Below are 72,089 nucleotides of genomic sequence, written 5' to 3' on the forward strand. Positions count from 1 at the left end.
AAAGATTCCCCATTACCGAATAAAGTGCCTCTTATGCTACCGAAAATCACTTACATTTTGTCATTTAAAAACTCGTCCAACCTGAAGAATCACATCAAGGTACGTTAAAATAATAGTTATTAAGTAAAGCCACAATGTCAATGTGATTCAACATTAATTATCATAAGCCGTATTAGATAATTATCTGTCTAATGTGATGGCCAGGCGCACATGTTTAATAAACGTCTGAAATGTCCTGGAAAAAACAGATTTTTATTTGATGATTGAGATTAAGGCTATGTTTACATTAATGCGTTTATGCTTTAAAACGCGTTACTTTTGCTACGTTTACGCCTTTCATCTACACTACATCACCGTTTTCGACCCTCATAAACGGATTCGTTCGCAAACGCTGAAGACCCTGTTTTAGTTTGAGAACTCAGACGTTGCTCTGAGTGTAAATGAACATAGACGGAGTCTTATGTAAACGAACAGCTGATATTAACGTGACAGCGCATCATTTTCAAAGTAAAAATTATTTTATTGATGTAAATGTTGGTTTGCAATGGAGGTTTTGCCAAAAATAGTAAACATCTACCAACCAGCTATTATAAACGCTATATCGGATTGTTTTAACATGTATCCTTATAGATAATGTCTGTTTTATATTAATGTTTGAGTATTGTTGGGTTTAATGTGTTTATGTTTTGTTTAAATTTAGTTAGCTTACGAAAGATAGACTGTAATTTTATACGCCATATAGGCGTTGCAAAGGCCAATATGAAGGGAGAATTGTAATGGGTCAGACATTATTTTCCAGTTTAATGTAAGTTTTGTTTGCTACTTTAAAATGAATTTCGTTTCAGATAATTTGTCTCTTAATTTTAATCGATGTTTTGTTGATAAGTTTGTTGAATATAAATTAATAAAAACAATAAACTCAACGTCATTAATATAATGCTCGTTTAGGCGCTTGGCTTTTAGCTATTTGTGTGTTGCTAGCGGAGGACGTGCACGGACATCGCACACTTTTAAAAATTAATGCATTAAGCATTTCTGGTAGGCTAAAGCAATACTTCACTTCTTACTATATTTTGATTGAAGTTTGCATTTGCTGACATTTATTTTTGCTTCAAGTTCGCTACTGTTTAGTACTGTTCACTTGAATGCTTTCTTTTTAAATCATAAAGACCTTTCTGTTTAGTTATAAAATAAAAATTAACCTATTAATCATATTAATGTGTTGTAGGGGGAGCTAGAACAGTATAAGTGTTTATGTTTTGTTTAAATTTAGTTAGCTTACGAAAGCTAGACTGTAATTTTAAACGCAATATAGGCGTTGTAAAGGCCAATATGAAGGGAGAATTGTAATGGGTCAGACATTATTTTCCAGTTTAATGTAAGTTTTGTTAGCTACTTTAAAATGAATTTCGTTTCAGATCATTTGTCTTTTAATTTTAATCGATGTTTTGTTGATAAGTTTTGTGAATATAAATTAATAAAAACAATAAACTCAACGTCATTAATATAATGCTCGTTTAGGCGCTTGCGCTTTTAACTATTTGTGTGTTGCTAGCGGAGGACGTGCACGGACCTCGCACACTTTTAAAAATTAATGCAATAAGCATTTCTGGTAGGCTAAAGCAATACTTCACCTCTTACTATGTTTGATTAAAGTTTGCATTTGCTGACATTTATTTTTGCTTCAAGTTCGCTACTGTTTAGTACTGTTCACTTAAATGCTTTCTTTTTAAATCATAAAGACCTTTCTGTTTAGTTATAAAATAAAAATTAACCTATTAATCATATTAATATGTTGTAGGGGGGAAATAGAACAGTATAAGACTTTCCCAAACACATTTTTATAGGTTCAAAAATAGTGTCTGTTATAGTTGCCAGCAAAGGACCCATGTATGACTTTTTGTCAATATCGCACACCCCTAGGCTGCGTAAACGTGCAAAGGTAAGCTATTATTAGAGTAATAAGTTATTTTACACTTATATGCGCATGCCCAGTTACGTGATTGGTCATGTTTCATGCGTTTATGGTGGTGTATAGTGTGGATGAAGATTCTTTTAAAAATGCCAGTATAAACGAGGATCGTTTTCATTTTAAAATGCCGTTTTAAAACGCAAATGCTCTAATGTAAACATGGCCTAAGAAGATAATGGGAACCCTGAATATGCTTTACTATAAGAAAGCTACAATAAAGTTCACAATCAAAGTTCTAACCGCTTGCTTAAAAAAAAACTTTTTACTTTTACTTCAAATACTTAAGTACATTAAATATCAGAAAATTAGTTTTGATACTTAAGTACAGTATATATCAGATACTTTAAGACTTTTACTTTAGTAATATTTGAAAAGACAACTTTCACTTCTACCAAAGTCTTTTTATCGTACAATACTTTTACTTTTACTCAAGTATTGCTTTCTAGTACTTTATACAACACTGGTTAAAAAGAAATGTCTTTAGACTTAAATTGATTGACTGTGTCTGATTCCAAAACGTTTTTTGGCAAATCATTCCAGAGCTTAGGGGTTAAGTAGGAAAAGGATCGACCATCTTTAGATACTTTTGATACTCTAGGGATAATGAAGTATCACCATTTCAACCACCCAAAGTTTCGAGAAGACACTGATGCGGTCAAATTGAAAAACCTGAGGGTTTCCAGTCTCCATTTCAAGCATGAAGACATCAAACCCAATGTACTCGTAATGAAGCGAAACACGCTAAAGGACACTGCAATTTCGTCCATATTTACCTTCCCAGACGACAACAGCCGGGGCCATCTGGTATCAAACACATTCGTCTACGTTAGAGGTAAAACTTTTGCTAATTGCCTTTACATAGTGATACAGTTGTTAGCAGTAAAGTTAGCAAAATAACATTAGATAGACAATGACATATAAGTTGGCTATTCGTTACTTGTTACTATAAAATCAGAAGAAATGTGTGCGACCTCAATAAGGGAGGTTTTGGCGAATCAGTGCTTCTAGATTGATTTACGCACGCTCTGCACACTCTATTTCATGCACACTCTATTTTAGCATAGTGTTGCCAAAGGATGAGGAAGCACAACTGTAACTGCAATGAAAGCACCTACTGGAGGACCTCCCGTTATCTTAATCGACCACCCCGACGATGAACAGGGTGAGAAAGCTAACGTTATACACCCGTTGCCGTATTTGTAATAAATGTTTTTGTACATTTGAATTAAAGATTCCCCATTACCGAATAAAGTGCCTCTTATGCTACCGAAAATCACTTACATTTTGTCATTTAAAAACTCCCCGTACAACCTGAAGAATCACATCAAGGTACGTTAAAATAATAGTTATTAAGTAAAGCCACAATGTCAATGTGATTCAACATTAGTTATCATAAGCCGTATTAGATAATTATCTGTCTAATGTGATGGCCAGGCGCACATGTTTAATAAACGTCAACGTTACACCGCTGATTTTCCCATGGATTTATTTAATTCACAGAGACCTCTCAACTGAAACACGCTTAACTGTTTATGGTAACATTATAGCATAACTGCCGCCGAATATTCCCTCTGGTAGGCTAATGTCAGATTGAGAAATATGTTTTGAAAACTGCTATGTTAATCAGTGGCAGGTTATAAAGAAAGTGTTAAGGACTGTATTCACGTCTTCAAAAGCATCATACGTTTTGTCAAACTTGAGATTTCCTTTTATGTTAATTAAAGAGCCACACAGATCCAAAATCGAAACTAACCTTTATTGCAGTGTGTCGTGTAGCTGTCCATCAATGTAAACAACGTGTAAAGTAGTTGAACCAAAAAGTGCATGATTAATAAAGTTATTGGCTTCTAAAGCAGGGAGTCGACTCTGAATCGCTGAAACGAGTCGTTATAGGGAGTGAGTCTTCTTCCTGATATTATCCACGTCACACGAACTTATCCACGTCACATGAGATACTAATCTCCGCCTACAGCCTAGCCTGCGGGAGAAACGAAAACTATGACCCGCCCACAGCTAGCTAGTGTGTGAGTGAAAACATCAGCTCACGCTGTTTTCAGCTTTTGTTATTTTCACTACCAAAGGAGACTTTTTCAAGGAGGGATATTCTAAACGTGTCTAGCTGTGAAGAATCAGTGGTTAAAATTAATTTTTAACGGAGGGATTTAGACGTTTGGCAATGAAAGATGGTTCAGTACCCACTTTATTTGGAACAACATGCGTCTCCTAACCACAACCTGTAAGTATGATTATAGCTACATACTTGCTTAAATGAGTGTAAAATGTCTATAGGCGTTTTTATTGCTTGGATTAATGATGAATGATATCGTTGTTTAAACTCTAACTTATATACTGTCAGAGCCACGATAGCAAGCAGTTTTGCTATGACCCGGTTAGTTTAGATAAATGCTTAAATGAGTGTAAAATTGTTAGTTTCAATCGTCGTTTGTATTGTTTGGATTAATAATGAATGATGTTGTGTGTTTAAACTGTTAATTTACTGTCAGAGAGTCACGTTAGCAAACGGCTAATGCATGCTTATTTACGGTTTTGCTATGACCCGGTTAGTTTAGATAAATGCTTAAATGAGTGTAAAATGTTAGTTTCAATCGTCGTTTTTATTGCTTGGATTAATGATAAATGATGTGTATTGATGTTGACAATGTCTTCTCAGTAAATCATGTTAGCACGAGGTCAATACATGTTGCACTGTTGTTGGTCTGTGCCACCGATCTGTGGTCTGTGAGACTGATCTGTGATCTGTGCATTGTGTGCAAAGACACTCTGTCAGTTGACCAATCAGAGCAGAGTAGGCTACTGAAAGGTGGGGTTTAGGCAGGCTGAGTCGTTGAATGGCTTCACACGAATCGTTTGGGGATCTCTGAGAAATGGGGTAATTTTAAATTTATATTTTGAGAAAATGACAGTGTTTTTTGACCTTGCATGCATTTAAACCTGTTGTCCGGGACTTATAAATAGTGATAGGATGCTTAAAATTGTCATCTTACTAGCTCTTTAACTCAAAGCTCAGTGGTTATAGGATAATGTTGTGCTAATGTTATACATTGTGAATGTACGCTTGCATTGTTGATCAAAGTCACAGTGCTTTCATTGCTACACAACGAGTTGGCGTTTTTTCTTAGTAGAGCAGCTAACTTAAAGGGATAAATATGCTCATGTTTTGAAAGAAATAAGTTATTATTTATTTTTCATTTTTACCTGAAGTTCATACAAAAGTGAAATTTCTGCTTTTTTATTTGATGTCAGCTCTAAACATATGCTGTTTGCTCTTTGAACTTAAAAGAATTGTGCCTAAAAATGTCCTGGAAAAAACAGATTTTTATTTGATAATTGAGATTAAGAAGATAATGGGAACCCTGAATATGCTTTACTATAAGAAAGCTACAATAACCTTCACAATCAAAGTTCTAACCGCTTGCTTAAAAAAACTTTTTACTTTTACTTCAAATACTTAAGTACATTAAATATCAGAAAATTAGTTTTGATACTTAAGTACAGTATATATCAGATACTTTAAGACTTTTACTTGAGTAATATTTTAAAAGAAAACTTTCACTTCTACCAAAGTCTTTTTATAGTACAATACTTGTACTTTTACTCAAGTATTGCTTTCTACACTCTAAAAAATCCTGGGTTATTTTTTCTACCCAAATGTGGGGTTAAGCCATTTGGGTAATTTTTTTGGGTTATTTTCGCAGTCTTGGGTAGTTTTTTGGGTAGTTTTATGTAATTTATGTTATTTTCTGGGTAATTTTCACTGAGAGTGGAATCAATACACCCCCTCCCCCTCCCGGACTCAACAACCCAGCTCATGGTCAAATCAACTCGGCGCAGATTCAGGTGCAGCACCGGCTGACTGAATTTGAGGTGGATGCAGCACACTAATATTTGGAGAAATAAGGTTCGTATCAACATATTTAATTATATAACATATATTTTTAAACCTATTTATACAGGTATCATAATATCGAGGGCTATATAAAGACGTAAGTGCCATTACATTCAGTTTTACATGGCATTAAATACGCCGCCAGCTTCGTTCGTTTAGGTTGGCTTGTTTGATATGCCCGTTGGATAGTAAATACATTTTCTACTGATTTTGTTTAATGTTTTAAACGTCCCCTTTGGACAAAGCCTTAAGTTTCTTCTTAACGTCTCGGTTACGTATGTAACCCTCGTTCCCTGAAGGAGGGAACGGAGACGTCACGTCGTGACCGACGAATTGGGAACTCGCTTAGAGAGACCAATCTGCTTCGAATACTACTAAAACGCCAATGAACTTGGCATTGAGATATTTGCATAATGCTGGCGCCGCCCCGCCAGGTATAAGCCACAGGTGCAAATGTAGAAATCAGCTTCTTTTTCGCTGAGAAAGCCGGAAAGTGTGACCGGCCGATAAACAGCAGGGAGCAGCCCTGTGGCGACGGGACGTGACGTCTCCGTTCCCTCCTTCAGGACCGACGAATTGGGAATCCCTACCAAAACGCCACTGAGGGCTGACCTCTTCCAGTGTCTGCGTAAAGCCCTCCGGTTCCACTTAAGGATAAGGAGAATTAGGTTTTAAGGCAGAAGGCCGGGCACTAGATGTTCCTTTAACCCACAGTAGTGCCAGCGACTGGGAAGCGCCCTATCTGAGCGGTATAGGGACGCTGCGGAAGCCACCGCCCCGTTAAGGGCTATTGGTGGGCGAAAGTCAACCGTAGTTGAGGTATAAATGACAGCCGTGGCTGTGTAAGCAAAGCAGTGCTCTGCTGAGGGAAACGTGGGCTAGTAGGATTAACCCCACGGAAAAATACTCACAAAGGAACCCGGTGGGATGCAATGTGGATGCCCGAGCCAAACACAGGTTCGCGAGGATGCAGCTAGTGAAAGGCTGGCAGCGGATGCTCCGCAACATCAGGCTGCCAAGGCAGCGGAGGAAGGCAAAACAAATTATTACGCATTTTTGCCTCGATGGCCTTCCATACTGAGCTCAGTTTGGAGCAGCAGTCGGAGGCTGCAAGCCGACCTGCGAGCCTGTTCCCTGTGCTTCCCCTAACGAGGAAAGGACACGAGAGGAGACAGGCTCGACACGAACACTGTAAAATCTAATGAACATATTAGGTGTCGCCCAACCAGCAGCTCTGCAGATGTCTGTAAGCGAGGAACCACAAGCGAGTGCCCAAGATGAGGCAACACTCCGTGTGGAGTGCGCTCTCAAATTAAATGGACAAGGAATGCCCTGCAGATTATAAGCAAGGGCGATAGTATCAACTATCCCATGAGACATCCTCAGCTTAGTGACAGCTTTCCCTCTCTGCTGACCACCGTAACAAACAAAGAGCTGATCTGAGGTCCTAAGGCTTTGTGTGCGATCCACGTAGATGCGTAACGCTCGTACGGGGCATAATAAAGCCATGGTTGGGTCTGCCGCCTCCGCGGGCAAAGCTTGCAAGCTCACCACCTTATCTCTGAAGGGAGTGGTGGGAACTTTGGGCACGTAGCCTGGTCTGGGTCTCAGTGAGACAGCAGGACCAAACTGAAGGCACGAATCGTCAACAGAGAATGCATATAAATCCCCTACTCTCTTCACGGAGGCCAATGCTAAGCAGGGTCAGAGTTTTCATTGACAAAAACTTCAGACTCGCAGACTGCAAAGGCTCGAACGCGGAACCTGTAGTAGGGCTTCAGCACCATGGACAGGTCTCGGAGGAATAGAGGGAGGGCGCGAGGGGTTTAGCCTGCGAGCGCCTCTTAAAATCTAATAACCAAGATAGATAGATAGATAGATAGTTTATTGTCCTGTGAACAGGAGATTTGTTTTCACAAACTGTCATACAGTACACGCAGCTAGTACAAACATATATACACAAAAACAACAACAACAAAACACAAGATGGTGAAAGTTCAGCTTTGTAACTTATTGAGGATTGAGATTGCTGATGGTACAAAGCTCTTTTTGAAACGAGCCCTTCTCCATGTCAGGGTCCTATACCTGCGGCCTGAGGGCAAGAGAGTGAAGTTGAAGTTGAGGGGGTGCTCTGGGTCTGTTGTTATGGAGTGGGCAAGGCGGGCTATTGCTCTGTCATTAAGTTCTGAAATGTTAGGTGTAGAGGAATGTATTATTTTTGAAGCTATGTGTGTGATTTTACTGAGTTTGTTTTTGTTAGTTACTGACAGCATAGTGTAAAAACTAGTGGAGCAGTATAACAAAATGGGCTGGATGATGCTCATATACAGAAGTAACAGAAGACGAGGGGCAATGCAAAGGGAGCTGAGTTTTCGTAAAACATGCAGACGTTGTTGTGAGCGTTTTTGGATGTCTGTTATGTGATGGTCAAAGGTGAGCTTATTGTCCAGGGTGAGTCCAAGGTATTTGAATTTCTCCACCCGTTCTATGATGTTGCCATGAATGGAGATCTGACTGAGACTGGGTGCGTTGAAGACCAGTTCTTTTGTTTTCTCAACATTGAGATGGAGAAAGTTGTCTGTGCACCAGTGTGTGAAGTGTGATATTGTATCGTGGTAAGCAGCAATGGTGGTATGATCATTGAGAAGAGCCAGAATTGCAGTATCGTCTGAGTATTTGTAGTATGTTGTGATGGGTGAAGGACTAATACAGTCATTGGTGTAGAGCGTGTAGAGGAAGGGAGAGAAGACACAGCCTTGAGGAGCTCCAGTGTTACTTATGATGTTGTCCGATATAACAGACCCTATCCTCACAGCCTGTGGCCTGTTGCTCAAGAAACTGTGAATCAGATGGATGTAATTAGGTGCAACATTGAGTTGGTGTAGTTTTCTAATCATCTGATGACGTTGGATTGTGTTGAAGGCTGAGCTTAGGTCCACAAAGAAAACTGCAGCAGAGTTACCAGATGTTTCCAGATGTTGAAGAAGGGTGTGAAGGAGACATACAACAGCATCCTCCGTCCCTCGCCTGGCTTTGTATGCAAACTGATATTTGTCCAGCTGTGGATTGACAGTTGACAAGATGTTGCGGAGAATCAGTTTTTCATAGCATTTGCTTACTATGGGTGTGAGAGCAACAGGCCTGTAATGGTTGAACTCTGACGGGCGGGGTTTCTTTGGTAGAGGAATGATGGTAGAGATTTTCCATAGGGTTGGCCACCATGCTGTACTGTATGACTCATGCATTATTGAATAGAAAATCGGGGAGAGTTCCACTGCACAAAGCTTGAGCACCCTGGCAGGGATGCCATCCGGCCCCATGGCCTTGCCAACTTTGCACCTACTCAGCTCCTGTCGAACATCTACCTCTGTAAAGGGAGGAGATGTTGGTGGATCAAGAGGGAGAGCATTAAGTAGCTCACTACAGACAGCTGAGTAGTCAGTGATGTCAAATCTGGAATAAAAAGTATTTAGGCTGTTTGCAAAGGTCATGGGGTCAGTGATTGTGCTATAATCCTGTTTCACATCCTGTCCTGTCAATATTTTTATTTTCTTGAATGCTTGTTTTGTGTTCATTGTAGAAAACTCATGTTCTATTTTCTCTTTGTATTTAAGTTTTTCTTTAATAATGTCATTTTTTATCTGTCTGTCTATTATTTTAAGTGAAATCCAATCCTTACTTTGAAATATTTTGTGTTTTTCAACAAGTTTTCGTTTAATTTGTGGGGTAATCCAAGGCCTGGAGTTGGGGAAAGTCTGATAGGTTTTTGTTGGTATGCAGGTATCCATACAAAACTTTATATAGTCCGTTGTAACTGACAGTCTCTCATCCAAAGTGCCGTTAAAAACGGTCCAGTCAGTGCATGCCAGAGATCCTTGCAGACATGCAATTGCATCCGCCGACCACTGTGGGGCGCTGTGGACTTGTGGCTTGATGCGCTTCAGTTCCTGTCTGTAACCCGGAAGAAAGACCAAAACATTATGGTCCGAAGAACCCAGAGGAGGATGAGCCCGGACAGTAAATGCATCCAAAACATTCCCGTAACACAGATCCAAGATATTTCCCTTCCTTGTGGGGCAATGCACATACTGATGGAAGGAAGGCAGTACGCTGTCAAGACTGCAGTTGTTGTAATCGTATGTAGAACACCGGGGCTTGGGGGTATTTACTTAGCATTGCGTTAGCATTCTCCGCTATTAGCTCTGCTGCTGTTTTTATGTTACCATCTGGTGGACAGTAAACACACCCAAAAACCACAGTGGGGAATTCTCTTGGAAGATAAAAGGGGCGTAATGATAATGTTAAGATCTCTACGTCCGGTGTGCATATGATGCTGTGTATTTTTACGTTAGTACACCAGCGCTTGTTTATAAAGACACATAGTCCTCCACCCCTCTCCTTCCCCGACTGACGGGTCCTATCAGCCCGGACCGTCAAGAAGTTGTCCAGGCTGATCTCGGATTCAGATATGGATTCATCGAGCCAGGATTCAGTTAATGCGATGATACACGCGTCCCTGAAGAGTCTTTCCCCCTGACACTTGGCATGAAGTTGATTCATCTTATTCCGAAGGGAACATACATTGGTCAATATGACAGAGGGTAACGGAGGTTGGAAAGGACGCCTTCGTAACCGGGCACCGATACCACCATGGCTACCCCTTTTCCTCGGTCTGATCTCTGGAGGGATGTCAGCCGGTTTTTGGTTACAGAGAACAGATGACGGGAGTCGCAGAAGCTCATCTCGGCTGTATGTAAGTAGTGCAGTAACATCTGACTTTAATGGCGTGAGCGTTGTACCATTCTCGATCATCCATAAAATCACAAGGGTAATCCAAATTCACAGCAGTTTCAGCATTTTGTCGTTGCTTAACTTCACCAGACACACTTAACAAAAACTAAATAACAAATAACTCGCACAGATGACGAGAAACTAGACAAAGCCAAGACAGTACAGTAACAGTAACAGTAAGGACAGTAGCGTTAGCTGCCATGACAGACGTGACGTCGCAGCAGAGCATGCGCCGTAGAAATGGATGATAGGATATCATGCTGGCCAACTGATCTGCCGTTAATAAGTGAGTGATGAGCAGAAATAGCGGCGATATCAACTTTAATGGTGGAGGGTGACAGCCTGTCATGGCTCACAGAACGAGGACTCAATTGCAGGTGCAGAAAATGATATTTATTTAAGGCAAAAGAGAGTCACACAGTATATCCAAAAGAGGACAGTCAGCAGCCAGGTAATAATTCCAGAGGTCAAAGGAAGCCGAGTTCTAGTTGGCAGCAAATGTCATGAAAATCGCGCACCAAGGGGTGCGATGCTGCAGCTGTCCGAATCGGGCAGAAATAATCCAACTGGAGAGATTCAAGCGGCTGGCGATGATAGCGGACTGAGAAGTGAAGTGCACAAATAGTGAGAGAACTCCTGGAGCCTGGACGAGACAAAACACGGTGAGTAATCAAAGTGCAATAACAGTCTTTAACATGGAAACTTAGTCGTGAACTTGGTCATTCAATATTAAGCTATGGAGATCAGCGAATTGAGCGTTAAGCTACAACAACGGACTGACAACAAGGAGTGAGAGTGAGAGACTTAAATAGAGAGAAAGATTAGAGTAAGGGCTGACAGGTGTGGAGCTAACAAGATAATGAATGAGAGAGGAGGCGGGCGCGCACTGACAGCTGCGCGCGTGGAGAGCTGTCAAAACAAAACCCACGTGCAGACAACAAGTAAACACACAGAATTGAAACGTCAGACAGAGGACATGACAGGACCCCCCCCCACGGACGCCACCGGGCGTCCTCGGGGAGGGCTCACCTCGTCGCCGGTGGAAGTCCACGATCAGAGCCCAATCCAGAATATCACGAGACGGCACCCAACACCATTCCTCTGCGCCATAGCCCTGCCAGTCCACAAGATATTGAAAACCCCTGCCAGGACGGCGGACGTCTAATAATCTCCTGACAGTGTAAGCAGGAGAACCATCCACAAGACGAGGGGGAGGTGGGGCGGGGAGATTCGTGGCAGGATTAAGCTGGGAAGAAAACACAGGTTTAACCTTGGACACATGGAAAACAGGATGAACTCGAGCAAGAGTAGGGGGGAGCTTAAGCCGCACAGCCACCGGATTGACTATCTTGGTGATACGGTATGGACCAATGAATCTGGGAGCCAGCTTACGAGAAGGAACCCGGAGAGGCAGATCCTTGGTGGAAAGCCATACCCCTTGTCCACACACATAGATAGGCGGAGCGGTCCGGCGGCGATCGGCTGCTTTTTTGGTCTTCGCAGAGGAGCGGACCATGATGTCCCTAGCTATCTTCCAGGTGCGGCGGCAGCGCTGGATAAAAGCGAGAGCTGAGGGAACAGTGGCATCGAGTTCCTGTGAGGGAAACAAGGGAGGTGAATAACCAAGAGAGCATTGGAAAGGAGATAAACCTGACGCTGACGCAGGATGGGAATTATGCGCGTATTCAATTTACGGGAGCTGGTGGCTCCAGGAGCTCGGGTTTTTAGATGTCAGACAGCAGAGCATTCTTTCGAGATCCTGATTAGCCCGCTCGCATTGCCCGTTGGTCTGAGGGTGAAAACCAGAAGACAAACTCGCGGTGGCGCCGAGTTGTCTACAAAATTCTTTCCAAAACCGAGAGGAAAACTGGGGACCCCTATCAGAAACTACGTCAGTCGGCAACCCATGGAGCTGAAAAACGTGGTAAACCAGTAATTGAGCTGTCTCTCGGGCAGAGGGAAGTTTGGGGAGGGGAATAAAATGAACCGTCTTAGAAAATCGGTCCACCACCGTTAAGATTACGATGTAGCCGTCAGAGGGGGGAAGCCCAGTGACAAAATCAAGGGCGATGTGTGACCAAGGTCGTGACGGAATGGGCAGAGGGCGAAGCAGACCAGCCGGTGGACGGTGGGCGGGCTTACACTGAGCACAAGTGGTGCAGGCTAAAATAAATTGTCTGACATCGGTGGCGAGAGAGGGCCACCAAAAGCGCTGACGGATGGCAGCCAGCGTTCCCCGAACTCCAGGATGGGCGATAAACTTGGACGAATGACCCCACTGAAGGACATCAGAGCGCAGCCGGTACGAACAGCCGATTCTCTGGACACTCAACTGGCACTTGCACCTCTCGTCCGGCCTCTGCTACCCGCTGCTCGATACCCCAGGTAAGAGCCCCGACCACCACTCCCTTAGATAGGATGGTATCGGCCGTAAGCTCCCCCTGCAAGGGCTCGAACTGGCGGGACAGCGCATCGGGTTTTACATTCTTGGAGCCAGGCCGGTACGAGAGGGTGAAGTTAAATCGGTCGAAGAAGCGTGCCCAGCGAGCCTGACGTGCACTCAACCTCTTGGCTGAACGGACATATTCTAAGTTCTTATGATCCGTCCAGACCAAGAAGGGCTGCGCTGACCCCTCCAACCAATGACGCCACTCCCCCAAAGCCAATCGAACCGCCAAGAGCTCCAGGTTACCGACGTCATAGTTACGTTCTGCAGGGCTGAGACGATGAGAATAGAAAGCGCAAGGATGCACTTTGCCGTCATGAGGAGAACGCTGAGATAAGACCGCGCCTACCCCGACATCCGATGTATCAACCTCGACAATAAATTGACACTCCGGATCTGGAAAACAAAGCACAGGAGCGGAGACAAAACGGGACTTGAGTTTCTCAAAGGATTCCTGTGCTAAAGGATTCCATTTAAAAGGTACCTTAGTGGAGGTTAACGCCGTGAGCGGTGCAGCAATCTGACCAAACCCTCTGATGAAACGCCGGTAAAAGTTGGCGAATCCCAGAAGGCGCTGCAGGGCTTTGCGAGAGTCGGGAATGGGCCACTGGGTCACGGCCTTAATCTTAGCCGGATCAGGAGAAATGCCTGATGGAGAGATAACAAAACCAAGGAACGTAACAGACTCGGAATGGAATTCGCACTTCTCCGCTTTAACAAAAAGTTTATTCTCCAATAAGCGCTGGAGAACTTGTCTGACGTGTCGGGTGTGTTCCTGGAGAGAGGGGGAAAAAATTAGAATGTCATCCAGATACACAAAGACAAAGCGATTTAGCATGTCTCCCAACACAGCATTGACAAGCCCTTGAAAGACGGAGGGGGCGTTGGCGATCCCGAACGGCAGAACGGAATATTCATAGTGGCCGGTGGGAGTATTGAAAGCCGTCTTCCACTCATCGCCCTCCCGGATGCGAACCAGATGGTACGCGTTGCGGAAGTCTAGTTTGGTAAAGACCTTGGCACCCTGTAATAATTCAAAGGCAGACGACATTAAAGGTAAGGGGTACCTATTTTTAACAGTAATGTCATTCAAACCTCTATAATCAATGCAGGGGCGCAGAGAGCCGTCTTTCTTCTGAACAAAGAAAAACCCCGCGCCGGCTGGGGAGGAGGAGTGGCGAATGAGCCCAGCTTGTAAAGCCTCTTGGATATATTTGTCCATAGCCTCTCGTTCAGGAGCGGAAAGGGAATATAAACGACCCTTGGGCGGAGAAGTGCCTGGCAGGAGATCTATGGCGCAGTCGTAGGGGCGATGCGGGGGTAGAGAGGTGGCTCGTGACTTGCTGAATACAATGCGCAGATCATGATATTCCTCCGGGACTCCGGTTAAGTTGATGGCCTCATCCTGCAACACAGAAAACACAGAGACAGGAGAGGGGGCGGGCCCCAGACAAGAAACATGACAAGACGAGCTCCAGGATAACACAATGTGATTAACCCAATCCACGTGAGGATTGTGCTGTGACAACCAAGGATGCCCTAATATTATGGGGGTATTGGGGGACTCGAGGATGTACAGCTCAATACTCTCACAGTGGTTACCAGAAAGATAAAGACTTACTCGAGGTGTGACGTGTGAGACAGAAGAAAGTTGCCGGCCAGCTATAGTCCAGACAGAGAGTGGCTTAAGAAGGGGAAGAAACGGGATATTCCAACGTTTGGCGGTGGCAGAGTCAATAAAGTTGCCCTCCGCTCCTGAGTCTAGGACAGCTTTCGAGGAATGGGAGGAGCCTTCATACGACAACTGACAGGGCAAGAGAGTGCGGGATGACGGAGAGGTTGTCAGGGAAACGCCCACCAGGACTCCCTGTTCTACCGGTGGGCGGGGCCTTTTACTGGGCATGAGGAGACAAGGTGGCCAGACTTCCCACAGTAAAAACAAAGGTTCTCTTTAAGTCGATGCTGTCTCTGGGCGGCTGTGAGATGAACTGAACCCAGCTGCATCGGTTCGGGCTCGGGAACAGAAGGAGGAACATCGGAAGCTTCATGACGCGTCTCAGAGGAGCGCAAGTTAGATCTGGAGCGGAGTTGGCGACGAAGCGTGAGACGAGCCTCAACTCGTAACGCGAGACTGATGATATCCTCTATAGCTCTTGGAATCTCGGTAGCAGCGAGCTCATCAGCGATGGCAAAGCTGAGCCCCTCGAGGAAACGAGCCCGGAGGGCGGCCTCATTCCATCGGCAAGCAGCCGCCAGAGTTTGAAAGCGGATAGCAAAATCGGTCACGGACGATCTGCCTTGTGACAACCTCGATAACCGGGCTGAAGCCTCATCGCCCTGCGCAGATCTATCAAAAAGTCGGGACATCTCATGGCGAAACTCTTCAAATGTCCGACAACACGGAGCTCGGGCATTCCAGACAGCCACCCCCCATTCCCGAGCCTTGCCGGAGAGGAGAGTTATTACATAAGCAACCTTGGTCTCTTCTGACGCGTAGCGCCGCGGCTTGAGAGAGAAGACCAGCGAACATTGTGAGAGGAAGGCCTGGCATGAATTAGGATCTCCATCATAAATAGGTGGGCTGTTGGCATGGGGTTCAGGGTCTCGACTTCTCTCATGGTCATTTGGGTAGATCGGCCGCCGACCAGCCGCTTCAAACCGTAACTCCTCGACTGTCGCTAAAAGCGCCGCAACCTGGGCGTTTAAAGCCCCGATCTCTTGGGTGGTAACATTAAGTTGAGTAGCCTGTTGACCAAGCATAATGCCTTGCTGGATTAGAGCAGACCGAAGGGGTTCTGGTCCCGCTGCGCCTGCTGAGTCCGCAGTTTGGTCAGTCCGTTCTGTCATGGCTCACAGAACGAGGACTCAATTGCAGGTGCAGAAAATGATATTTATTTAAGGCAAAAGAGAGTCACACAGTATATCCAAAAGAGGACAGTCAGCAGCCAGGTAATAATTCCAGAGGTCAAAGGAAGCCGAGTTCTAGTTGGCAGCAAATGTCATGAAAATCGCGCACCAAGGGGTGCGATGCTGCAGCTGTCCGAATCGGGCAGAAATAATCCAACAGGAGAGATTCAAGCGGCTGGCGATGATAGCGGACTGAGAAGTGAAGTGCACAAATAGTGAGAAAACTCCTGGAGCCTGGACGAGACAAAACACGGTGAGTAATCAAAGTGCAATAACAGTCTTTAACATGGAAACTTAATCGTGAACTTGGTCTTTCAAATACTAAAGCTATGGAGATCAGCGAATTGAGCGTTAAGCTACAAAAACGGACTGACAACAAGGAGTGAGAGTGAGAGACTTAAATAGAGAGAAAGATTAGAGTAAGGGCTGACAGGTGTGGAGCTAACAAGATAATGAATGAGAGAGGAGGCGGGCGCGCACTGACAGCTGCGCGCGTAGAGAGCTGTCAAAACAAAACCCACGTGCAGACGACAAGTAAACACACAGACATGAAACGTCAGACAGAGGACATGACACAGCCTACCATCTAACCTATGTTGAAGATATATAAAAGCACAATGTAAAGCATTCTCTGGGGTCCTGGCGTTGCGAAGAGCACCAGGTGACGAAAAGGTTTTCATTTAAGCGCGTAAGCCCGTCTTGTGGACGGTGCTCGTACCGCGTCGATGGTGTTAGATACCGCTTGCGATAAATCACCTAAACCTTGCGCGCACTCAACGACCATACATGGAAATCCCACAGGTCGGGGCGCGGGTGCCAAATGTGCCCCTTCCTTGAGAAAGAAAGTCCTTCCTCCGGGGAATTCGCCAGGGAGGGGCTGTCGCGAGGAGCATTAACTCTGAAAACCAATTCCTGGTCGTCCAGTACGGGGCGACTAATAAAAGGCTCTACTCGTCCTGCCTGACTTTGCACAGTGTCTGTGCGATTAAGCTCACTGGAGTGAATGCGTATTTGCGCGTCCCCCGCGGCCAGCTGTGTGCCAACGCATCCACGCCGAGGCTGCCCTCGGTTAGTGAATAAAACAGGCGACAGTGGGTATCGTCCGGTGACGCAAATAGATATATCTGCGCACGACCGAACTTCTTCCAAATTAGCTGAACCGTCTGGGGGTGGAGTCGTCATTCGCCGGTGCGCGCAGCTCGGGAAAGCGCGTCAGCCGCTGTATTGAGCGTACCCGGGATGTGAATGGCACGAAGGGACCTCAGATGCTTCTGACTCCAAAGGAGGAGATGACGAGCGAGATGCGACAGGTGACGAGAGTGCAAAAACCGCCTTAACGGTAAATAACGCAACAGTCGCAATGTTGTCGGTGTCGGCTAATACATCCTTCCCTCGCATCTCCATAGCGGAGCGTACAAGTCCCAGATATACAGCGCACCGCTTGCGGCAGTTGGGGTGCTATGCACACCCCTGAGACTGCAAGCCCGTCATACGTGGCTGCTCATCCCGTGCTGGGGGCATCGTATGTGCTACAGAATGCCAGGAGACCCGACTCAGGGGCATATCTTGCTATAAGAAATGCTGGGTCGCCACGGGGTAAAATTGAAATGACACGCAGGTGTAATGGTTACACAGTGTATGCCGTTGCGCCACGCTCTCCTCGAGACTCGATCGTAAAACCACTGCTGAAGCGGTCTCATATGAAGCAGCTCGAGCAGTGTCACAGCCGCAGCATGCTGTCATATGTCCAGGAGCTTCTGAAATTGTTTCAGAGAGACCGCATACTTCCCTCAAATTAAACCGAGGCAAGTCAGAACTGACTGATTGCGCGCTCTTGTAAAACACGCCAATAAATCGACCGAGTCTATTTCCATACTGAGAAAAAGATCCTCTGCACGGGGCAAAGTTGCTCCTTTCCCAGCTGACCTGATGACTTAAACGAGCGAGATGCCGAAGCATTAACTCTCTGTGTTCGCGCACGTCTGCCAAGAACGAGCCATTATAGTTGACGTAAATATAAGCAGAATGCGAACAACGCTCTCTCTCGGAGATTTTGATGCCGTGACTAGCACTTTCATGGAGACACGGGGAGAGAGAGACAGCTCGAATGGTGTACTTGGTATTAATATGCCCACCCCATGACGCAGAGCGAATAAACGGTCTAAGGCGAGAGGAGATGGACACATGAAGTACACGTCTACAGGTCTAAGGCTGCAAACCGATCTGAATATTGAAATACGAGCCTCGGCGTATCATCCTAAAGCAGGGGTCGGCAACTGGCGGCCCGCGGGCCAAAATTGGCCCCCCAGCAATATTTTCTGGCCCGCCGGATTAATTTGAAGTCCGTTTTTTAATTTTTTTTTAATCAGACTTTTTTATTTTACAATAACAGTTTACAAAAATGTCCCCGTGTATCATTCCTTCATTCGTTTTTTCAAATCAAAACCAAAAAGAAAATAAAGAAAAACGACTTGTTTTTCTATTATTTATTTCCTGAACTAAAATCAAACGACTCGTTTTCTGAATGTGCGCTCAGATCAAAAATTAAAAAAATGAATGAAAACGGGTTCGGACAAATTTTAATTGAACACCTTAGCAGACATATACCAATGAAATAAATCTAAACAGATCAGGTACTAACAGATTACATTTTAATAAGGGTTTTAATAAGGGTTTGAATAGCAACCATGCTTTCCTGTAAGTCTCATTCGCTTACAGTCCGACTTTTGAACTTTTTTCATTATTATTTATTCGCGTATATTATTATTATTATTATTATTTATTGCTACACTGACAAATAGCAAGAATGTCCTGAAAAAAATGCGTATAATAGCTATCTTAACGGGCCGCTTTTTCTCGTTCTCTTTCTCTACCAGCGCATCCGCGATCATAACTGTAATTAGAGTTTGAGCATACTTCTAAAACACAATCGATCAAATAATTGCAGAGGTATGACTTCATGGATCATTTGCAAATTTACCTCGTAAATCATGTCAATTCATCACGCGTGAAGACGTTAAACTCCGTGACATTGCAAATTACTGAAAAGTAATTGCTGGCTTTTAGAAACCACTACAAAATATGATAAAAATAAACTCTTTTACTGCAATAACATTTTAACTAATACACTTTTAAAGTAGATTTGAAAGGAATATTGTTGTTTTCTGCTACTTGAACTTGGGGCTCGAGCACCCGACTGGTTCGACCTGCCTTCGAAAACAGCAAGTCAAGTTCGTTTACCGTTAATTATTAAGACTACATGGGCAGGTAAATTCGTTAAAAAACTGAAAGTAATCCGCCAAAATATGGTTTTACATGTCTATTAAAATAAAGCCATTATTAATTTTCCTAACGCATAGTTCTTTGATCTTTACCTCCGTTTAAAACGTTATAAATTTGGCAAAGGAGGATGTTCAGCAATTTGAACAGCAATTCCGCAACCAACTCGGTTTATGATGGTGAGAAATTTGAGTGAGAGGCTTTGTCCTATTTAATTTATTATTTATATTTCATTATAAATACAATGAATACAATGTTAAAATAATATTTTTATTGGCACGAACACAATTTTTGTATAACATTTAAAATTATCTGTCTCTTTTCGTTAGAGACATTTGAATGTGAGTTTCTGGAAACGAAACGTGACGTTAAGTTTTGCGGACCCGTCAGGTCGGGAAATAAAGCGGGTGAACACAAATGAATCTATGAATAGAACCTTGTCGGAGCTGGACAAAAAACAATCCAGCGGAGACCTCCTTAAACCTTAGGTGTGTATGTGTGTGTCCCGGTTAAATATTAATAAAAAAAGGAATAGTTCAAAAGTCGGACTGTAAGAGTATTTCATGAGAGCATAAATGCCTGTAATATTACCACTATAGTACTTGATCTGTTTAAAATGATTTCATTGATATATTATGCCTATTAATTTTTTTATCTGAGCACACAATCAGGAAACCCGTGGTGGTTAATTTTTTCATTTTTGTTTTTAATTTGAAAAAAAAACGATTGAACGAATGATACACAGACCCATTACCATGTTTTTAGCAATTTTTAATGCCGTCTTTCGTCTTTTAAATAGGAAATAAAGACAATGTTTCTTGACAAAAGATCAGATAGCCTATACTAGGCTAATTCAAAATAAGACGTAAGTGTGCCAACAACAGTTGGCCCGCCATCTACTGGCTAAAAAAAATATTGGCCCGCGGCCAAAGTTACTTGCCGACCCCTGTCCTAAAGGATCACATTTGTAGAGCCGGTGCGTAAATAAATCGGTCGTAACCCACTGCGTATTTTGGGTAATATGAGATAAAGGCTGGAAAAAACCTTATCATCATTCTCGGTAAGAGGGACCGGCTCGAAATGTCCTTCGCCAGCAGGACATCGACTTTTGCACGCAGTACATGTGCATCGGACGCTTTCACTATAGTGAAACGAATGCCCATAGAATTTGGGGGAGTGCCGGTAATTGTATTTCGTAACCGAGGCGGACAGTGCGTAAAACTCAACGAGACGGGCTGGGAACTGAAGCGAAGCATCCAGGGACCGTACGAGGAGAATTAACGACACTACCGAAGTACCCGCGGTGGGGCAGCGAAGCGAGACAGGTGAAACTGCCGGTGCGTCTGCTGACAGCATAAACATCTACAGTATGTGTGTGTGTGACACTGACCTGAGCCCGCTGAGGGTGACGGTCGTCTGGTCTCCTGCGCGGAGAGCGCAGACTCCGGAAAAACACCCGCTGGCGATAGAGGAGAGATAGGGTGAGCTGGTGTGCCCGCTCACGGCTCTTTCGATCCTCTGGAGACCTGGAGAGGGAAGAGGAATGCACTCTTGTGTGGTTAAGTGGGTACCGGCTGGACAGCCGGTGGAACAGATGCAAACCAAGAAATTTTCCACCCGACCCTCTACCGGGGGAAGGAGCGAATCACCGTCTCCTGAAGAGTGATCCTCTGCCAATCCGGGTCGCCCGTTACTGGCCACTTAAACTCCCGATTTTCACGGGAAGCGGCTAAGCGGGCGGGGCGAGCTGCTGACGACCGGTTCCCATGCGCTGCCGAGATGGGGTCCGAGGAGGGGAACAGAGGTGGCCGCCGCAGGACGCCGACGGTGAGAGGCAGACTGAGGAGCCGGCGTGGTGGACCGAGGGCAGCTCTCTTTTGCCGGGGCATGACCTAGGAGATCGCCTCAGTCTGCGCAGCGGAGCTGTACGACTCCACGGGCTCGCCGAAGAGGCCGATCTGTGAGACAGGAGCATTCAAGAAGTTGTTCTCGTCTGCGTCCGTCATGTAAGCCAGACATAGCCAAAGGTGGCGATCTTGAACACTGTGGTGGACATCGCACGACTGAAGGTCGCGGCTTCCCTCGTAAATCTCTAAAGCCTTCGCTTGGTGAACCTGCAGTAACATTATTGCGTGCAGGGCTGAAGCCGCGTCTCCGCATGCCTGATGGGCAGCGCCCGTAACCGGACGACTGTCTATACAAACACGGGAGGGAAGGGTTGCATCGCAACCCCCCGCTCTACTGAAGGGATCCCCGTCCTTAGCGGCTCCGTTGGTGAGGGAGGTGAGGGGTGAAAGCTGAACGGCCGAGACGGCCGCAAATCACGTCAGCTCTTCGTGCCATCGGAAAAGGCAGGAGGTGAGGACCGTAGGGACCCGGGCAGCTCCGAAATACCAATCATATGGGCGGGACGGTTCGGGCGGAGAGGGATTAACCCCTCCAACTCTACCGTTTCCGCCGCTCGAGCGGGCACGGCCGCCATCTCCGGGACGACTCCGCCTCGGAGGGAAAAGATGGGCACCCCTCTGATGCTGCAGAAGTGACGGGACCAGAAGGAGGTCCAATGGATTCGGCAGAAATCGCAGAACACGACTCTGCAGTCTCCACTGGAGCCTCAACCGGCTGAGGATGAGAAGGCCAGTAGGTGAAGGACGCATCCTCCGTCCTACTCAGCGTAGTGATGCGAAGAGCGTCCTGCGAGCGCTTGACAGCCGCACCATGGTGGCGTTCAGCACTGCAAAGGCGCGGACGTCGTTCCCATAGAAACGACAGTCGGCTCCGCAATCCAAGAGAGTTATGCTCTCACAGAGAGAACAAAAGCTCTCCACGAACGCAGCCTCGGAGTGCTCGATGCGCAAGCACGAAGACAGCGCTCGTGACCGTCACTGGAATCCCTGTACTTCTCGCACCCAAGATCGCACGGAGGAAAAGCTATCCTGAAAAGGACGCTGATCTCAGAATATACGAGAGAGTGGCTGTCTTTAAAAAGACACAGAGCTCTCACGTATCACTCTTTAGGGAAATCACTCTTTTGGTGCTCAGCTGATGATGCGCACAGGAAGAGGCAACGCACACACTAAACTCAAAACAAAAAATATGCAGAGCAGTGGAATACTGCGAGCGTCCGCTGTGTCAGTCCTGCTTGTCAATCAACTTCAGCAACCGTTCCCAGAAGAGCAGAAAGTAGCTTCTCAGTAGCAGATACTGCCGGCTTTCGAAGCGATAAAAAGCTGATTTCTACATTTGCACCTGTGGCTTATATACGCACCTGGCGGGGCGGCGCCAGCATTATGCAAATATCTCAATGCCAAGTTCATTGGCGTTTTAGTAGTATTCGAAGCAGATTGGTCTCTCTAAGCGAGTTCCCAATTCGTCGGTCACGACGTGACGTCGTAGTGACCGACTGAAAGGGAACTAACGTTATATGACGACATTTACGTTACTTCAAAGCCCAGTTAACTGTTAACTTAAAACGAGATTAATGTAAGTTCAAGTAAATGCATTCTTTGCATTTTCAGATTATTAAAATTAGATTTTTGACAATTACAGCCCGTAACAAATCTCTGGTAATTAATTTCTGAAAACCATTTTTTTGTACACGAACAGTTAAAGCAGCCTATCCCCCGCTGTACATCAGTGCTGCTGGGTCAAAACAACCCCATTCATGGATCATCCGTCGCGGGGATTTTGGATCGTCAGAAGGAGAAATACAGCAGGACTTTACAAGCAGACATTCTTCAGGGGTTCTTTTCTGGTGAAATAAAGGTCTGTATTTGTCTTTGTATCATTTAATCGAAACCTATTGGCAAATGTGTTGTCCAAGAACGAGGGCATTTCATTAACGTTACGTTTAGTCAACAACATCAGTCGAGTGCTTGAAATAACTTTTTCTGAGCAGATGCGCGTTTTTACCACAGAACGGGGTAGCGTTGGACAGTATATTTAATATGGTAATAATGGCGATTAACATTGGACTATAATTATACTTTATTATTATGAGTATAGACCGTTTCATCGGACGCACGCGTGTCGCTGGTACACGTCTGGTGTTTACTTCCGGTTTAATGGTCTGACTAGTGCCTCAGATGAATTCTGGAACAAATTACCTCATCAAAAATAACAAATGTTTTGGTTTCCTAAAGGCAGGGGAGACGGCGATCATGACCATGTGAAGGGAGGTTTGATAGCCGATTTGTAGTTAACATTGTATACATTATAGTACACATTTTACTTAGCAACGTTAGCTCAGTGTAGTTTTTTATACGCTTTAGCTATGAAATAAGAACTGAGGTAATTTCCTTGTTGTTTATTTTGCTTGGTATCAGAAATTAACTACTCTAAAAAGACTTTGTTGTTATTTATTCTTAGCGGAGTTTACCGGAAGTTGTTTATAAATGACAGGATTCAACTAACTTTAAAATGTCCATTAAAGCCTAATCACACTCTGTGACATTCAAATCTGCCTCCGTGCTTATCCAGCGAAAGCAGTTTACGTGTAACGTAACGTATGAAACAAACATTCAGATATATGTTATTCTGGAAGTACTGGAATAAATCTTTATAGTTCAGATATAAGCACTGCTGTCTACGAAAACAATCAAAAGAGATTAAATCGTCTTTTCGACAGTGACAATGCTTCAAATATAGTTTCTCTTAAGTGCAACATTAATGCCAGCAGGTGGTGACAAGTTAATTAAAGGTGGGGTGCATGATCTCTGAAAGCCAATGTTGACATTTGAAATCAACTAAACAAATGAATAAGTATGAATGATCTATTACAGGGGTGGCGAATGTCGGTCGTGGAGTGCCGCAGTCCTGCAGAGTTTAGCTCCAGCTCTAATCAAACACACCTGAACAGGTAATCAAGGTCTAAAGAGTTACTAGAAACCTTCAGACGGGTGAGGTTTAGGCTCTGTTTACACGTACATGGTTATTTTTAAAAACTGAGAGATTTACCTTCGTTTGTGCCCCTCGTTTACACGCAAACAGAGAACTCGCCTCTGAAACCGATTGTTTCTTAAAACTCCGGCCAGAGTGGAGATCTTGAAAATCTTCGGTTGCACGTAAACTGAGACAAACAGATGTTTAAGCAGGCAATGTCACAGAGTATGCGCCAGAGCTTGCACCTACGTCAAAAGTGCGAACCATGTTTACATGTGACTGCTACTCTGAACGCTTCCAAGATCACATTTATGTTCGTGCAAACTCGTTTTGTGTGTTTGTATTTGCAAATACAGCTGCGCCATTATGTCGAGGAGCAGAGACGAGTGCTCGGAGGTCAGAAATTTTACGTGTGTTTGACTTCATGCGGCGTTGCAAGAACCGACAGACGAATGATGTCAAAGTACTGCGAGAGCGATTTGAAATTAGACCTCTACGTGTGATTCCTTAACTCGCTCTTGCGGTACTTTGACGTCATCGATCACCAGTGTTGGGGGTAACGAGTTACAAAGTAACGGATTACAGTAACTACATTACTTTTTTGGGTAACGAAGTAAAGTAACGCATTACACTAATAATATTGGTAACTACACTACTTTACTAGACTATAGGAACGCGCTTTCCTGCGTTACCCAAGCAGTGTTTGCCTGGGTGTAAAGTTCTGTCTATTTAAGTGGTGCGTGCATGCGTGTCCCTGTACGTGTGCCGTTGCCATAGAGATTGATTTGACGGAGCTGTTGGTGCAAAGGGGAGCGGGAAATGAAGACGGAGGGTTTCAGCCACTGGGGCGATATTCACATAACTTTCAGCGTATTGCTCGAAAGGACAAAAATATTCGTGTGAAATGCACACTATGCCCACACGACAAGTGTCTTTCAACTGCTGACAACGCGATGAGCAACCTGTCTGAGCATTTGTAAGCCCAGCATGGCAATACAACACTTGTGGCGAAGGATCCTGCTTAACTTACCGGTCAGGGATCGAGAGGTCCGAACCCGAAGACGGAATTAGGTAATGAACCTCAATCGAGTCATTGAACGTTATTTGAACGTAACCCGAACAGCAATGTAGCGTGCGCCCAATTTATAGAAAAAAGCCAGGAGTCAGGACCGCTGTTTTCTTCATAATCTTACTTCCAAATCTAATCCTATAAACTTTTCGGTGTTTGATGTATCGCTGTTACCGCCCTGCCAGACTGTCTTAAATAGAGAAATAAGTTAATTCCTTGATTTGCGTTGTTGATTCATTTATAAATAATTCCCCCAAGGGTTTAGTTTATGCGCAAAAAGCATTAAAATGAATAGAATGTGATGATTACGTCTTTCTTTGGTGAAAAAAATAATAAAATAAATAAGCCTATATGAAATGTGTTTCCCTTAAATAATTAGCAAATTAACAAAACGAATTCAAAAGTAGCCTATAGCCTATATGAGTTTATTTTTTGTGTGACGTGCTCCCAAACCGATGCAGCACAAAACACTTTTTACCTATTTAAAAACACAATGTTTTGTTATTATTGCGAGTGTAACTTTACATAAATAAATTTACACATTACAGTTTTGAATGTTGTTTTACTTTTATTTGTATGACCATAATTTAAGGTAATTTAAGGTAATGCAAAATGCAAGCTCCTCACGCGTTTCATGCCATCACCCGCGTGGGTTTACACAGGGCAGCGAGAAAGAGACATTAAACTTTAAACATTTAACATTCTACTTGAGTTTTTTTTGGACATCCCTTTGCAATCACTGCAATCATATCATCAATTTATAAGGTAATAATAAATATAAGCGCAGCGCTTATGAGTGTTCAAACACTGCTGACCGCTCAGCTGTCAATCAGCCGACCCTCACAAAGTTTCAGATTAAATGATAATATATTTGAACAAGCATGGTCCTGTGCTTATTTCTGTCAATGTTCTGCATGAAGATCTTTAAAGGTTTCTACTTACATCACGATTTGCGGTGCGGCCGGTCGCAGTCTTTATGTAAAACGGGTATGAAATAAATTGATGCTGATGTCGGATAACGGGTCAACTGTTATTTTAATAGCGCGGATGCGGGTTATCAAACAGGACTGTGCATGACTCGTATAAGGAAAATGGAATGACAACATGAAAATTATAAAATAGCCTACATGTTTATATTCTGTATGAAACCACCATGGGCGCTAAACTTGCGGTGTTAAAGGGACAGTTCACCCAAAAATAAAAAGTTCTGTCAAAATTAACTCTCCCTCATTTTGTTGCAAACCTGTGTGGGTGTCTTTGTTCTGGTGAACATGAATGAAAATATTTTGAGGAATGTTTGTAACCAAACCAAGCATGAGCCCCATTTACTTCTATAGTAGGAAAAAATAATACTGTGGAGGTGAATGGGGCTCATGAGTGGTTTGGTTGCGGACATTCCTCAGGGTATTTTCATTCGTGTTCACCGGAACAAAGACGTTTGTACAGGTTTGTAACAACATGAGAGTTACAAACCTGATTTTCAAATAAATTATACAGAATTTTAAATTTTTGGGCGAACTATAAATCCGATGGGGTCAAAAATTAGGGTGCACCTAACTTTTGTGCTGGTGCACCTAAGAAAAAATGTTAGGCGCACCAGTGCAACCAGTGCAAAAAGTTAGTCTAGAGCCCTGGCCGGTCATTTAAAGTAGTCACTCATCATCAGCCGACCCCGCCTAAACATGTCCATGTATCTATGTGGTAAATTAAGAAAAAAGAAAAAAAAGGAAAGTAAAGTAATAAGAAGTGAAGTTACTTTTCAAATGCAGTAACTAGTAAAGTAATCTCATTACAATTTTAAGAAGTAACTAGTAACTAGTAACTAATTACATTTTTTGAGTAACTACCCCCACACTGTCGATCACCTACTGCAACAACTCCTTGCTCCAACATGAAGAACCAGTTTGCGTCACCACCAGCGCTGCCGGTGATTGGCTTATGTGGGCTTGAGCTTCTCTTGACGGCATATATGCACGCGTACGTGTAAATAAACACTTTTCTGAAAACTGACATGTGTGCACGATATTATTTTTGAAACCGGAGAGGTTTAAATGTCCGTTTGAAAATAGCCGCTGTTGGACTTTAAGGCGTCCATCTGCATGTTCATAATTAGAGGAAAGGCACGGTATTAAAATTAAACTATTTATTGATCAGATATGAAAAAGTTTTACAGCGCTGGGCAGTCTCAAGGCCACAATAGGCAATTGACTAACAGCCCGCATTTGGAGAAAACAGTTATTTATAAAGTATGTGACGTCGATCTTCTTCTTAGAATCTCCACCCACAAAGGCCGTTCCCCTCGTACATCTGACTCCATCACCACCCAATTTTAGCCTGCAGAAGATAGACACACAGAGCAAAGAAAAAACAAACTTTTCTCCGCTCATCCCTGAGGGCCATGCAGCCCGTAACTTCCTCCCCAGTACTCCTCCACTTCACATATGATTGACTTCACATAGAATATAATAATGCTTTCTTAAAACCAAATCATTAATAAAACATTCATTTATTAATAAAAAACATAAGCTGTAAAATGAAAGTGATTATTATGTAAAACACATTTCAATATCATGACATCATTTCATTATTCGTAAAATTGGTTATATGAATAAGGCACACATTAACTTCTTTAGATAGATAAACACATATTACATCTTTTACTGCAATACTACTTCTAAGCAAAACACTTTAATCATTATTCAAAAAAACATCTGTTAGGGAAGAAAACACACACACAAAGAACAAGCGCAGGAGATTCTGTTCTTCCAAGTTGAGCTGCCATCCCCCCATTAGGTTATTCTGTATGCAACCTTCATTTCATTGGTTAATATACATTTATCAAAGACAACATCTTATATTTATTACATCAATTATTCACTGATTAATACTGATTAAGTAAGAAATATATTGCATATTTTATCCTGTGAATATTAAAGCATTGATTAATACATGGTTGTCTGTTTGCTTTTCCCACTCTGGTCTCTTTCTTATCTTTGACAATTTCCAGACATACATTCCTAGTTAATTCTTCTTGCATTTTTACACACACACCCAAGCTGGTAGCTTTCCACTCTCAAACTCAAACACCTCATTTTTACGTAATAACTCAATGCATATATGAAACACACAGTGTTTGTAGAATAAAATGATTAATTAAAGAAATATAAAATGGAACAAAATCAATTTCCACAGTCCTTATTTGGACATCTTTGTAACTTTAACACGTTTGGCAATCATCATGAAATGTAAGCAGTAAATATATAAAACATAATTATTCAACAACACAACAATACTCCATTGTTCATGAATTGGTTAAATGCATTCATTAGTTAAACATACTAATTTTCACTTTCTCTAAATATAACATAGATATAAAGCAAACAACTTGTTTATTGAAACCATCTGTTCTGTGTGTTTTCCCTCCAGGGCTTTTTCTATAGCCCCCCTGGCACCCACACACATACCAGCCACCCCCTCCTTGGTAACTTTCCACACACACAGACAACTTTCTTGTGGTCATCACAGAAAACATTGTTGTAACAATACACATTAATTAAGATTATAAGCAGCATGATTAATAAAACAAAATCAAATCCCACAATTCCCTCTCTTGACCTCTGAAAGAGGTCACACATTTTCTTCTTCCTCCTCCTCCAGGTTTTGTAGGCCTAATAGGGGCATGCTATATGGGGGCGGATTATTCTCTTTTTTCTCTATTGCTGACACTATTAATCTGTTGCACAGGGATCTAAGACAGGGAATACAACAACATCCACAGGTCACCAGGATAGCCACTAATACACCAATGGACACTACTATGGAGGTTACTGTTGCCCTCCACAGTCTATCATACTGCATAAATCAAAGGTGTATGACGTCGTTAAATTTTTTGTGTAATTTAATTCAATTCCCCCATATCTCTGTACACACTAATCTTGTGGTGTTGTTTTGGACCTTTTGTCAATTCTCAGATTACCTCCATTGTTTATGCTAAATATTATGGTGATTATAATTGCAGTTATAACCCCTAGGGCCCACAGAACCTTCCAATTCCATATAGCTTCATCTCTGTGGAAAAATACACTTATTCCTATTGGCTAATATTCAAATAACAATCATAAATTGAAAAAATTGAAATGTAAAATTAATACTGTAGAATTGTATAAGAAACTTAAAAATTAAATTCAAAAGGAAACATTGAAATGTAAGATTATATAAGAAACTTAAGAAATTTAAAGGTCAATATGGTATGTAGCTACCCAGGTTATAATAAATAAACAGTAATTGTGATGTTCAGGTCCCTGAACACTTCTGTCAGGATTTCCAGCACTTTATGGAAGTCCAATTTATCTAACCCACACCCCAGCTGTTGGTAAAATTCTCATATGTTGGTAAAAGACTACTATTATAAACATGAACCGCGTTTAAAGGGGAGAGGGGGTGGTGTAGCTACAATATACAAAAATTTTTTAAAGTAAACCATAAATCCAAACTAAAATTTAATTCATTTGAAATAATGCTATTAAATATGGAAATAACTGATCGTAACCATAAACAGCTCTCTTTTGTCCTTGCTACAATCTATAGACCTCCGGGCCACCATGTAGATTTTCTTAAAGAAATATCAAATTTCCTGTCTGACCTCGTAGTCACTGTAGATAAAGCTCTTATCGTTGGTGACTTTAATATACATGTTGATAACCCAACAGATACATTAGGATTAGCATTTATGGATATTCTAAATTCTCTCAATATTAGACAAAACGTGACAGGGCCCACGCATACTCATAGGCACACATTAGACTTAATTCTGTCACTCGGGCTCAATATTAATGAAATCGAGATATCACCTCAGAGCGATGCAGTTTCAGACCATTGCCTTGTCTCATACACGGTACTTCTAGATATGATCACTCGATCCACAATACGCTACCGACTAGCCAGAACAATAATTTCCACCACTAAAGATAACTTTATTAGCACTCTTCCAGACCTGTCCCAAATGAAACATGTAGCAGATAACCCTGAAGATCTAGATATTGTAATAGAAAACCTGAACAGTATTTGTTCTAACACATTGGATGCCGTAGCTCCAATTCGAAAAAAGAGAATCAAAGAAAAAACGCCAGCTCCATGGTATGATCATCACACAGCAGCACTCAAAAAGGCAACTAGGAAAATGGAAAGAAATTATAGAAGCACAAAGTTAGAGGTATGGCGTGCAGCATGGAAAGAGAGTGTTAAACACTACAGACAGGCTATAAAAATCGCCAGATCTACCTATCTCAGCAATCTTATTAAAGAAAATCATAATAACCCTCGCTTCCTCTTTAGCACAGTTGCGAAACTGACTAGAAATAAAGAACAAACAGAACCCACTAATAAACTCCCACACAATAGTAACGACTTCATGAACTTCTTTACTAAGAAAATTTTGATTATTAGGGAAAACATTGTAGGTACCCAAGCAGCCACCACTCTACCCAGTAATACATTTAATGCTTGCCTACCATACGAACATCTTGAGTCATTTAAACCTACTACAATAGATGAGCTATCTAAATTAGTAGCGTCATCCAAATCATCGTCCTGTATATTGGACCCTGTTCCCACAAAATTACTCAAAGAGGTATTCCCTATAGTGTCTAACCCAGTACTAAATGTCTTTAACTCATCATTAGAATTAGGCTACGTTCCTACAGCTTTCAAACTAGCAGTTATTAGACCGCTCATTAAAAAACCAAACCTTGACCAGGGAGATCTAAATAACTTTAGACCAATCTCAAATCTCCCTTTTCTTTCCAAAATATTAGAAAAGGTAGTGGCAAGCCAGCTACGCACATTCTTAGCAAATAATAGTACGTATGAAAAGTTCCAATCAGGATTCAGGCCCCACCATAGCACAGAGACAGCGCTGCTTAGAGTTACAAATGACCTTCTCCTAACATCCGACCGTGGTGAAATATCACTCCTTATATTATTAGACCTTAGTGCAGCCTTTGACACAATAGATCACACAATCTTACTTAATAGGCTAGAAAACTATGTTGGCATCAGTGGTCAGGCGCTAGCTTGGTTCAGATCGTATCTAACCAATCGCTATCACTTTGTTTATGTAAATGAGGAGGAGTCCCATCACTCCCTGGTTAAATACGGCGTACCGCAGGGATCAGTTTTAGGTCCTATCCTGTTCTCGTTATATATGTTACCTCTGGGAGATATTATCAGAAATCATAACATACAGTTTCACTGCTATGCAGATGACACACAGCTTTACATCTCCTCGCATCCTAGCCAAACACAAAATTTTTCTAAGCTATCAGACTGCATCAGCGATATAAGTGACTGGATGTCACATAATTTTCTTATGCTAAACTCCAATAAGACAGAGATACTTGTTATCGAACCGAATCGCTACAAATATAATATGACAGATTACAAGTTGCCCATAAATGGCTGCACTGTGGTGCCAACCTCCACGGTTAAGAATTTAGGTGTGATGTTCGACAGCAGTTTATCCTTCGACAGCCATATCTCCAATGTCTGCCGCACAGCATTCTTCCACCTTAGAAATATCTCAAAAATACGCCATATGTTGTCTGCATCAGATGCAGAGAAGCTTATCCACGCTTTTATGACCTCTAGAATAGACTATTGTAACTCGTTACTCGGAGGATGCCATGCAAAACAGGTCAACAAGCTTCAGCTAGTTCAAAACGCTTCTGCAAGAGTTCTTACATGAACTAAGAAGTATGACCGCATAAGCCCAATTCTGGCATCTTTACACTGGCTACCAGTTAAATATCGTATACAATTTAAAATATTACTAATCACCTACAAAGCCTTAAATGGCCTAGCACCCTCATATCTTAGAGAATTATTATCAGAATACAATCCATCACGTGCATTGCGGTCACAAAATTCTGGCCTCTTAATTATCCCTAAAATATCAAAAGTGTCTAAAGGTGGCAGATCCTTTTCCTACTTAGCCCCTAAGCTATGGAATGATTTACCAACCGACGTCCGAAAATCAGAGACCGTAGATAACTTTAAATCTAGACTTAAAACTTTTCTCTTTAACAAGGCTTTCAAATAGTTGTTTTAACAATGGTACTTATCTCCTAATAGCTAGCTTGTACAACCTAATAAAAAAATAAAAAAATTAATGAATAAATTAAAACCTTTTTTTTCGTCAACACCTCAAAGCATGGTAAATCTCATTAATACTCTTTAGTAATATGCTGAAACTTTGAATTGGTTTTCGACTGAGTCTTAACTGCCAAATATGGCCGGCTTGCAATTTTGGCCTTTTCCCATGACCTTAAAATAGTATGTCATACTGAACCGTTTGCCACTGTACGTTAGCATTAACGACGGCAGTGGGGCCTCTGGCCTTAGTCAAACGAGTTCTGTTTCCGTTTCTAAAATCATTAACTATATGTAATACCTTAAAATAGCATGTCATACAGAACCGTTTGCCACTGTACGTTAGCATTAACGACGGCAGTGGGGCCTCTGGCCTTAGTCAAACGAGTTCTGTTTCCGTTTCTAAAATCATTCACTATATGTAATACACTTAACCAGCAATAGTTAGCCTGTCCGGAACCGAGCTGACTAAAACCACATTACTGTGTGACACTTGTTTTCTATGTGAACGGCCCCTACGCTAAGATTTTGTGTCTCTCTCCCTGTCTCGTCCTTGATCCCGAGGACGAGACAAACAGATCCAGTTCCGGTACATGTGAAAGTCGGCACACAACTGATCTACTAGCTGTTCTTCAACGTGATGTCCAGCTGATGCCTGACCAAAGACCACCGGCAGAACCCGCTTAATCTCCGCTTAATCTTCGCTCAATCTCCTTCCGTTTCAATGTGTATATATATATATATATAAATATAACTCCCAAGGGTTTTTTCCTCCTATGACTTTTTTTACTTCCCCGGCTAAAATTCCGGGGTTTTTTTCTCCTAGGGGGTTTTTCAACCCGGGGAGGCAGCCTTTTTGGGCTTAACTTCTATACGTTACATTAGTAATACGTTTGTTTATAATGTTGATTTATAGCCATAGCAAATTTAACTGCTTGTGCTATCGTTTATTATGTTGTGCTATCTGTCGATTTTCTGTGCTTTTCACTGCATCTATTATGTAAAGCTGCTTTGATACAATTACCAAATTGTGAAAAGCGCTATATAAATAAAATTGAATTGAATTGAATTGTAAATCAGTACAATTTTGTTTTGTTATTAAATAAAAAATCAATCTGCCGTCGTCCTCATGGGTAACTGCACATTCACCTGTGTGTTTGTTCTGTCTTACAACCTTTTGTGTACCGTACTTCGCTTTGAATTGTACGGCTATACCTGCTCCGTAGGCACAATCTGTGCATTGTGCTAAAGGTTCTGTTGCTGGGCTAGAAAAAAATGTCACCTTTTTTATGCACAATTTTACAGAGTGTTTGTTGACTTTATTGTTGGTGTTGTGTGAGTGTTACCCCAAATGTTTCACTTCCTGTTTGTTCTCTCTGTATTTCAGCTGATTCACTTTCACTTTCACTTTCAACACTCTCCCTCTCTTGGACCTGAGTCCTCAGGTCCACACCTGTTTCTGTGAGAGACCTGCTGGGAAAATCACATGGAACACAAAAAGAGATGGAACTATGTGTCGCCTTTGACCTGTAGCTGGACACAATGTTAGGTTTTTGCTTTTACTTCTCGGTAGCCTGGACCGTCTTGGTTCGGCCCAGCACCGTCTGAACACCTTCACTTTCACTCAATCATCATTTGTAACAGCTTGGTCGTTGTCCCGGTGTCGTTTAGCCTGGCAGGAAAAACGTTTAATCATAGCAGTTAGTTTGTAGAAATAAACATCATTAGTTAGTGGCAGGATTGGATCCTACACCAAGGCGTTCCGTGGGCCTGGAAACTGTCTACCTGTAAGCAATTCAAAGGATGTGAAACCAGAAATCCTGTTAACAGAAGAGCGAATAGACATTAATGCAATTGGTAATGCCTCAAGCCATGTTATTTTTGTCTGTGCACAAATGTTGTCAAGTCAAGTTTTAATGTCAAAGTCAGGTTCATTATTTCAGCTTTGCTCTGTCATTGGGGTGATAAGCAGCCCCGAAACTATATGTCAATTCCAGTGCGTGTTTGTCAATTTTGTCAGATCTAACTTTGTCTTGGGAAACCATGGTTGGGGATATAAGTGGCTTATTAGGCAGTTGACAACAACCACTTCATTAGGTACCTTCACAGCCTGTATTATGTGTCAGGCTTCGCTAGCATGTGTTATAGGCCGGCCTTTCCTGGTTTCAAACCCACCTATCTGCCATATGGCAGTTTCATATATACTGCACCAATCACATATGCAGAGTTACTATAAATAATCACCCTCTCTTCACCAGTGTAGTGCAAGGCTTTGATAACAGCTATCATTTCAGCTCTCTTTGCTGACTGTTTACCGTTCAATCTACCACTCAGTCTTGTTACAAAATCATTTTCAACCTGTTCAACAACTGCAAAACCTGCCTTTAGCGTACCATCTGATGCTCTAAAACAAAGCCATCCATAAATAACGTGATTAGTAGCGGGTAGTTGGCAGTGGTGTTGTAAACAACTTATTTCTGATTTTGTTTGGCCCTTTTTGGGTTTTTTTTTTTTTTTGTTTTTTGTTTTTTTTACTATCATGTGGCATCCCCTCAGTAATTAGGTCAGTCAAGTTTACACCCTCATGGACATAATTTCAGGTTCGGCTGGCCAGGATTTTTTGGTAAACTTTATCTAAGACACCGTTTTATATATTGGTACATACCTTATTATCTATTGTTTGTTGTTTATAAGGCCCAAAAAAAAAAAATAAAAAAAAATAACATAAGTCTCTGGTCCTGGGTCAGACATAAGGCTCTATCTCTCCATAGTTTAATTAGCCATTCATTTGTGCCCCGTCCGTCCGGGGGCACATTACAACATTGACAGGTCATTGTAATTTCTAGGTCCCTTTCTATTATTAACAAGTGTGTTGGAGGAATACAGAAATGTGTGCAAACTAGACTGGTTTGCTACCTTATAGGGTAGAGATTTGTTGATAGTCACTTTTCAATTTTACCAGAAACCCATTATCTCCACCGTTGTTGAAACTTTTTTTTTTTTTACGGTGGACTATTTAGGCCCATTATCCACTAGGGCTCTTAATGGTCCATGAGAGGTCCAGCCATTCCTTTCATGGTGGGTTCCTGTGTGCCCCCTTATTCATCCGCATCACTCCCTTTGGCCCCATGTTGGGTGCATAGGCGCCATTAAATCTGGTTGTGATGGGTTGTGTGGCGCTGGTGGTCCCCTGGCAAAACCACCATTTCCACGCCCGCCACCTCCTCTATTGGGACCCCATCCCCTTGCATTTGGTGCGTTAAGTGGATACCTTACACTGGAATATTGGGGCTGTGACCCATTTTGAGGGCATCTTCTGGCCCAATGACCTTCTTGTCCGCACACACAACATGCATTCCTGACAAAACCTCCAAAACCTCCCCGTTTTGGTCTACTACTCCTTCTTGGCCCTCCCCTTCTCTGTTGGTTATATCCTTCCAACAGGTTTCCTGTATAGGGTGGGCCTGTATATAAATCTATGGGCTGATTGAGATATTGTACGTTGTCCGGACACTAGTTGTCATAGCTACTGGTGTTGGTTGGGCCTGCTGGGGCATTTGTTTCTTTTTTGTGTTTGCCTGTTTAGTCTGTTCTAGCTGCAGTTTCAAAAGCTTATTCTTAATCTTATCTACCTCTACAAGTTCTGTTTGTGTGATTTGTTTATGGCCCTGTCGGTGTAATACACAAGATCTCTTTCCCATGTTGTTATCATTTGTATTTCTCTGTAATCTTAATAGAGTTGTGATTATCTCTCCCTGTGTCATAATTGTTTGTTGTAATCTTTCCATTTTTATTTTCATGGCCTTTATTTCATCAAATTCAGCATCTAGTTCACCACTGTTTACTGTTAACACCAGCTGTTGCTTTGAGATCGAAACAGACTTTTCCTCATAAGGAGGAGGTGTGTGCAGTGAGGGGTATAGTGACTTCACTTGAGGAGGAGCCATGGGTGGGGCTGAGGGTACTGGCTCAGTGCTTCCTAGTTCTACTTCCTTTTGCTCGCTCACAGCACAACTGTCAACTTCCCCTTTTCTCTTTGTAATCGTCTCGACCATACCTGTCAAGTATCCCGTTTTGGCCGGGAAAGTCCCGTATTTTACCCTCCTTTCCCGCCGTCCTCCCGTATTAGCATTTTCCCGTAAATCTCCCGTATTTTAACCTCCGTTATTACAAAAATAATAATGCCCGGGCGGAGTAATAAAAAACATTCCCAATCTGAGCTCGGTCACTAGCCTCACGCAAAAGATCCACAGATTCCGCTAATCCAGTTCGTATTTTCTCGCCCGCTCGCAGCATCTGTGTGTGTGCAGTGCACTCTCTGCCTGGAGCGCGAAGACGACAGTTTGTGAAGTTCATTGCATTAACAGGTAGATTTAGATTTATTACATTATATCAGTTGTTAAACAGCAGAATTACTCATTTGGAAGTTTGTTTATGTTATTTCTTCCGGTAGCCTAATGATTTGCTGTCGGTGTTCTAAAAGTGCTAACAACAAGCAAACAACAACAAAAATAACCACATTCTTAGTATTATCACTTGTCTAATGGATTTAATGTTCCCGATCAGATCTAAGTTAATATAAACAATACATTTGCTGTTGTTGGCACACTTTGTAGACAAAAAAACCCTCAAAAAACACCAATGCCTTGACAAAATAGACAGAGAACGGAAAGTGAAGCTGCTATAGGCAGTTCAACATTGCAAACATGGATTCAAAGCTTTATCAAGCCAGCAGGTAAATCATATAGAATATTTATTGTCACACTTTAATTCTTGTTATTATATTTTCCAATTATAATCACTTGTCTAAGTTGATGCTAGTAATATAGTAACATAATTTATTTAAAATACTATTATTAAAACCATAATAGTACCACCCCCCATAGTGCCCTTTTTGGTTTGGGCCACTGCCCCATCTAGCATTTTAATTTTCTAAATGACTGTTCTCATTACAAAGAAAAGTGAATGGTTTAAAAATAATTTTGTCATTAAGGTATAATGCAAAAGAAGTTAAATTAAGGCTTTTCAACCTAATGTCAATGGGTTTTGTACAGATGCAAATTTGTGTGTATGTACAGTATGAGTGTGACTTATGAAATGTAGTTTTCACAGAGCTGTGTTTTTTACTAGTTTTCTTGCTAATAAATTAGTTTGTTTAGTTAAATTTAAAACAATTATCAGCACACTATGGTTTAAAAAAATTATCCGGCCCTCACATCGTGGCGTTATTTACCATCCGGCCCTCAGCGTAAAATTAGTTTGACACCCCTTATATATACCATTTTTTGTTGGCATTTAGGCTATAGCACCAGTCTTAAAATGTAAGGAATACTGGCGCTTGTTTGGGTTGGTAGGGCTGCTCGCGGTGGGCGCCGGAAAATTTCCCTTATTTTCAGATCCAAAACTTGACAGGTATGGTCTCGACTTCAGCTGCAACAAAAGCGATTCTCGTCCCCTTTCTCAAATCTGTTTCTGAGTCTTTTACAGTTGGTCCCTTTCCAAACTACTTGCCTTTTTGCCATTGCACATACACTGTTAGGCAACCATACTCATCACATTTTTTTTTTTTAATTTAGCCATTTTCACACAATTTACAAGCGTTCAAAACTTCAAAAAGCACAACACGTCACTCTTTTCTAGCAGAAGGATATATACACCAGTAGTTTTCAGGAGTTTCACCCGCAATACAAACACAATACAACTTTCACAGAAATGTCACAAAAATAACAACAATATATCAACAATACTATTCACATTAAGACGTCACTTCTTCTTTCCAGTATTCGTGGACCTTACATCCACGGGCTGCTGTACACCCCCTACAGGATATACAACCTGAGTCGGTATTTTATAATACCTAATGTATTAAAGGAATCCTCAACCTTTTTAATTAATTCTGTTAACTTACACCGCCATTAACAGTATTCTTGGACCTTTCATCCAACGGGCCTTGCACCCCCTACAGGCTACAACCTGAGTCGGTATTTTATAATACCTAATGTATTAAAGGAATCCTCAACCTTTTTAATTAATTCTGTTAACTTACACCGCCATTAACAGTATTTGTGGACCTTCCATCCACGGGCCTTTTCACCCCCTACAGGCTACAACCTGAGTCGGTATTTTATAATACCTAATGCGTTAAAGGACTCCTCAACCTTTTATTTAATCAAAAATTTCAAAAAGTTTTTCACTCTGATCAATTTATAAAAATATAAATTTGTAATTCAGTTCGGATCTCCTTATCAACACAAGTAATTTGGTATATCCAATTAGCAGAATTTGATAAAACAGGCTTCTGCTTACCTTATTTTAATAGAGCGCTCTTTTTGTGTTGAAAGGGAATCCTCGCTTACTCTGGTTTCTTCAATGTGAAACCCTCCTTCCGCTCACTCTCTCCTTTCCCTCCACAAAACGTCAGGGGTCACCAGTTGTTGGACTTTAAGGCGTCCATCTGCATGTTCATAATTAGAGGAAAGGCACGGTATTAAAATTAAACTATTTATTGATCAGATATGAAAAAGTTTTACAGCGCTGGGCAGTCTCAAGGCCACAATAGGCAATTGACTAACAGCCCGCATTTGGAGAAAACAGTTATTTATAAAGTATGTGACGTCGATCTTCTTCTTAGAATCTCCACCCACAAAGGCCGTTCCCCTCGTACATCTGACTCCATCACCACCCAATTTTAGCCTGCAGAAGATAGACACACACAGCAAAGAAAAAACAAACTTTTCTCCGCTCATCCCTGAGGGCCATGCAGCCCGTAACTTCCTCCCCAGTACTCCTCCACTTCACATATGATTGACTTTACATAGAATATAATAATGCTTTCTTAAAACCAAATCATTAATAAAACATTCATTTATTCATAAAAAACATAAGCTGTAAAATGAAAGTGATTATTATGTAAAACACATTTCAATATCATGACATCATTTCATTATTCGTAAAATTGGTTATATGAATAAGGCACACATTAACTTCTTTAGATAGATAAACACATATTACATCTTTTACTGCAATACTACTTCTAAGCAAAACACTTTAATCATTATTCAAAAAAACATCTGTTAGGGAAGAAAACACACACACAAAGAACAAGCGCAGGAGATTCTGTTCTTCCAAGTTGAGCTGCCATCCCCCCATTAGGTTATTCTGTATGCAACCTTCATTTCATTGGTTAATACACATTTATCAAAGACAACATCTTATATTTATTACATCAATTATTCACTGATTAATACTGATTAAGTAAGAAATATATTGCATATTTTATCCTGTGAATATTAAAGCATTGGTTAATACATGGTTGTCTGTTTGCTTTTCCCACTCTGGTCTCTTTCTTATCTTTGACAATTTCCAGACATACATTCCTAGTTAATTCTTCTTGCATTTTTACACACACACCCAAGCTGGTAGCTTTCCACTCTCAAACACCTCATTTTTACGTAATAACTCAATGCATATATGAAACACACAGTGTTTGTAGAATAAAATGATTAATTAAAGAAATATAAAATGGAACAAAATCAATTTCCACAGTCCTTATTTGGACATCTTTGTAACTTTAACACGTTTGGCAATCATCATGAAATGTAAGCAGTAAATATATAAAACATAATTATTCAACAACACAACAATACTCCATTGTTCATGAATTGGTTAAATGCATTCATTAGTTAAACATACTAATTTTCACTTTCTCTAAATATAACATAGATATAAAGCAAACAACTTGTTTATTGAAACCATCTGTTCTGTGTGTTTTCCCTCCAGGGCTTTTTCTATAGCCCCCCTGGCTCCCACACACATACCAGCCACCCCCTCCTTTGTAACTTTCCACACACACAGACAACTTTCTTGTGGTCATCACAGAAAACATTGTTGTAACAATACACATTAATTAAGATTATAAGCAGCACGATTAATAAAACAAAATCAAATCCCACACCGCCCACGTGTAAACATAGCCTTAATCAGGGTTGGTGCAAAAATCTGCAGGGCTGTGGCTCTCCAGGACCGACGTTCGCCACCCCTGGTCTATTATCTATATTGATAGAAAAAAATGCATCACTTACAGCTAAAAGATTGTGTTTTTCTGTTTTAGGTGGTCTGAGTTTCCATGAGTTTCCTAGGCTAACTACCCCAGGCATGGTATGTTAATATACTGTCCTTATCATATGGTAACAAGAGTTTTATTTAGTCTTCTAGTATTTTAGAAGTTGTTTTTTTGTTATTTTTGCATTTAGATTGCACAAGACTTTTACACATTACACCAGGATGCAGCTCCAAAACTCTTTGAGAAATGGCTCCCTTGATATACCAATAGGATCTTGCATTTTTCTAAACCAGAAGCAAAGCTTCCATGTTCAGTTGAGGAGATGACACAAGGTAAAGTTTCTCAACTATTTTGATATTATGGGCCAGATTTACTAATAGCAATTTAATAAAGAAATCCACTGATAAATTAATGAAGAAAATTTTTGACAATAATTACTGTTGGGAGATTTGGCACTTTCTCCACTCATCTTCATTTATTTGAAATGCCAGACAGTTAACCGACATTATCTGAACATATTGCTTTTCAATTTCTGCTGCTACAGATGCAAAGGGATATCTTGCATTAAAGCTGCTCCCTGTTTTGCTTCCACCTCCAACCTTCAAAACTGCCAGAAAAAGTCCGGCCCAGCATTGATGATGGCAAAAAAAGCTTTCATCGACATTCAGCCTGTAAGTACTGTCATGTCCCAGTTTCTTTCTCTCTCTTTCTCTACATTCATACACACACACACATTACCCCCTGCGTTTATCTGTCATACACAGAACAGTGGCTCGAGAGAGACTAGAACTGTACCTGTGTGGTGCTGCTGGTTGGCATCGGCCTCCTCTCGCTCTCTCCGGGAGCCTTGTGAATCCCGCTGCCCTTTTTTTTCTGCTCTTCCACAGAGGACTATTGAGTTGTCATTTACCAGCCATCTGGATATTTTTCTGTTCAACTGTGTTTTTGTTGGTGCCGTTATTTTTGCCTGTGGTCAGCTTTATTAAACTGTGACATTTTGCTATCCCTGCATTTGAGTCCTTCATTCCCATAACAAGTACAAATCAAGAAATTTACATTAATACTTTATTTACCAGGTATTTAAATAAACTACCATTCAAAAGTTTGGGACATTATGTTAGTGGCTAGGGATGCAATGATTATAAATTTTGATGGTACGGTTATAGTCTGATAAATAATCACGGTTGTACGGTTATTACGGTTATAATGGACTAATTTATTTTACAACATTAATGTAAAAAATCACATGAATAAATTTTTTAACAATTGCTAAATTATTTTGTATTTTCAGTTTGTGTATTTTTTCTGTAATTCTTGGACAAATTTTAATAATAATAACCTAGCAGGCTTTGACTTAAACAGTATAGGTGCCTTTTGAAACCTGTAGGCTATTCATTTTAATGATCTTTCGAATAAATGTAATTTTATATTTGGACTGAATATATATTATAATATATTATAGATATATTATAAAACTAAATGTATATTATTTTGATTTGTTTAAAGTATTAGTAAAAATGATAAGAGCCTCTCAAAACGAATAATAACACAGGGTCATCCTGGACTGGGTTCTGTGAGTCATTTTGTACTGGCAGCATTAAAGTGTTAACTCATGCTATTAATTCATAAATCATTAACGCGTTAAAATAATTCAACGTTATTAAATGCAGTGAGACCACCAGGAGCCCCGCCCGGATTTGATCCGCGAGGAGGAGGTTTTTAATGCTGCACAGACCGATTGGAGTGTGGCTCTTTCACGCACCCATGCAGGCACGCACACACACACCAGATGCACAAACAACCAAGAGACGTGTCACGCGCACACATTCTTTTGAACGCAGAGCTTTGTCATACAGTGCTCTAACGAGCATGTCGCATGCCGCACTCGCCTCTTGGTGGTTCGTGGATCTGGTTTGTGTGTGCGTGCTTGAAACAAAAACATGCGCTTTAGCGGAGGCTTTACGGTTACTTAACCGTGACATTTTTAAAGCGCGATTAATAGTGAAACCGGTTAATCGCTGCATCCCTATTAGTGGCTGTCTTAAAGTGGGCAAGATCAAGGTGTAATAACTCCCAAACCCATCACCCATACCCACACCCTGACACCCCCCAAGTTTCACCTTAACTCATTTGCATTGTGTGTCCTTTAGGTTGGAACAAATATGATGGAGTACGTCCAGCAGGCTGAAGCATCAGGACTTTACCCTTATTTCCTGTCACTTGAAAATGGACACATGAGTCCCAGGCATTCGTCATCCTTGGAGGAGAAACTTTGGACAAGGCACTTTGATTGGGGTAGTAGAAGCACTACATTCTTTCAAGTAAATGACAAGAGTTTTTTTTTAAATAGACTGGGTTTCAGGTACAAGAGTTATAATTTTAGGTTTTTTTATAGACTTAAAGGTGCTCTAAGCGAATCTGTGTGACGTTACTTTTTGTTGATGTTTGAACTGTTTTGAAACAAACGAAGCGTAGCTAACTCCTTCCCTCCCTTCCGTGCTTTCATGAACGCGCCCAACCCTCACCCCCAAATGCTTCTTGTCGTTAATTGGCTGGAACACTTTGTTATCGTTTCTGGTGCTAGGTTTGGCCACTTTATTTTTATTGCAGTTTGTGGAGCCTAGGCTGTCTACAGAGATCACGTATTTTACAGTTTGATCAGCGGACAGGCAGCCAGCAGATAGTGAGGAGATGTTTGCTGTATGTAACAAAAAATGTTTTATGGTCTAAAACGTGTGAATTCGCTTAGAGCACCTTTAAGGAAGAGTATTTTTTGATGAATATTAATGATATGTTTATGAAATGTTACACTGGCAAAATGCTGTATTTCATAGTTTTTTTGTGTGTGTTCATAATGTAGACTAAAACAATACTGCTTTGTAACAAACAGTTGTTCTTAAAGGTATTTAATGAATTTCATGATTTTTTTTAAATGTTAAAACATATAGGGGCAGTTTCACAGACAAGGATAAGACTAGTCCTAGACTAAAGTAAATGTAAGAGCTGTCCAAACTGAAAACTACTTGCACTGACATATCTTAAAATACACCAGTGCATTTTATTTTCCCTCAAAATGCACACAAGTAATGTTTTTATTAAGATATGTTTTTTGAAACTTGTTATATTTCCTAATTAATAACTAAGGATTAGTCCTGGCTTAAGCCAATCCCTGTCCGGGAAACCACCCCTTACACTTTTGCAATTAGAGGCAAGTGAAGAAATTGTTTAAAATTGTTTAAAATTGTTTAAAAATTGAATTTTATTTATTGTATTTATAGTTTTGTATGATCTCCTGAATTTTTGATTGAGCTATTGTGTACAAAGTGTACGTTACACACATTGTATTTGTTACATTACACAAAGTCTAATATGCTAAAAAAATATAAATGAAAAATAAAGTTAATACAATGTTGACCTGTTTGTTTATCTTGTGGTTTTTAATTTTAAATGATAATTTTAAAAGGAATAAAAATAACCCTATATACAGTCTTGTTCAAAATAATAGCAGTACAATGTGACTAACCAGAATAATCAAGGTTTTTAGTATATTTTTTATTGCTACGTGGCAAACAAGTTACCAGTAGGTTCAGTAGATTCTCAGAAAACAAACAAGACCCAGCATTCATGATATGCACCCTCTTAAGGCTGTGCAATTGGGCAATTAGTTGAAAGGGGTGTGTTCAAAAAAATAGCAGTGTCTACCTTTGACTGTACAAACTCAAAACTATTTTGTACAAACATTTTTTTTCTGGGATTTAGCAATCCTGTGAATCACTAAACTAATATTTAGTTGTATGACCACAGTTTTTTAAAACTGCTTGACATCTGTGTGGCATGGAGTCAACCAACTTGTGGCACCTCTCAGCTGTTATTCCACTCCATGATTCTTTAACAACATTCCACAATTCATTCACATTTCTTGGTTTTGCTTCAGAAACAGCATTTTTGACATCACCCCACAAGTTCTCAATTGGATTAAGGTCTGGAGATTGGGCTGGCCACTCCATAACATTAATTTTGTTGGTTTGGAACCAAGACTTTGCCCGTTTACTAGTGTGTTTTGGGTCATTGTCTTGTTGAAACAACCATTTCAAGGGCATGTCCTCTTCAGCATAGGGCAACATGACCTCTTCAAGTATTTTAACATATGCAAACTGATCCATGATCCCTGGTATGTGATAAATAGGCCCAACACCATAGTAGGAGAAACATGCCCATATCATGATGCATGCCTCACTGTCTTCACTGTGTACTGTGGCTTGAATTCAGAGTTTGGGGGTCGTCTCACAAACTGCCTGTGGCCCTTGGACCCAAAAAGAACAATTTTACTCTCATCAGTCCACAAAATGTTCCTCCATTTCTCTTTAGGCCAGTTGATGTGTTCTTTGGCAAATTGTAACCTCTTCTGCACATGCCTTTTTTAACAGAGGGACTTTGCGGGGGATTCTTGAAAATAGATTAGCTTCACACAGACGTCTTCTAACTGTCACAGTACTTACAGGTAACTCCAGACTGTCTTTGATCATCCTGGAGGTGATCATTGGCTGAGCCTTTGCCATTCTGGTTATTCTTCTATCCATTTTGATGGTTGTCTTCCGTTTTCTTCCACGTCTCTCTGGTTTTGGTCTCCATTTTAAGGCATTGGAGATCATTTTAGCTGAACAGCCTATCATTTTTTGCACCTCTTTATAGGTTTTCCCCTCTCCAATCAACTTTTTAATCAAAGTACGCTGTTCTTCTGAACAATGTCTTGAACGACCCATTTTCCTCAGCTTTCAAATGCATGTTCATCAAGTGTTGGCTTCATCCTTAAATAGGGGCCACCTGATTCACACCTGTTTCTTCACAAAATTGATAACCTCAGTGATTGAATGCCACACTGCTATTTTTTTGAACACACCCCTTTCAACTAATTCAACTAATTGCCCAATTGCACAGCCTTAAGAGCGTGCATATCATGAATGCTGGGTCTCATTTGTTTTCTGAGAATCTACTGAACCTACTGGTAACTTGTTTGCCACGTAGCAATAAAAAATATACTAAAAACCTTGATTATTCTGGTTAGTCACATTGTACTGCTATTATTTTGAACAATACTGTATATCAAAAGTAAAAATAGTGGTAAATGTTTGGCTCACATCATATTTACATTTTTAAAATCTGCCCCCCGAAGAAAAGTAGTTGAAGAAATAGTTTTGAGTTTGTACAGTCAAAGGTAGACACAGCTATTTTTTTTAACACACCCCTTTCAACTAATTGCCCAATTGCACAGCCTTAAGAGCGTGCATATCATGAATGCTGGGTCTTGTTTGTTTTCTGAGAATCTACTGAACCTACTGGTAACTTGTTTGCCTCTAACTTGCCTCTAACTGTACCTCTAACTTTGTGCTTCTATAATTTCTTTCCATTTTCCTAGTTGCCTTTTTGAGGGCTGCGGTGTGATGGTCATACCATGGAGCTGGCGGTTTTTCTTTGATTCTCTTTTTTCGAATGGGAGCAACGGCATCCAATGTGTAAGAACAGACATTGTTTAGGTTTTCTATTACAATATCTAGATCGTCACAGTTATCTGCTACATGTTTAATTTGGGACAGGTCTGGAAGAGTGCTAATAAAGCTATCTTTAGTGGTGGAAATCTGTAGCATGTTGTGGATTGAGTGATCCTATCTAGAAGTACAGTGTATGACACAAGGTAATGGTCAGAAACTGCATTACTCTGAGGTGATATTTTGATGTCATTAATATTGAGTCTGAGTGACAGAATTAGTGTGTGTGCTTACGAGTATGCGTTGGCCCTGTCACGTTTTGTGTAATATTGAGAGAATTTAGAACATCCATAAACGCACGTCCTACTGCATCTTTTGGGTTATCCACATGAATATTAAAATCACCAACGATAAGAGCTTTATCTACAGTGACTACAAGCTCAGACAGGAAATCTGCTATTTCTTTAAGGAAATCTGCATGGTGGCCTGGAGGTCTATAGATTGTAGCTAAGGCAAAAGAGAGCTATTTGTGGTTACGATCAGTTATTTCCATATTTAACAACATTAGTTCAAATGATTTAAATTTTAGTTTAGATTTTTGGTTTATTTAAAAATTTTGTTGTATATTGTAGCTACACCACCCCCTCTCCCCTTTAATCGAGGTTCGTGTTTATAATAATAGTCTTGTGGGGCGGATTCGTTTAAACTAATGTAGTCGTCTGCTTTAAGCCAGGTTTCTGTTAAACATAGTGCATCTAAGTTTTGGTCTGTAATTATTTCATTGACAATAGGTTCTTTATTGGTAAGCGATCTAATGTTAAAAAGGCCGAATTTTAACATTCGAGGTTCATCTGTTGATGCAGAGCCGGCCCAGCCACTAAACGACACTTGCAATTGCAAAGGGCCTCGTGGCCAGCAGAGGGCCCCATAAAGTCACTTAGCTAGTGGTTGAAAAAAATAATTCATCAAAAATAACATAAAATAAATATAAATATTCATTATTTATTATTATGGCAATGTTAAAAAGGCTGTTACTTGTTATTATAGTTATTATGAAAGTTTGCTAAAAAGATCTCTTTCTTGCCGAGATTGATTGACACACAGCATCCAGCGCAGCAGCCAATCAGTGCCCGCGATCTATATATGTGCAGGCGAGCATCCCGCCCACAGAACGCAAAGTTGAGTTGAGCCGGATTGCTGATACAGACGCGAACTTTTGCTGTTGCTTTAAGGACAATTTCTTTAATGTTATGTGTGTTTGTGCGTAAATGCGAAGTAAGTGCATCTTATTTGACTTCGGTAATGACCAAACATGTGTTCTGTTTGACTTCTCTTTCTTATATTTGCCATCATAACGTGAATTGGTTTATTAAGCTTAATAATTAATATTTAAACGGTTTAACGTGGTAAATTAATTCTGTTACGCTTATATTTCACCTATGCCATTGGCATTTCTACATATTTATGTCATTAGTGTAATTATATTGTTAAACATCTGAATTTAAAGTGTTTTATGTGTAAGAGTAAACAAACTCATGTGCATATGCGTGGTACATACCCAGACAGTGCACTGTTGTTAAACCACCTGCTAGCTTTGCAAAAGTGTATAATGTCACTGTTCAGTCTTTAATATTTAAACTATAGCAATGCATATTACATACAGTTGCCAGCTTTGTTAGATTAATGTTATGAATGCAATGTTAATTGTTAATCTTCAATTATTAATATTATTTGCAAGTTAATTGTTATTATCCACAAACCTATGTTTGTGTCAGATTTAGCTCATCTCAAACAAGCCTATTAACTTTTGTTATGCTATTTACGTAAGGGATAATAGTGAGGCGGTTGTTATAGCGAATGTTAGGTACTATTAACCTTGTTTGTGGTGTTTTAGATATTATTGTTAATTTTGTTTATTTGAAAAATTTAAACATTTAAGTGTTATATTTATTATTTGATATAATATTTTATTTAAATGTTATTCTATTTACTCTATTTCATTTAAATTATATATAGGCTGTTGTTTGTGCCTCTTAATCTCTGGTGTCAATTAAAAATGTTTCTTGGATGGTCAGTGAAAATCACTTTATCAGTCTTTTTATTCAGCAAGTTCATCAGTGTGTGTTTGTTGCACTGCACTGCCATTCAGTTCAGTGGTATCATATTTTTCTGTTAGACATCAAACATGGAACTGAAATCAAGAACTCAAGGGGGCAGTTTCCCTGACAGAAATTAAACTAGTCCTAGACTAAAATAAAAGAAGGCCAAGAGCTGTCCAAACTGAAAAAACTTGCACTGACATATCTTAAAATACACCAGTGCCCTTTGTTTTGCCTCAAAATCCACACAAATAATGTTTTTAGTAAGGCATATATGTTAAAATTAGTTATGTTTTCTAATTAAAGTAAGGCCGAGTCCTGTCTAAAGATATTCCCTGTCCGGGACCACCCCAAGGTCTTTTATTGTCATTCTGTAGGCTACATGTTGCCACATAAGAACGAAATACGTACTCAGGACCAGCAATGTAAAAAAAGATAATTAACATACAGTATACATAGAATAATTAAAACATAATTTAATAGATACATTTAAAAAAAAAACATAGTAGATATAATATGTGCAGTATAGTCATAAGGTAGTCATTGCTTTTCTTTAGGCCTTACTTAAAACGGTCAAAGGAGCCCCCGACCAAATTTTGCTTAGGGCCCCCAAAGGTATAGGGCCGGCTCTGTGTTGATGTATTGTTTTCTAATTTTATATCAATCAGATTTGTACCAGATGTGGCAAGCGGTGCTCTGTATTTATTTGTTCGGGGAACAGATACAGTTGAAATGTGTTGATATTCTGGTAAGATTGACTCGAAGTGCTGGGATATAAGTGATCTTGACATATCACGGCAGCTAACAGACAGACGGTTAAGCCGATCCATCTGTTTCCTGACCTGTACCCTGAATAGTCAGACTGTATAAGAAGTAAGACTATTGGTCAGATTTATAGAGTGAATCGCCCTTCCTTCCTGAGACGGATGGAGGCCATCTCTCTTTAGCAGGTCAGGTCTCCCCCGGAAATGCTTCCAATTGTCTATAAACCCTACGTTATGCTGAGGGCACCATTTTGACATCCAGTTGTGAAGAAACAATAATCTACTGTAAGTTTCATTCCCCTGGTAGGCGGAGAGGGGACCAGAGCATATTACATTGTCTGACATTGTTTTAGAAATTTCACATATCTCTTTAATATTATCTTTGGTGATCTCCGACTGGCGGAGTTTGGTGTCATTCGTGCCGGCGTGAATAACAATTTTAGAAACTTGCGCTTAGCATTAGCCAGCACTTTAAGTTTTGATCTAATGTCTGAAGACCTGGCTCCCGGTATACAATCGACTATGGTGGCTGGTGCCTCAATGTTCGCATTCCTAAGTATCGAATCTCCAAAAACCAAGGTACTTTTAACAGACGTCTCAGTCGGTGTATTGCTTAGAATATCGAACCTGTTAAAAATTACCAGGGGGGTCTTGGGTGGGCACCAGATACGACTGTGCCGCCTGACAGTCACGCAGTTAGTCGGCCGCCTTGACTCAGATGCCGGAACCGAGCTATGTGTATTACGTTTAACTCTAGGCGCACCCGAAACAGTGTTTGTAGCATTAGCGGTATTAGCGTTTGTAGCATTAGCGGTATTACTGTCATCAACTAGCGTTTGGATGGGCGCTTCTAGTTCTGCAATCTTCTCCGTCAGCCTTACTACTTCAATACACTTAGCACAAGTAAACCCCTCTATGCTGATGAAAGAAGCTTAACTGTACATGTGGCAAGTAATGCAGGTTACAATAACAAGCGGAGTCTTACCGCTTTCATGTTGGGTGATGGCGTCTTCGGTCACCTGGACGCGGTCCGTGAAGCTAAATCGCGAGGGAAGCTCGCTCGCAGCACGCCCCGATCGCCTGCGGACGTCTGTAGCCAGGGTGATGTGAGGCACGCTGAATCTGCGAAGGCCGGGCAGCAGCTCCTCCACGGCTTCCCGATCGCTTTCATTCTGGGCGATGGCATCTCCGTTCCCTCAAACGCGGTCCGTGAATCTGCACCGCGTAGGGTGTTCGCTTTGTGCACGCCTCGGTCGCTTGTGGACGTCTGGAGCCTGGGTGAACTGGGCGCTGTATGTCGCATAGGATCTGCGATAACTGGGTATCAACTGCTCCACAGCTTCCCGCTCAGGTGAGGACAGGTCTGAATAGCATACATCGGATGAGTCCGCCATTAGATCGTCAAATGGTAACTAAAGCCAGCACCTGTTTGTTGATGCTAGCGGGCTATATGCTAACACTAGGGGCCCTATCTTGCACCCAGCGCAATTGACTTTGTCAGTGACGCATGTATCATTTCGTATTTTGCACTGGCGCACAGCGGGTTTTTCCCTCCACAGACGCACGTCAGCAAACTAGGGAATGAACTTGCGCTCCCTGGGCGGTTCAGCGCAAAAAAGGAACCGTGCTCCGGCGCAAACCATCTCTGATGCTATTTTGCAGTTTCAAAAAACAATTGCGCTACTAACCAAAAAAAACTAGTCTAAAGTCATTGCCGGGTTGCGCGTAGTTCATTATGCTATTTTAAGGGCGCATGCTTGACCATAATGTATAGCATGCACAACGCGCATTGCTTATCTAATCTACACAGATGCAACAGTTATTTTTGCAAATCATAAATTGTTACAATAAAAAATATAAGATAAGGGAAATCATTAAATCATAAATTGTTACAATAAAAAATATTAATACATGAGATAAGGGAAAACATTGTGGTGAGCATTGTGGTGATAGTTTTTATTTATTTTGTGTGGCAGCGTTAAACAATTATCATGCAAATAACGATTAAAATATTTTCAGAAGTTTGTTGTGTGGCTGTATTACGTTTATTTTATCTAAATGATAATTAAATTGTTTTCATAAGAAACCTTAATGTATATGAACTTGATTTGTAAGTGTACTTTGGGGTTGGACCTTGTTTGCGTTTCTTGTGTCCGATTTCAAAGCCCCCAAACCCTTTCAGTAGTGAGGGTGGACGCAGCGGTGTCCTCCTGTGTGCCCGATTTATGCTGGCAAGCTTGGGATCCCCCCGTCTCCTGACATCATTGTAGTGCTTGGCGCAGCTGATGAGACCATTGCGTCTATTTCCTCTCACGCCTGTTTAACCGACGCTGATTTGGGCGGGTTTCTCCCATCCCCATACAAAACAACATCTCTGTCTTCGACTGCTCTTACAAGAACGTGGGTCTCCTCGGCTGTGAACCGCTCCTGGCGTGCGCCTGTCAAATCCGTCATAATAATAGCAACCCGCCATGGAACTTGCGCCCTTGCGTTTAAAGGGAATGTTGGATAGCGTTCTTCTGATTGGTTTATTTGACGTTACGCCCAAACCACACCTATGAATAATGAACCTACTTCAGACCAACCCCTTATTGATTTGCGCCCGGCACAAGACTTATTTCTCCCGCCGGGAAAATAGCAACAGCGCCCAAGATCCGCCCACAAAGTCACTTGCGCTTTGCGCTTCGGACTTGCGTTTCAGATCGTTAAAATAGGGCCCTAGGTGTTTATTAGTGATAAATCGTTTCACGTGGTAGTACTGCTCAATAGTCGTCACGGTAAAGTATTCTTGAGATAAACTAATATGTTATATTATATAAATAGGAACAAGGTAGTCAGAAAATAGGATTTGGATGATGAACTCGACGGAGCTCTGATGCACCGTCGAGTTCAAGTATGGTCTTTAGGTCTATCCTGTATGTTCTACGGCTTTCTGGGCGTGTTGTACTGGTTCTACGAGGATCTTCGGGTAAGTATAGCTCTTGGCTCGCCTCTAGAATGGCTCTGCGGTTCACTGGGCGTGCTGCTCTGGATCTACAAGACGTTTGGGTACGTATAGCTTTTAGCTCGGCTCAGGTGTGGCTCTGCGGTTTACTGGGCGTGCTGCTCTGGATCTACAAGACGTTTGGGTACGTATAGCTTTTAGCTCGCCTCAAGTGTGGCTCTGCGGTTCACTGGGTGTGCTGCTCTGGATCTACAAGACGTTTGGGTACATATAGCTTTTAGCTCGGCTCAGGTGTGGCTCTGCGGTTCACTGGGCGTGCTGCTCTGGATCTATAAGACGTTTGGGTACATATAGCTTTTAGCTCGCCTCAAGTGTGGCTCTGCGGTTCACTGGGTGTGCTGCTCTGGATCTACAAGACGTTTGGGTACATATAGCTTTTAGCTCGGCTCAAGTGTGGCTCTGCGGTTCACTGGGTGTGCTGCTCACCTAACCTTGGTCCGAGGTGGGAGAGAGAACAACCTTTACCCACTTCCAAACGGTTGCTGCTGGCCCGGTCACGGCCCGTGTTGTCCTGAGAGGGGAACGTAGATGGAACTGCAGTATTATGTCCGTATGATTGGCCAGACACATCCGCTCCTTTTCCTTCTCAGGGTCGGGGCGACACCTAAATCGGTGGGGCAGATGGCTAGGCCTCTCCAACACAGGTTTTGCATACAACAGTTATTGGAATTGCTCACAGTTTCCCTACGTCCTTTTGTTTCAAATGGTCCCCTCCTCAACACTTTAATCACTGTACTCACACACATTCCTTCGGGCCTGGATACGCAGGCGGGGGTGATAAGAATTCAATTCAATTTTATTTATATAGCGCTTTTCACAATTGTTAATTGTTGCAAAGCAGCTTTACATGAGTAAAAGAGAACACAGAAAATCAATAGATAAAATAAGAAGTAGAATATAGCGGCTAAGGTTAAACCATACAAGCAAGCGTATTAATAATGTAACATATACAGTAAAGTGCTAAGTTAAGCCAAAGTTGGCTGACTCTCCCTGGGACGAAAAAAACCCCTAGGAGAAAACCCGGTGGGAAAAACTCCTAGAAGGACAAAAACCGTTGGGAGAAATTAATATATTCATATATGTAGAAACGGTAGGGATAGGAGGGTTCAGGCGGTGGTCATTGGTCGCGCATCGGCTAGGCATCACGTTGAAGGACAGCCAGTATATCAGTGGTGCGATGACCTTCACAGCAACAGGAACTGGGTCTGTTTGTCTCATTGTCCTCGGGGTCAAGGACGAGACAGGGAGACAAAAACAGAGTTCTATTAGCGTAGGGGCCGGTCGTATGAAATGCAAGTGTCATACATTATAGTGGTTTAAGTCAGCTCGGTTCCAGACAGGCTAACTATTGCGGCAATAGTATATTACCCATATGAGGTATGTGAGTGCTTTGTTCTAGACAAAATAACTACTGCGGGAAAAGTACATTTACTGGACATTTTATGTGAATGCTTTGTTAAAGAAGAATCTCTTAAGTTTAGATTTAAATTGATCGACTGTGCCTGATACTCGAACATTTTTTGGTAAGTCATTCCAGACCTTAGGGGCCAAGTAGGAAAAGGATCTACCACCTTTAGACAGTTTTGATATTCTAGGGATAATTAAGTGACCAGAATTTTGTGAGCGCAATTTACGTGGTGGATTGTATTCTGATAGTAGTTCCTTAATATACGAGGGCGCTAGGCCATTTAAGGCTTTGTAGGTGATTAGTAATAGTTTAAATTGTATGCGATATTTAACTGGTAGCCAATGTAAAGATTGCAGAATTGGACTAATGTGGTCATAGTTTTTAGATCGAGTAAGCACTCTTGCGGCGGCGTTTTGAACCAGCTGTAGCTTGTTTACCTGATTTGAATGGCATCCCCCGAGTAACAAGTTACAATAGTCTATTCTAGAGGTCATAAAAGCAGATGATGCAGACAGCATATGGCGTATTTTTGATATATTTCTAAGATGGAAGAATGCTGTGCGGCAGACGTTGGAGATGTGACTATCGAAAGATAGATTGCTGTCGAACATTACGCCTAAATTCTTAACCGTGGAAGATGGCACCACCGTGCAGCCATCTATGGACAACTTGTAATCTGACATATTATGTTTGGAGCGATTTGGTTCAATCTCAGTCTTATTGGAGTTTAGCATAAAAAGTTATGTGCCATCCAGTCCCTAATATCACTAACGCAGTCTGTTAGCAAACTGGTGGGTTTTGCTAGGATGTGACGAGATGTAAAGCTGGCTATCATCTGCATAGCAGTGAAAACTTATGTTATGTTTCCTGATAATGTCTCCTAGAGGTAACATATATAACGAGAATAGGATAGGGCCTAGAACTGATCCCTGAGGTACGCCGTATTTAACGGGGGAGTGATATGACTCTTCCTCATTTACATAAACAAAGTGATATCGATTGGTTAGATACGATCTAAACCAGGCTAACGCCTGACCACTGATGCCAACATAGTTTTCTAGTCTATTGAGTAAGATTCTGTGATCTATTGTGTCAAAGGCTGCACTAAGGTCTAGTAATATAAGGATTGAGATCTCACCACGATCGGATGTTAATAGGAGGTCATTTGTAACTCTAAGCAGCGCTGTCTCTGTGCTATGGTGGGGCCTGAATCCTGATGTGTCCGAAACCGTTTCTCTTAGCTGCCTTCATGCCTCCGAAGTCATTGCCTCATGAAGTCAGCTGCCTAAGTTTTTGGACGCAGCCATTGTGAGTTTGGTGTGCACAGACTAAGGTCAAAAGACCTGAAAAATACCATCAAATTGTGGAGAGGCAGCCGGTAAACATTTAACAATTTTCTTGCATAGATTGATTACTATAATGTAACAAAATTGTTTGATAATTAATTAACATCTTATCCTGTTTTAATTGTTGAGGTATAAAGACAGGTATATTGTGTAGAATATATTTCATGTGCTACTTCATTGAATGGGATAATGTTTAGCTAATCAATTTAATGGAATAGTTATGTATTGTGCTCGAAAAGATGAGGGTCCCTGCTGAAAAAAACAGCATACCAGCAAGACCAGCATATGTTGTGTTTTAGTGCTGGTTTGCTAGTTAACACCAGCTTAACCAGCACCAGCATTAGCACCAGCTAAATCAGCACCAAACCATAGCACCAGCATATGGTGTGTTTTGGTGCTGGTATGCTTGTGACCTATGGTGGCCATTTGTGCCAGTTCCGCCGGACACGTCCCGAACATGTTTTCGGGTGCGTTCTCCGGAAGTCACGTTTCTCCACCGCATACATCATCGAGGTTCTCACATTTTAGTTAAAATACATTAGAAAATTAAGATTTATTTCTTTTAAGACATACAATTATTGTAGTTGCATTCTTACCTTGAAATATAATGGTTGCTTTTCTGAAATTAAACCCGAAATATTAAACCTTGATGACCTGCGGTCGACCAATGCGACTTCCGGGGAACGAACCCGAAAACATGTGTGGGACATATCCAGCGGAACTGGCACGAATGGCCACCCTATTGTGACCACCAGCTAAACCAGCATAGACCAGCATAATTCCCATGCTGCTCCATGCTGGTTCGATGCAGTTTTTTCAGCAGGGTGTTGTTTGTGATGCTAGCAGTTAACATTTGATGAGATTTGTGGAATATTGAAACCTGTTTATTTGAATTTGTCAGTTTATGAGAACTGTGTATTTGTATTTGTCTTTCTGAAGGTTTTTCACCTTAATAAAGAGTGGAATCCACTTAAAAGTCTCCTTTGATGGTTATTCCCTTTCAAGCAGGGAAATTGTGCACAAACAAATGTAGCTTGACATATATTGTTCATAAATATCCAAGTATATGATACAGCTTTCATTATTCAGGTCAATCATACTTATGAGGTAGAAAATCTGTTTGAATGTGATATCTTTGTCATCCTTTCAATGGTTAAAATTTCCAGTCATTTTTTCTGGTGCACTTTACAGACATCCCAACCTGCAAAAAGTCATTTCAGGGAGGTATCCCGAAGCCCGCCCCCCCAAAAAAAAATAAAATAAAGGAGGACAAGGATATGACATTTCAAGATATAAAAGCATAATATTAATTTCTAGAGACCTATGCAATTATTGGTAACACTTTACTAGATCTTATTTGTTAACATTAGTTACTGTGTTAACCAACATGAACTAACCATGAGCAGTACATTTGTTACTGTATTGTCACGACGGGGAACAGAAGTAAGGACGCAAGTGCAGGGTTCACCATGAAATAAATAACATTTAATATAAAATGAACAGAAACAAAACACGAGGAGTAAAACAGCAACACAGGAACATCCAAAATGTGACACGGGGAACAGACAGGGGGTAGTAATGACAATGACAATGATCCGGCGACAGGTGAGAAACAGACAGCAGTATAAATACACAACACTTAACAGGGAACAGGTGTGATGAATCAGTCCGTGAATGTCCAGGTGACGTAATCGGAGAGACAAACAAAACATGACACGGATCACCGTGACATGACCCCTCCCTCTAAGAGTGGCTACCAGACACTCACCTAAACAAAACAAACACAAAAGTCTGGTAGCGAGAGTCCAAGGGAGGGGTGGAGGGCTTGGGGACCCTGGCGAAGCCGGCAGCCGCCGGGATGAGACCAACAGGAACGGTAGGCCGGACTGCGCCAGGAGAACCGGAGCGATCGCTCCGAGAACCGAGGCAGACGAATTACCCCCCTCCTGGGAATCGCCGACGATCAGCTGCCCCCGGAAGTCATCTCCCATCCCCTCGCGGAAACGGAGACCCTCTCACGGTAGCCACCCCGGGGAAATGATCGGGCGTGGTCCGTTCCGGATCCCCCTGCGAGCAGGATGGTGGTTCTCCGAGGGACCGTCGACGACGACTCAACCGTTGGGGGACCGCCTGGGCCGATCCTCCTCCCGCATGCTCGCAGGAGCGAGCGATCGCTCACGGTGGTCCCCAAGAGACATCGGGGCTGATGGGGAATGAACCCCGATGTCACTACTCCCCCTCGACGAAACTCCTGGGGGAGCCGCCCTCCGTGAACCCGCTGCGTCCAGTCTGGCCGGATCATTCTGTCACGACGGGGAACAGAAGTAAGGACGCAAGTGCAGGGTTCACCATGAAATAAATAACATTTAATATAAAATGAACAGAAACAAAACACGAGGAGTAAAACAGCAACACAGGAACATCCAAAATGTGACACGGGGAACAGACAGGGTAGTAATGACAATGACAATGATCCGGCGACAGGTGAGAAACAGACAGCAGTATAAATACACAACACTTAACAGGGAACAGGTGTGATGAATCAGTCTGTGAATGTCCAGGTGACGTAATCGGAGAGACAAACAAAACATGACACGGATCACCGTGACATGTATTTGCTAAACTTTGTTAACGTTAGTTAATAAAAATACAGCTGTTCATGGTTTGTTCGTGTTAGTTCACAGTGCATTAACTAATGTTAACAAGATTTGAATAATGTATTAGTAAATGTTTAAATTAACATTAACAAAGATAAAAAATGCTTTATAAATGCAGTTCATTATTATACGTTAACAGTGCCGCGGCTAGCCATTATGGTGCCCTAAGCATAATTCCTTAATCATGCCCCCCACCCCCACCCAGAGAAAAAAAAACGTTTGTTTTTGCCAACATATAACTTAAAAGCAGAAAGTAAAATCTTCACAGTTTTAGCCAACACACACTAAAACTAACATTAATGTTTGATTCATATGATACATAAATGTTTTGATTTTTTATTTATATATATTTATCAGTCAGGAATTGTTAGCCTACCATGTGCACTGACTCCTAACGTTAACTTTTACTGAGAAAGTATTTACCACCGTCACGTCAAAATAAACCACAAAAAACTACTGCTCAATATCTAAAGAAACGTAGTAAAGAAAGTAACAACTGGCGTCAGTTATTTGTAAAATGCATATGCATAAGTAATGTTTTACAGTAAAATCTCAATTTAACTTGCAATAAAGTTATAAATTATAACAGCATAGTTTGCTAACATTGATGTCAGCACAGAAAGTTCGATGCGCGTTCGAGGCGCATTCGGATTAGCAGCAGCTGCAGTCCATGGCACATTTCCCTTATTAGGATTGATTAAACATGATGGACTTACCTGCAAGTGATGCACGCCCATCATCCCGCTGTTTTTTCTTTTTCCCGATCCTGACTCCTGCTGCTGTCTTTTCGGGGCCATTTTTAAAAGTTGCCTACTGTCTGGCCGTTTCTCAATCCGAAGGCTGCAGCCTGCGCGAGGTCGCATATGCAGGCTGCATACGTCATCAAGCCTGGTTTATTTCAGTTAACTAAACATTACATTATCAAGTCATAAGCATATTACAACCATTTACGATTAACTAAGAATAATAGTCAACTTAATAAGCGTTTATATTACGAAATAAGAAAGTTTTGATGACGTATCCAGCCTAGAAATGTGACCTCTGGAGGCTGCAGCCTTCGGATTGAGAAACGGCCTCTGTCAAACTTCGTCAGGCGCCCGCGCGATCAACCGGCACGGACCATCAAAGGCTGGGGGGCATATTTTCTATACTAAAGCGATTAAATTATCTCGTTTCCCCTTTTTTTGTAACATATACATGGATAAAAATTGCCTGATAATATTACTATAGGCTAATGAAATTCTATCAGCATTATATATTTTTTTCAATAGGCTTATTTTTGGTGCCCTATCAGCACCTGGTAGGGTTGCCAACTTTCTGAAATGGAAATAAGGAACGGGGGGGGGGGGGGGGGTTATGGGTGTTTGCCTGGGTCCGGTGACAAGCCCACGCGGAAGAGAATTTTGAAAAAAATAACCCCTGAAATGAAGACTTCTGGTAAAAATAGTGGAAACTAATTCATAAATTTAGATAGGCCTAAATATATTTTATACAACTTCTTAGGCCTAAATATTTAATGAATAGCAAAGTATGCCTAATAAGTATACAAGACTGAACCACAGATGTGAAATATAAAGGCTATCATGATCATTTTGCCAACAATGAACCATGGTTTTGTTAAGTTTATAATACACCCTCTTCAAAGACCCCACATATGTTTAAACCATGAGCTATCTAAATCCATAATTATTTAATAAGAAACCCATCAGAAATGATTGACACATTATGAGACGGGAGGGAGCGGGAAACAGGAAAAGAGGGAGAGCACTGGAGAGATGTAAATGTGGATTACCTGTACTATCTCTTTTAATATAATCACGTTCTTATCAACTATATTTGAGTTTTAAAAATCCACATAATTACATACCATATGAGCCTCTGGAGACGACTGACGGAGAATGAACCTTGACATTGCTCCATCCTGTGCCCGCAGCCTCTCGCTCCTCTTGTGATTATCTCCTCATGCGTGCTGCTTAATATCACACACTCCGCCGTGACAAACAGAAAAAACGCGACGGCATATGGTACAATTGGCCTTGTATTCATTGTCCCTCACGCATTCCAGCCACGGGTAGTCATTTTCTCATTCAATTCTATATTTTTGTGCTCGTTTCTTTTTCGCCGGCTGCACGGATGCAGTCATTTTTACATTTCCCGCTGTTGTCACTTGTCGTCATCGTTGCTATGATACGTGACATCACAGTGACTGAAACGACCAATTAAAAGGGCATTCCCTGATGGGGCTGCAAGATGTTAAAAACGCTGCGCTGATCATAGACAAACAGAGGGAGAAATTACCGCACCGTCAGGGTTTTCTTATACAAATGACGCGGTCTTTGTTCATGGCTGACATATTATAAGCTATGTGTCTGTCTTGTATTTGCACTGAATTAATTTTCATAAAATACAGAAACAAACTGCGTTCCGTATCAGTTCAATACGGAACAAGAATTTTATGTGTCAAATACGGGACGATTCCGTATTATACGGAACGGTTGGCAACCCTAGCACCTGGTGCCCTACGCACAGCGCGTGATGCGCGTTATGGGAGCGGCGGGGCTGTACGTTAACTAATGTAGTAAACTAATGTTAGCTAATGAACCTTATTTTAAAGTGTTACACAATTATTTGTTAATTATTTTACAATATGTAGATTACTTTTACTATTTATATAAGCTGTTTAACATATTTATATAAACTGTTTTATTTATATTCTATTGCAACTTTAAACAGGTCTAAGGAGTTTGTTGTTTTCATGTAGCCTTGGCAACTAGTAGCCAGCCTGAAAAATATGCACATGATATTAAACTTGTTGAACTCAGACCTCAATGTCAGTTCGGGAGAAGAGATAAAACCCAAACTGACAATTGATTGGTTGATTTACCGGAGCAGGCCAATCAGGATGCTCTCTGTCTTACATGCGCTTAATGAGGCACACTAGCACACACACGCAAGGTCTCCCCCTCCCTCTCTGCCGTGCGCGTGCTACTCTTTCTTGCTCGCTCTAGATTCCGGGAGATTTTAACTAATTTGCGGGCATCAGGGAGCCGCTATCAAAATGCGGGAGACTCCCGGAACTTCCGGGAGACTTGGGATGTCTGACTTTATTTTGTACCTTTTATTTTGTTGAATTTGTTTACCTATTCAACTGTATGCACCCTGGGTTTGTGTTTAGTACTTAATAAATTATTTAACTGGACTCCCTACAACAGACATTGGCTGTTTCTCAATTCCAAGAACACAAAGAACAAACTTGCGTCCTTGTGTAAATTGAACTTGCCAGGTGACCTCGGGAAGAACGAACTCAGAAGGTCGTGAGAACACAGAACGCACTTATGAGAATTGAGATGTGTGCGATCTTCCTGTTGGTCACCTGACCTCCACCATTGTTTGCCGCAATGACTTCTGGGGCGTTAAGTGATTTCAGCGTGCAAGTCTGCACTCGATGCATCCTCGATATCAAGAACACATCCGGGTATTTTCATGCGTCCTCTGTACTCGCATTCTTGAGAATTGGAATGAACTTTGACTGTTAATAATGACGTAGAGCGAGGACACGAGAACGGAAGAACGCATATTGAGAAACAGCTATTCTCTACCAGGGACAGTGAGCCACAGGTGCACTTGTTAAGACAAATAATTTATAATTGTAAACGGACATTTTACAAATATTCTGTAGATCTGTTTTTCGCTTAACTAACACTATATCAAACCAAAATTAACCTAAATGCATTTTTCGTAGTTCCGTTAGCATTTGCTATGAGCATTAGCCTAATTTAGCCACAATGCTAATGTTTTGCCACTCAGACACTGGTCTCAGGTGCATGCCCCACCCTCGGTTCGTCCACTCCGTATCTCCGTTGGGGTCTGCCCACTTTTCTTGCAATTTTCAAATATTGCTAGTGGGAGGAGTCAGGCTCTGAGCAGGGGTTTAATTACCCTTTAACAGTAATTGAGTAATTTCAGAAAACCAGTGTGCATTGTAGGAAAATGTACAATTTGCACAGCTACATTATTGCATGTGTACATGCACGTTTGTGAATAGGCAACTGCTAAGAACATATGTCTGTATGTAGCCTATGTGTTTGACACCAAGATTGTCCCTCTGGTAGACACACAGCAGAGCTGTTTTTAGCTCCAGTCTCATTAGTGACAGCCTGCAGTGCCATCTTAAAGGTTCATTGTGCGTCAGAGCATTCTTCCCAAACAGGAGAAAACATAATTCGTTACCTGTATCAATGCACTGAGCAGGAAATGTGTTTCACTGAATGACTGATGACACAAATAATGAACTGCTTTAAGTTTCATTTGAGCAATAAAAGATGAACACTGCAACAATGCAAATCACATGGTGTAATCTGACAAACTAAACCAGGTTTTAAAAAAAAAGTCATGGATTTAGCCCCACTTTACATTCAAAATTAAACTTTATCCTTTATCCAAAGTGGTTTTTACATGGACAGATTTACATGGATAAGGTTTGTGTCAATATATTTATCCATAAAACCATTACTGTTTACTATAAAAAGCAAATATATGTGACAACAGTCCAGTTTACATGACGTGAAACGTTTTTACATGCACCGCTATGGTCATTAGTGGTTAGCTTGTTTGATAAGTTACGCCCTCATGATTGTAAATACGTTATTTTTTGGATGTTTAAAATGCAACGTTTTGCAAAATTCAACGTTTTTGTCATAAATATATGACTTATGCGAGATTTTTACTCCAAGGCATATAAAAACCTAAGCAAATAACATATAATAAAGGAAGACGAATGACGTGGTTAATGTCATGTAATACATAATCTGCTTTTTTAGATTTCAATTTTTAACCGTTGCATAAACTGCTAAATCAGCTCTTCTTGTGTCCAGGTAAAGAGTTAAAGTTGTTAAGTTACCTGTCGCAGGCATTTTGGACCATCATCAGGACAGACCTCAGCACTTTTCAAGAGGAAATACCACTGATCTATATAAATGACTGGATTGTGCATGACGTCACACTTGTGAAGCCACCGCGCCGCCATGTTGGTATACCCAAACGTTCTATTAAATCAGTGGACGTTATCAGATTTTAATGATAAAAAATCCCTTTAATAGTCTTCGTTTTTATATCTGAAGTTTCCCTGTACATCATTACAACACAAATGTCCTAAGCATGTATATAGTTATTTACTAAAAGTGCTTTTTAATCAGTTATTATAGATTCATCTTCATTAGTATCATCAGCGGCCGACTGCAGCATATTTAGTATTAATGACAAATGTGGTCATTCTGAAATCCAAATTAATAATCATGTTTTGTACCATATGTGCATGCAATAATTTGCTGGTTTTGTAATTATGTTATCTAAACTTACAAGTTACCTAAACTTGTTCAGAGAAATAACACTGACCGTGTAGCTGAATGTCAAAAAAACTTTATTCATACCTGTGTCATTAACAGAATGCAGCAGATGCTGCGTCCGAAACCACCTACTTCATACTATATAGTATGCGAAAAGCAGTAGGTGAGGCGAGTAGTATGTCCGAATACATAGTATTCGAAAAACAGTACCTGGATGACCTACTACTAGATTTTGCAGTGTGCATACAATGGACACTTCACTATCCCATGATGCCCCGGGAGAGGAGTTATCCAACGAAGAAGAAGAGGCATGCAGCTGTTTTCGCTGTGAAATGACATGACGTGATGACGACGATGTCACGTGATGTAGCAATATGGCGGATGTGGTACGTCCGAATCTCATTCATACTACCAGGATTCATACTATACAGTACCTACTGTTTTAACAGCAAGTAAGTAGGTACTTCATCTTATTCAGTACCTACTGTAATATTATCAGCCCACGTATGTGGTCATTTGAATACTGCATGCTGATTGGTTGTAACTCTTCACATGTTCAGGAAGTGTTGTTCTAGTAAAGACGAAGTCAGACGTACATGTGTGAGCTCTTACTTGTTTCTTGGTACGACACTAATTTGAGTGACTACACGAGAATAATACATGGTGTCAGAATTTTTTTGACTGTGGCATGATGGATTCGTCGGGGGTTCCTACACCGAAAATGGATTGGGACTCGGTAAACTTGCCAGATGCATGGCGGAGATTTCGTCAGCACGTGCAGCTCATGTTTGCGGGACCGCTGCATGACAAAACCGGAAACGGATAGGGTTACCGACAAAAACAAGTCATGTGATCGATGTGCACAGAAACACAGCCAGAGAGACTTGTGCCCGGCAAAAGGCCATCGGTGCAAAATATGCAACAAACTCAACCACTTCGCAAAGGTATGTAAATCAAAACAACCTGCTACACGTAGAACTGTGCACACAGTGGAAAATACAGGCATCTTTGAGTCGGATGAACTGTATATTGATGCTATTAACAAAGAGTATGGAAATACAGAATGTGAACAGGCTTTTGTGGAACTGGAATTAGGATCTCCAACAAAGAAAGTTAAATTTAAGTTGGATACTGGGGCCCAGGTGAACATTATTCCAGCCAGTAGATTTAAAAACCTGTTCAGTACAACAGAACTGAAACCTGCAATGCACCGTCTAACAGGCTATGGTGGAGAACCACTTGATGTTAAAGGGACATGTCAGTTGAACTGTAGATACAAAGACACAGTGGATTTGCTGGAATTCTATGTTGTGAACACACCTGCACCCCCTGTACTTGGTTTGAGAGCATGTATAGACATGGCGTTGATAAAGCTTGTCTTTTCGGTGGATGCAGACACAAACAAACCCTGTGGTATCATACAAGAGTTCCAGGATGTCTTCTAAGGGATCGGTCAGTTCCCAGGAGAATGCACTATACACCTGGATCCTGCAGCTGTCCCTGTTGTATATCCACCGAGGCGGATTCCGTTCATGCTGCGCAATTGCCTCAAGGAGGAGCTAGACAGCATGGAAAAAGCAGGCATCATCGTTAAGGTCACAGAGCCCACCGACTGGGTGAATGCCCTGGTGGTTGTTGAAAAACCACGCACTGGAAAACTCAGGGTATGTTTAGACCCCAGAGACCTGAATAAAGTAATAAAAAGACCCCATTACCCCCTGCCGACTCTGGAGGACATCACCCCAAAACTCGCCGGAGCACAGTTCTTCAGCGTGCTGGACGCAAAATCTGGATATTGGGCTATCAAGCTGTCAGAAGAGTCGTCAAAACTAACAACATTCAACACTGTAGTTGGAAGGTACAGGTTTCTACATCTACCTTTTGGTCTGATCTCTGCTCAAGATGAGTTTCAGAGAAAGATAGATGAGACTTATGAAGGGCTCGATGGCGTTGCAGCCATTGTAGACGACATTCTCGTCTTTGGAAAAACAAAAGAGGAACATGATGCAAACTTGCGCGCTGTGCTAACGAGGACCCGGGAAAAAGGAATACGCCTCAATCCAGACAAAAGCATGATATGTGTCCCTGAGGTCAGTTTCTTCGGGCACAAGCTAACACGTGAAGGCATCAAACCCGATCCAGAAAAAATCAGTGCAATAAGAGACATGAGCCCTCCAAAGAATAAGTCGGAGCTGGACACAATCTTAGGTATGGTTCATTACCTGTCCAGATTTGCACCAAACCTGTCTGAAATCTTGAAGCAAAATAATGAGTTTGTGTGGGACGAGACTCAGACACAAGCATTTGAGAAGATGAAAGAGCTGATCACACGAGAGCCCGGCCCTGTTCTTTCTTACTACGACCCTGGTAAAGAGCTCCGCCTGCAGGTAGATGCGTCAAAAAGTGGCCTAGGCGCCGTGCTCCTCCAGGACCACAAACCCATTGCATATGCTTCGAAATCCCTCACACCAACAGAAGAAAACTATGCGCAGATCGAAAAGGAGTTGTATGCTGTGGTATTCGGATGCAAACGTTTTCACGCGTACGTATATGTCAGAAAGGTTATCGTTGAGTCAGATCACAAACCTTTAGAACCTATCCTGAGAAAGCCTCTTGCAGCTGCACCTCCGCGCCTTCAGAGAATGATCCTGCAATTACAGAGGTACGATATTGAAATTGTGCACCGCCCAGGAAAAGACATTCCAATAGCAGATGCGCTGTCCAGGAAATCCATTGCGTACAGACTTGAATCACTGTATGAGAATATGGATGCACAAATTTACACAATTGTGGCTAATCTTCCCATAAGTGACAGAAAGTTAACAGACATCCAAAAAGCAACAGAGCAAGATCCACAGTTTATCTCTCTGAGAAGTGTCATAAAAGCCGGATGGCCTGATGTGAGGAAGAAGTGCCCCTCCAGCCTTTCCGAGTACTGGAACCACAGGAATGAGATCTCAGAAATCAACGTTCTTCTGTTTAAAGGTGAGAAACTCCATTCAACAACATCATCAGCAGTTATCCATAAGCTGAAGGCCATCTTCGCCAGGCATGGTGTGCCTGAGAAAATAATTTCAGATAATGGCCCACAATACAGCTCGCATGACTTCAAAGACTTTGCAATCCAGTGGGACTTTACACATGGGACATCTAGTCCGCACTACCCGCAAAGCAATGGTCTTGCTGAAAAGACAGTGCAGACAGCAAAAGCCATACTGAATAAAGCACATGCTGAGAAGAAGGACCCTTACCTCATCTTACTCAAACACAGAAACACCCCTGTTGATGGATTTCAGTCTCCCTCGCAATTGCTGATGAGTCGACGTCTTCGCTCCATCTTGCCTATGTCAGGAAAACAGCTGCAACCTCAAGTTGTCGACAAAAAACTGGTGAGTGCGAAACGGAAACTTAAACAAACAAAACAAAGGCAGTACTTTGATCGTACCGCACAGCCATTGTCCACATTGGCACAAGGGGTTAATGTTCGTTTTCAGCAAGCTGATGGACGATGGATGCCCGCCACCGTATTGCAACCTGCAGATACACAACGGTCGTATCTTATCCGCACCCCTGATGATCAAGTGTTCCGCCGCAATCGCAGACACTTAATGGAAACCAAGGAGATAACATCAGAAGTAAAAGATCCAGCACCTCAGACAATGCACATTGATCCGCCTGTAGATACAGGTGGTACAAATGAAAACACTTGCAATGTGCAACAGCAAGCTGCATCTACTCAGTTTACACGCTCAGGTCGCATGGTAAAACCTAGAGACATTCTTGATCTGTAAAATAAACTTCTGATGTTCAGTAAGATGTGAATCGTATATTACAAAGATATATTATGGATGCTAATTTAAAAAGAGTTGTGTTGACAGTATGTTCTGCATGTCATTTGTCACAATACGTCGTCTAATTACTATAAGTTACATAACGTACCAATATGTTTGTGCTTATATGCTTATGCAATAATAAGAAGCCATTGTAAATCTGTTCCATAGGTGCAATGCTAAATATTTTGCCCCAATGTGACGTGACGTTTAATTTGGGTGTTCAGTTTGCCAGTTCATATTTGTGTTGTAACTTACTACTTCATAAAAAGGGGGATGTAATATTATCAGCCCACGTATGTGGTCATTTGAATACTGCATGCTGATTGGTTGTAACTCTTCACATGTTCAGGAAGTGTTGTTCTAGTAAAGACGAAGTCAGACGTACATGTGTGAGCTCTTACTTGTTTCTTGGTACGACACTAATTTGAGTGACTACACGAGAATAATACACCTACTATACAGTATGTGTTTTCGGACGCAGCCACACTCACCTTAACGTTTTTATAAATCCATTATCCTGCCCGATTAAAACATAAACATTGCAAAAAACACCAGAATTAACAAATAATTTACGTACACATATCCTAAAATTAATCTTGTGTGACTGATACGCTTGTAAAGGGGGTAAATTTAGATCATGATTTTGAATGGATGTCAATGATGCCCACTGCTGGTTGGGTATACCAAGATGGCCGCTTGAACTCTGCGCTGGCTTCAGCTCACACTGTTACGTTAAGCGTTCTATGCGCAATCCAGTCATTTATATAGATCAGTGGGAAATACTAAAGTTATCTTTTTTTTCTGGTGAAATTAGTGTTTAAATGTATTTTTATTTTAAGTTTTATTCCAAGTAGATATTTTTTAAACTGTATGATTTAATGTTAATAAAAAAATAAAGGAGATACCATGTAGATTTAATGTGGTGTATTTGACATCTGCAAAAAAGTAACAATATAAAATTAATAAAATTAAGATTAAATAAAAAAATAACATTAATCCATTTATGAAATAAAATTTACTTAATGTCTAAATAAAAATAAAACCATCCTTTGGGTTAAAAAATGTAAAATTAACAACCCAACTTTTGAGTTAACCCAGTGTTTTTTAGAGTATATATGCAAGTATTTTACTTGTGTGCATGTTGAGGCAAAACAAAAGGCACTGATGTATTTTAAGATATGTCAGTGCAAGTTGTTTTCAGTGTGGACAGCTCATACATTTATTAGGGCCCGAGCACACCGGGGTGTGAGGACCCTATTGTTCTTCAAGGAGTTATTATTAGGGCCCGAGCACACCAGTGTGAGGACCCTATTGTTTTTGCTCCGTTTATTATTAGGGCCCGAGCACACCAGGGTGTGAGGACCCTATTGTTTTTGCTTCGTTTATTATTAGGGCCCGAGCACCGAGGAGCAGGCCAGAATGGCCTGCACCGTGGGTGCAAAGCCCTATTGTTTTTGCTCGGTTTATTATTATTATTATTATTAGGGCCCGAGCACACCAGGGTGTGAGGACCCTATTGTTTTTGCTCCGTTTATTATTATTAGGGCCCGAGCACACCAGGGTGTGAGGACCCTATTGTTTTTGCTCCGTTTATTATTAGGGCCCGAGCACCGAGGAGCAGGCCAGAATGGCCTGCACCGTGGGTGCAAAGCCCTATTGTTTTTGCTTCGTTTATTATTATTATTATTATTATTATTATTATTATTTTCCGAAATGAATCGCATTTTTGAAGGCCTAAACATGCTCAAAAACTCATGAAATTTTGCACACGCATCAGAAGTGGTGAAAATTTACATGTGGTATAGGCGTCAGAAGTGGGCGTGTAGAAATGGCTCGATAGCGCCACCTGCAAAATTTCAAGAGAACAGCCCCCCCGCTACGAAAAACGTACAGATACGAATTTTGGTAGGATCATCTATCACCCCAAGACCTACAAAAAAGTCTCTTGAAACTAAGCTCTAAACCCCACAGGAAGTCGGCCATTTTGAATTTTCTCTGTCATTTTTTTACATTTCCAAGCGTCGTACTTTAACGAACTTCTCCTAGAGATTTAATCCGATCATCATCATATTTGGTCAATCTCATCTAAAGGCCTTTGCGATGTTAAATTGCGGAGATCTTGACTTTTCGTTGGAGGGTGTGTCCGTGGCGGCCTGACAAAGTTCAGCATTTTCGCGATGAAACAGGAAGTTGCTATAACTCAGGCATACAATGTCCAATCTGCCCCACGCTTCACATGTTTGATAAGAGTCTCGACCTGAACACATTTTAATGCCAATATTCAGCTTCAGTCATAGCGCCACCTAGAGGTAGCAGGAAATGCCATGTTTTACGCTGTGATTTACTGCTCTTAGAGATTTAATCAAATCATCATCATATTTGGTCAGACTGATGTTAAGCCCTTTGCCGTGATAACTTACGAAGATCTTGACTTTTCGTTGAAGGGCGTGTCCGTGGAGGCCTGGCAAAGTGTGATGTTTTGACATGAAACAGGAAGCTATTGTAAATCAGGCATACATTATCCGATCTGCTCCAGACTTCACACGTTTGATAAGGGTCCCGGCCTGAACACGTCAATATAACAATAATCAGGTACAGTTATAGCGCCACCTGCTGCAAACAGGCGGTGTGGCACATTTTTTGTCCTTTGAATATCAACCTATATTTACCCACTTTAATTCATATCCCCCTGGTTCACTGCTTAACTAATGCCATAGGGTGGCGGTGCACATCCGTGCGAGGGCCCTTCCATCGCTGCTTGCAGCTTTAATTAGGGCCCGAGCACCGAGGAGCAGGCCAGAATGGCCTGCACCGTGGGTGCAAAGCCCTATTGTTTTTGCTCCGTTTATTATTATTATTATTTTTCTTCTTCTTCTTCTTCTTCTTCTTCTTCTTCTTCTTCTTCTCCGAAATGGATCGCATTTTTGAGGGCCCAAACATACCCGAAAACTCATGAAAATTTGCACACACGTCAGAAGTGGCGAAAATTTACATGTAGTATAGGTGTCAGAAGTGGGCGTGTAAAAATGGCTCGATAGCGCCACCTGCAAAATTTCAAGAGAACAGCCCCCCCCACTACGAAAAACGTACAGATACGAAATTTGGTAGGATCATCTAGCACCCCAAGACCTACAAAAAAGTCTCTTGGAGCGAAGCTCTAAAGCTCACAGGAAGTCGGCCATTTTGAATTTTCTCTGTCATTTTTTGACATTTCCAAGTGTCGTACTTTAACGAACTCCTCCTAGAGATTTAATCCGATCATTATCATATTTGGTCAGTCTCATCTAAAGGCCTTTGCGATGCTAAATTGCGGAGATCTTGACTTTTCGTTGGAGGGTGTGTCCGTGGCGGCCTGACAAAGTTCGACATTTTCGCCATGAAACAGGAAGTTGTTATAACTCAGGCATACAATGTCCAATCTGCTCCACACTTCACATGTTTGATAAGGGTCTTGACCTGATCACATTTTAATGCCAATATTCAGCTTCAGTCATAGCGCCACCTAGAGGTAGCAGGAAATGCCATGTTTTACGCTGTGATTTACTGCTCTTAGAGATTTAATCAAATCATCATCATATCTGGTCAGACTGATGTTAAGCCCTTTGCCATGATAAATTGTGAAGATCTTGACTTTTCGTTGAAGGGCGTGTCCGTGGCAGCCTGGCAAAGTGTGATGTTTCACCATGAAACAGGAAGCTGTTGTAATTCAGGCATACATTATCTGATCTACCCCCGACTTCACAAGTTTTATAAGGGTCCCGGCCTGAACACGTCAATATAACAATAATCAAGTACAGTCATAGCGCCACCTGCTGCACACAGGCGGTGTGGCACATTTTTTGTTCTTTGAATATCCACCTATATTTACCCACTTTAATTCATATCCCCCTGGTTCACGGCTTAACTAATGCCATAGGGTGGCGGTGCACATGCGTGCGCGGGCCCTTCCATCGCTGCTTGCAGCTTTCATTATTATTATTTTTCTTCTTCTTCTTCTTCTTCTTCTTCTTCTTCTCCGAAATGGATCGCATTTTTGAGGGCCTAAACATACCCGAAAACTCATGAAAATTTGCACACGCGTCAGAAGTGGCGAAAATTTACATGTAGTGTAGGCGTCAGAAGTGGGCGTGTAAAAATGGCTCGATAGCGCCACCTGCAAAATTTCAAGAGAACAGCCCCCCCACTACGAAAAACATACAGATACAAAATTTGGTAGGGTCATCTATCACCCCAAGACCTACAAAAAAGTCTCTTGGAGCTAAGCTCTGAACCCCACAGGAAGTCTGCCATTTTGAATTTTCTCGGTCATTTTTTGACATTTACAAGCGTCGTACTTTAACGAACTCCTCCTAGAGATTTAATCCGATTATTATCATATTTGGTCAATCTCATCTAAAGGCCTTTGCGATGTTAAATTGCGGAGCTTTTGACTTTTCATTGGAGGGTGTGTCCATGGCGGCCTGACAAAGTTCACCGTTTTCGCCATGAAACAGGAAGTTGTTATAACTAAGGCATACAATGTCCAATCTGCCACACACTTCACATGTTTGATAAGGGTCTTAACCTGAACACATTTTAATGCCAATATTCAACTTCAGTCATAGCGCCACCTAGAGGTAGCAGGAAATGCCATGTTTTATGCTGTGATTTACTGCTCTTAGAGATTTAATCAAATCATTGTCATATTTGGTCAGACTGATTTTAAGCCCTTTGCGGTGATAAATTGCGAAGATCTTGACTTTTCGTTGAAGGCCGTGCCCGTGGCAGCCTGGCAAAGTGTGATGTTTCGCCATAAAAAAGGAAGCTGTTGTAATTCAGGCATACATTATCCGATCTGCCCCCGACTTCACACGTTTGATAAGGGTCCTGGCCTGAACACATCAATATAACAATAATCAGGTTCAGTCATAGCGCCACCTGTTGCACACAGGCGGTTTGGCACATTTTTTGTCCTTTGAATATCCACCTATATTTACCCACTTTAATTCATATCCCTCCGGTTCACTGCTTAACTAATGCCATAGGGTGGCGGTGCACATGCGTGCGAGGGCCCTTCCATCGCTGCTTGCAGCTTTAATTATTAGGGCCCGAGCACCGAGGAGCAGGCCAGAATGGCCTGCACCGTGGGTGCCAAGCCCTATTGTTTTTGCTCGGTTTATTATTATTATTATTATTATTATTATTATTATTCCGTTTCTTCTCCAAAGTGAATCGCATTTTTGAGGGGCGAAACATGCTCGAAAACTCATGAAATTCTGCACACACGTCAGAAGTGGCGAAAATTTACATGTGGTATAGGCGCCAGAAGCGGGCGTGTAGAAATGGCTCGATAGCGCCACCTGCAAAATTTCAAAAGAACAGCCCCCCCACTACGAAAAACGTACAGATACGAAATTTGGTAGGATCATGTATCACCCCAAAACCTACAAAAAAGTCTCTTGGAGCAAAGCTCTAAACGCCACAGGAAGTCGGCCATTTTGATTTTTCGCTGTGATTTCTGTGCAAATTTTGTCATTTCCAGCCTTCATACTTTAACGAACTCCTCCTAGAGATTTTATTAGATCGTCATCATATTTGGTCAATCTCATCTAAAGTCCTTTGCGATGTTAAATTGCGGAGCTTTTGACTTTTTGTTGGAGGGTGTGTCCGTGGCGGCCTGACAAAGTTCAGCTTTTTCGCCATGAAAC

The 72,089-nt window shown here is 41.5% G+C and overlaps 1 long non-coding RNA gene across 1 annotated transcript; it reads left to right on the forward strand.

Moving 5' to 3' along the window:
- Positions 1 to 22,656: 22,656 nt before the first annotated feature.
- Positions 22,657 to 43,834, forward strand: LOC141365264 (uncharacterized). The gene is made up of 6 exons (XR_012370476.1): positions 22,657 to 23,067; positions 24,084 to 24,160; positions 40,509 to 40,555; positions 40,651 to 40,792; positions 41,005 to 41,131; positions 42,611 to 43,834. It is a non-coding gene; the product is annotated as an uncharacterized lncRNA (long non-coding RNA).
- Positions 43,835 to 72,089: the final 28,255 nt, after the last annotated feature.

Source organism: Misgurnus anguillicaudatus, chromosome 7 (assembly GCF_027580225.2).
Source record: "Misgurnus anguillicaudatus chromosome 7, ASM2758022v2, whole genome shotgun sequence".
Classification (NCBI taxonomy): Eukaryota; Metazoa; Chordata; class Actinopteri; order Cypriniformes; family Cobitidae; genus Misgurnus; species Misgurnus anguillicaudatus.